Source organism: Hyperoodon ampullatus (genome assembly GCF_949752795.1).
Source record: "Hyperoodon ampullatus genome assembly, chromosome: X".
Classification (NCBI taxonomy): domain Eukaryota; kingdom Metazoa; phylum Chordata; class Mammalia; order Artiodactyla; family Ziphiidae; genus Hyperoodon; species Hyperoodon ampullatus.
In genome coordinates, this window is record NC_136913.1 from 75,548,645 (window position 1) to 75,620,733 (window position 72,089).

The 72,089-nt window shown below is 36.8% G+C and overlaps 1 pseudogene across 1 annotated transcript; it reads left to right on the forward strand.

Moving 5' to 3' along the window:
* Positions 1–46,222: 46,222 nt before the first annotated feature.
* Positions 46,223–48,068, forward strand: LOC307069344 (protein phosphatase 1G-like; annotated as a pseudogene). Its single transcript has 3 exons — positions 46,223–46,336; positions 46,436–46,822; positions 46,930–48,068. The product of its transcript is annotated as a protein phosphatase 1G-like (transcript).
* Positions 48,069–72,089: the final 24,021 nt, after the last annotated feature.

A 72,089-nucleotide genomic window follows, 5' to 3' on the forward strand; every position in this document is an offset into this window, starting at 1 on the left:
GACTGACTTCAAATCTAAATACACACACAGACTGAAAATGAGGGGGATGGAAATGATATTCCATGTACATAGAAATCAAAAGAAACCCAGGGTAACAATAATAATATCAGACAAAATAGACGTTGAGGCAAAGACTGTAACAAGAGACAAAGAAAGGCATTACATAATAAACAAGTTATCAATCCAATAAGAAAATATAATGATTGTAAATAAACATGTACTCAACATAGAACCACTTAAATACATAAATCAGATATTAACAGACATGAAGGGAGAAGTTGAGAGTAACAATATTAGTAAGGAAATTTTGTTTTTTTCTGGATTGTATGATAGTTCTATTTTTATTTATTTATTTTTTTTGAGGAAGCTCCATACTGTTTTCCATAGTGGTTGCATCAATTTACATTCCTACCAATATTCACGAGGGTTCCTTTTTCTCCACATCCTTGCCAACACTTGCTATTTGCAGAAGTAACTTTTAGAAGCATGCTTTGCAAATTCAACATAATTAAGTAATTGTACTCAAAACACGTAGTGTAAAGGTTTCAGGAGCATCTTTCAAATGTTATAAGATATTAGAATTACCAGTGGTACATGTTAAGAGTCCCAAGTCACAGTTACAAAGAGTCTTGTGTTTTTTGTTTTTTGTTTTTTGTTTTTTTTTTAGTTACAACATAAAAGCTTTAATTTTTCAGATATATAAAGTAAATTGCTTCCCTGGGAATCAGAGTTGAGATTAAGGATTGCATATTGCTAAAATACTGTGTTGTACCAGGAATGTTTAATAATAGCTAATAATATTTATTTATTTAGCCCTGTTTTTTTTTTTTTTTTTTTTTTGGTGGGGTGGAACTTCTTTTTTTTTTAACATCATTATTGGAGTATAATTACTTTACAATGGTGTGTTAGTTTCTTCTTTATAACAAAGTGAATCAGTTATACATATACATATGTTAACATATCTCTTCCTTTTTGCATCTCCCTCCCTCCCACCCTCCCTATCCCAACCCTCTAAGTGGTCACAAAGAACTGAGCTGATCTCCCTGTGCTATGCGGCTGCTTCCCACTAGCTATCTATTTTAACTTTGGCAGTGAATATATGTCCATGCCACTCTCTAACTTTGTCACAGCTTACCCTTCACTCTCCCCATACCCTCAAGTCCATTCTCTAGTAGGTCTCTGTCTTTATTTCCGTCTTGCCCCTAGGTTCTTCATGACTTTTTTTTTTTTTTTAGATTCCATATATATTTCTTAGCATGCGGTATTTGTTTTTCTCTTTCTGACTTACTTCATTCTGTATGACAGACTCTAAGTCCATCCACCTCACTACAAATAACTCAATTTTGTTTCTTTTTATGGCTGAGTAATATACCACTGTATATATGTGCCACATCTTCTTTATCCATTCCTCTGTTGATGGACATTTAGGTGGTTTCCATGTCTTGGCTATTGTAAATAGAGCTGCAATGAACATTTTGGTACATGACTCTTTTTGAATTATAGTTTTCTCAGGGTATATATCCAGTACTGGGATTTCTGGGTCGTATGGTAGTTATATTTTTAGCTTTTGGAGGAACCTCTATACTGTTCTCCATAGTGGCTGTATCAATTTACATTCCCAGCAACAGTGAAAGAGGGTTCCCTTTTCTCCACACCATCTCCAGCATTTATTGTTTGTAGATTTTTTGATGATGGCCATTCTGACCGGTGTGAGATGATATCGCATTGTACTTTTGATTTGCATTTCTCTAATGATTAATGATGTTGAGCATTCTTTCATGTGTTTGTTGGCAATTTGTTTATCTTCTTTGGAGAACTGTCTATTTAGGTCTTCTGCCCATTTTTGGATTTGTTTGTTTGTTTTTTTTTTGTTATTCAGCTGCATGAGCTGCTTGTAAATTTTGGAGGTGAATCCTTGGTCAGTTGCTTCATTTGCAAATATTTTCTCCCATTCTGAGGGTTGTACTTTCATCTTGTTTATGGTTTCCTTTGCTGTGTAAAAGCTTTTAAGTTTCATTAGGTCCCATTTGTTTATTTTTGTTTTTATTTCCATTTCTCTAGGAGGTGGGTTAAAAAGGATCTTGCTGTGATTTATGTCATAGACTGTTCTGCCTATGTTTTCCTCTAAGAGTTTAATAGTGTCTGGCCTTACATTTAGGTCTTTATTCCATTTTGAGTTTATTTTTGTGTATGGTTTTAGGGAGTGTTTTAATTTCATTGTTTTCCATGTAACCCAGCACCACTTATTGAAGAGGCTCTCTTTTCTCCACTGTATATTCTTGCTTCCTTTATCAAAGATAAGTTGACCATATGTGTGTGGGTTTATCTCTGTACTTTCTATCCTGTTCCACTGATCTATATTTCTATTTTTGTGCTAGTACCATACTGTCTTGATGACTGTACCTTTGTAGTATAGTCTGAAGTCAGGGATCCTGATTCCTCCAGCTCTATTAGTAGGAGAATTTAACACCCCACTTACATCAATAGAAGGAACATCCAGACAGGAAATCAACAAGGAAACACTGACCTTGAACTATACATTATAGCAAATGAACTCAGTAGATATACATACAACATTCTATCCAAAAGGAGAAGAATACACATTGTTTTCAAGAGAACAGAAAACATTCTCCAGGAAAAATCACATTGTGGGACACAAAACAAGTCAGTAAATTTAAGTAAATTGAAATCATGTCAAACCTCTTTTCAGACCACAGAGCTATAGGACCAGGAACCAACTAGAAGTGAAAAACTGCAAAAAAACACAGACACATGGAGGCTAAACAATATGTTACTAAACAACCATTGCAAATGGAAATGAAAACACAAAAATTTGTAATCTATGGAATGCAGATAAAGCATTTCTAAAAGGCATATTTATAGCAATACAATCCTACCTATGGAAACAGGAAATCTCAAATAAACAACCTAAACATACACCTAAAAGAAATAGAAAAAGAAGAACAAACAAAACCAAAAGTTAGTAGAAGGAAAGAAATCATAATCATGAGAGCAGAAATAAATAAAATAGAGACTAAGAAAGTAATAGAAAAGATCAATGAAACTAAAAGATTTTTCTTTGAAATGATAAACAAACTTGATAAACCTTTAGCCAGACTCATCAAGAAAAAAAGAGAGAGGACCCAAATCAATGGAATCAGAAATGATAAAAAAAGAATTACAACCAACCCCACATAAATACAAAAGATTATAAGAGATTGCTACGAACAATTATGTGCCAACTAAATGGACAACCTAGAAGAAATGAAAAAAAAAATTCCTAGAAATGTACAAAGTCCCAAGACTGAGCAAGGAGAAAATAGATAGCATGAACATAACAATTATCAGTAATGAAATTGAATCAGTAATAAAAATATACTCCAAACAAACAAAAGTTTAGGATGAGATGGCTTCACAGGTGAATCCTGCAAAATATTTACAGAAGAGTTAATACCTATCCTTCTCAAGCTATTTTTAAAAAGTGAAGACAAAGGAATGCTTCTGAACTTTTCTATGAGGCCCATGTCACCCTGATAACAAAATCAGACTAAGATATCACAAAAATGAAACCACTGGCCATTAGCTAGTGGAAAGCAGCAGCATAGCACAGGGAGATCAGATCAGTGCTTGGGATGACCTAGAGGGATGGAAAGGGAGGATGGGAGGGTGGCGTAAGGGGGAGGGGATATGGGGCATATGTATGCATATGGCTGTTTCATTTTGGTGTACAACAGAAACTAAGACAGTATTGTGAATCAATTATACTCCAGAAAAGATCTATTGGGCTTCCCTGGTGGCACAGTTGTTGAGAGTCCGCCTGCAGAAGCAGGGGACATGGGTTCGTGCCCCAGTCCGGGAAGATCCCACATGCTGTGGAGTGGCTGGACCCATGAGCCATGGCTGCTGAACCTGCGTGTCCAGAGCATGTGCTCTGCAACAGGAGAGGCCACAACAGTGAGAGGCCCTGCGTACCACACACACAAAAAAAATCTATTAAAATAAAAAAAAATAAAAAATCACAGGCCAAAATCACTGATGAACATAGATGCAAAAATCCTCAACAAAATATTAGCAAACAGAATCCAGCAATACATTAAAAGGATCATAAACCATGATCAAGTGTGATATATCCCAGTGATGCAAGCATGGTTCAATATCCACAAATCAATCACGGTGATACATCACATTAACAAACTGAAGAATAGAAATCATGTGATAATCTATATCGATGCAGAAAAACTTTTGACAAAATTCAACATCCATTTATGATAGAAACTCACCAGAAAGTGGGTATAGAGGAAGTATAACTCAACATAATAAAGGATATATAAAACAAACCAATAGCTAACATCATACTCAGTGTTGAAATGCTGACAACATTTCCTCTAAGATCAGGAACAAGACAGGAATGCCCTCATTCACCACTTTTATTCAATACAATATTGGAAGTCCTAGCCATGGCAATTAGAATAGAAAAAGAAATAAAAGGACTCCAAATTGGAAAGGAAGAAATAAAACTGTCACTCTTTTCAAATGAAATAATACTACACATAGAAAATTCTAAAGACACAACCAAGAAAACACTAGAGCTAATAAATGAATTCAGTAAAGTTGCAGGATACAAAATCAATATTCAGAAATCGGTTGCATTTCTACACACTAACAACAAACTCTCAGAAAGAGAAATTAAGAAAATAAACCCACTTACTACTATCAAAAGGAATAAAATACTGAGGAATAAATCTAAGGAGATGAAATACCTGTAATCAGCAAACTACAAGACATGGATGAGAAAATTTGAAGGAGACAGAAACAGATGGAAATATACAGTGTTCATGGATTGGAAGAGTTAATACTGTTAAAATGACAATATTACTCAAGGCATTCTACAGATTCAATGTAATCCCTATCAAGCTGTCAATGCCATTTTTCACATAACTAGAACAACTGATGCCAAATTTGAAAGCAAAGAAAAATGACCCCAAATAGCCAAGACAATCTTGAGAAAGAACAGAGCTTGAAGTATCCAATTCTCTGATTTCAGACTATACTACAGAGCTACAGTCATCAAAACAATATGGTGCGACCTTCAAGACAGCAGAAGAGTAAGAGGTGGAGATCACCATCCTCCCCACAAATACATCAGAAATATATCTACATGTGGAACAACTCCTACAGAACACCTACTGAATGCTGGCAGAAGACCTCAGACTCCCCAAAAGTCAAGAAACTCCCCACATACATGGGTAGGGCAAAAGGAAAAACAGAGACAAAAGAATAGGGATGGGACGTGCACCTGTGGGAGGAGGCTGTAAAGGAGGAAAAGTTCTCACACACTAGAAATCCCCTTCACTGGCAGAGACAGTGGGTGGAGGGGGGGAGACTTCAGAGCCATGGAGGAGAGTGCAGCAACAGGGGTGCCGAGGGCAAAGCAGAGAGATTCCCACACAGAGATAGGTGCTAACCAACACTCACCAGCCTGAGAGGTTTGTCTGCTCACCTGCCAGGACTAGTGGGGACTGGGAGCTGAGGCTCTGGCTTTGGAGGTCAGACCCCAGGGAGAGGACTGGGGTTGGCTGCATGAACACAGCCTGAAGGGGTCTAGTGCACCACAGCTAGCTGGGAGGAGGTCCGGGAAAAATTCTGGAACTGCCTAAGAGGTAAGAGACCATTGTTTCAGGGTGCATGAGGAGAGGGGATTCATAGCACCTCCTAAACGAGCTCCAGAGACAGGCTTGAGCAGTAGCTATCAGTGTGTGCCACAGAGACAGGCATGAAATGCTAAGGCTGCTGCTGCAGCCACCAGGAAGCCTGTGTGTAAGCACAGGTCACTATCCACACCTCCCGTCCTGGGAGCCTGTGCAGCCCACCAATGTCGAGGACCCGTGATCCAGAGAAAACTTTTCCAGGAGAACACACAGGGCTCAACAGGCTGCTGCAATATCATGCTGACCTCTGCAGCCACAAGTTCGCCCTGCATTCCACACCCCACACAACCCTCGGCCCGAGTGAGCCAGAGCCCCCTAATCAGCTGCTCCTTTAACCCTTTCCTGCCTGAGTGAAGAACAGATGCCCTCAGGCAACCTACATGCAGAGGTGGGGCCAAATCCAAATCTGAACCCAGGGAGCTGTGCAAACAAAGCAGAGAAAGAGAAATCTCTCCCAACAACATCAAGAGCAGCAGATGAAATCTCCACAATCAGCATGATGTACCCTGCATCTGTGGAATACCTGAATAGACAATGAATCATCCCAAAACTGAGGCAGTGGACTTTTGGAGCAATGATATATATATATATATATATATATCTTTTCCCCCCCTTGTCTCCTTTTGTGAGTGTGTATGTGTAAGCTTCTTTGTGTGATTTTGTATGTATAACTTTGCTTTTACAATTTGTCTTAGGTTTCTGTCTGTCCTTTTCTTGTGTGTGTAGTTTTTGATGCTTGTTATAATTTGTGGGTTTGTTTTTTGGTTTGGCTGCTCTCTTCTTCCTTTCTTTTCTTTTTTTTTCTCTTTTCTTAATTACTTTTTAATTTTTTTAAAATTTCAATATTTTTTATTTTTTATTTTAGTAATTTCATTTTATTTATTTATTTTTATTTTTAATTTTTTTTTCTCCCTTTTCTTCTGAGTGAATGGCTGACAGGGTCTTGGTGCTCTGGCCAGGTGTCAGTCCTGTGCCTCTGAGGTGGGAGAGCCAAGTTCAAGACATTGGTCCACCACAGACCTCCCAGATCCACGTAATATCAAACAGTGAAAGCTCTCCCAGAGATCTCGATACCAATGCAAAAATAGCTAATAGTATTTATTTATTTAGCCCTTTTTTTTTTTTTTTTTTGCTTGGGTGGAACTTTTTTTTTGAGTTATTTTTTTATTAGTTTCTGCTTTATAACAAAGTGAATCCGTCATACATATACATCTGTTCCCATATCCCTTCCTTCTTGAGTCTCCCTCCCTCCCACCCTCCCTATCCCACCCCTCCAGGCAGTCACAAAGCACCGATCTGATCTCCCTGTGCTATGCGGCTGCTTCCCACTAGCTATCTACCTTACATTTGGTAGTGCATATATGTCCATGCCTCTCTCTCACTTTGTCACAGCTTACCGTTCCCCCTCTCCATATCCTCAAGTCCATTCTCAAGTAGGTCTGTGTCTTTATTCCTGTTTTACACCTAGGTTCTTCATGACATTTTTTTTCTTGAATTCCATATATATGTGTTAGCATACGGTATTTGTCTTTCTCTTTCTGACTTACTTCACTCTGTATGACAGACTCTAGATCTATCCACATCTTTACAAATAGCTCAATTTCGTTTCTTTTTTAAGGCTGAGTAATATTCCATTGTATATATGTGCCACATCTTCTTTATCCATTCTTCCGATGATGGACATTTAGGTTGTTCCCATCTCCAGGGTATTGTAAATAGAGCTGCAATGAACATTTTGGTACATGACTCTTTTTGAATTATGGTTTTCTCAGGGTATATGCACAGTAGTGGGATTGCTGGGTCATATGGTAGTTCTAGTTTTAGTTTTTTAAGGAACCTCCATACTGTTCTCCATAGTGGCTCTATCAATTTACATTCCAACCAACAGTGCAAGAGTGTTCCCTTTTCTCCACACCCTCTCTAACATTTATTGCTTCTAGATTTTTTGATGATATCCATTCTGACCGGTTTGAGATGGTATCTCTTTGTAGTTTTGATTTGCATTTCTCTAATGATTAATGATGCTGAGCATTCTTTCATGTGTTTTATGGCAATCTATATATCTTCTTAGGAGAAATGTCTATTTTGGTCTTCTGCCCATTTTTGGATTGGGTTGTTTGTTTTTCATACATTTTAAAACTTAGCCATGAATCAGGTATTACAATATAAACTTACTAGTTTATAAATAAGAGTTGGGATAATTTAAATTTATATGCTCAAATGACTCAGGTTTTTAACTGTTTTTGTAAAAGAATTTAAAGATTTGTAGTTTTCCTTTATAAATCCATATGGAGGTTGTGAATTAGATTTTGGATGAGAGAGCACATCAAGCAGCTTGAGTTTAAAAATGTCTCTTTTTTTCCTTTTCAGGTTCTACTTGATTGCACTAATTAGGTTCACTCTCTGATTATTGCTGGCTATATTTATATTTCTGATTTGGAGAGAGAGAGAGAGAGAGAGAGAGAGAGAGATATGCAAGACAAAGACAGTTGTTTTTAATTACCTGATAATTGGTTTGCTTCCTAAATTATATCAAAATGTTGATTTGTCCAACTACATTTTCTTTATTTTGCTTCTATTAGCCTCTGAATATTAGCCAACAATTTTTGTTTCATACTGTGTGGGCTCAGATAGCCCTCTTAATTTCCTTCAGTATGTTTAGTTAATATTGTTTGAGGGGCAGATTTATATACACTGTCTTATCATACCAGGCAGGGGAAGGATTCCCCATTAAGACATAATGTCTATTCCACAATACAATTGGGCAAAAGAGATATAACCACCTTATATAAAGACCTTTCAAACACACCCATTTTTATAAACTTTTGTCTCAATTCTATCAAATCTTATACCTTTAATTTTAACTTCCATTAGGACCCCATCAACAAGTCTTGGTCTTACAAGGAGTCCTGCAAACTTTCCTTTTTATCCCCTAGCCATTTGATCCATTTTTGTATGGATACAGTGAGGGATGGGGGTAATTGACTCAGGCCCTTCTGTCAATCTTTAACTTGATTAATTGATCTAACTCTTGCCCTAGGCATTGCTGGTCAGATATCTCAATGTAATTTTCTTCCAGCCTTTTAAACATTTTTTTTTTAAACTCGGGTAAATAGCGAAAACTTGTTTGGGGCCCTATAATGTAGGGGGGACCAATAGAGGGTCCCTTTGGACCATCCAAAGTTAAGTAGTGTTGTAGTCAAACCTTTATTTTAATCATATTAATGTTTATTTTATTTATTACATTTCTTAATAACCATCTAAAGATTTTCATTCTTTTGGGATGAGTCCCTTAAAATTTCAACCTTGTTGGGAAGAAGTCACTTGACTTTCCCCTCCACTTCTTTTTATTTTCCTGTTAATCAACCTAATCCACAGTAACTAATCTAATGGTTATTTTTTTAGCATCTGTAAGACCCACTGAGGGGAGTCCAAGACCACAAATAAGTCTTCCCAAATTGTTTTTGCCTGTTTGTTTTAAAATAGGGAGTTCTTAAGATTAGTCATTATACTTCTTGTATCTCACTTCTAATTTGGTCTTTTCTTAGGTACCAATGAAACATATATTTATAATGAGAGCTCTGTCAAATTTTACCAATTTAAATGTTTCTCCAATTTAAAGGACCCATCATCTGACCATTGATGAATAGTACCTTTTTTTCTTTTTCTTTTTGGCCGCACTGAACAGCTTGTGATATGTTAGTTCCCCAACCAGTGATTGAATCTGTGCCCCCTGCAGTTGAAGGAAAGAGTCCTAACCACTGGACTGCCAGGGAATCCCCAATGAGTAGTATCTTAATAGCTTTTCAAACCAATAAGATTCAAGAGGCATCCCCACAAGAGTGCAAAGGATGCAATCTTCACAAGATCTAAAAAGTTTACTCTCAAAAATTGTCTAAGAAGTAAAGTACTTCATTGTAGAGGTGACAGTATGATGGTTGAGATGACAAAGGCCCTTTTGGGCTGGGACCCCTTATGACAAATTTCCTTGAGGGTTGGCACAGCCAGACAAAAAGACTTTTCAGAATCCCAATCCATTCAACTGGCTGCCAAATGTATACTGTATCTGTACCTTTTGAGTACTGTACTTTTTGAGTGGCAGGGAACATGCTCTCAAAACACAGAACTAAAAGCCTAAGGAGATCAGGTAGAATATTTATGTTTTAATGTCCCCAGTAGAGAAATACAAATTTCTCCTTTACTGGGGGAGGGGAAGCATCAGGATGCAGAGGAGATAGAAGAAAGTGATAGTACCTGGGTCAGGCAATTCAGATAAAAGAGGATAGGAGGGAGGAGCAGAGTGAGAGGCAGGGTTACTGTTAGCAGGGTTTTAGTAAAAATTCTGATATCATTTCAAGCAATTTTTTGTTCATTTCCTGAAAAGAAGCTACTTTATTATTTTCTCTTTTAGAATTTTCTAAATACCAACTGAAATAAACATAAAGATTCTATCCAGTTTGTTTGATCTTATTGACAGATTTCTCCAGCCGCACATGCAAGAAAAAATTGTAATGTCAAAAGAAGCCCAGTTTGACCATTTTTAGGTCCTTTAATATGGTTTCACCAATTAATTATTTGCAAGTATAAATCCCATATGTATTGTACCTAAACCTGCTGGGGGGGGGGTGGTTGGTTTGATGTTGGTAATCTGTTGTTCCTTTTTCTTTTGTTTTGAAAGATTTGTTTCCCATTCTGTAGTCCATTTGTCAAAATAAAACCAATCGTAATGATTGTGTGGTGGGCCAATGTGCTGTTTATGAGCTTAACTATGTTAGGTGTCACCCTGGAGTTGTTTCAGCTCTTTTACCAGTCTCAGTTTCTCCCTCTGGCAATCTAAAATTACCATGGGTACTTAGATCACTGAGTGTTCAGCTCTTATTTTGGTCCTTGGGTGAGCAAGTTTTGTTTGTTTGTTTGTTTGTTTGTTTTTAAATTAAAATTAGTGGATTTCCCTAAGGGACAGCTACGCAGTATGAGAACTGGCCTCCACTACTCCCAAAAATCCCTCAGTTGCTTAAGAAACCATTGCCCCAGATGCAAGGAAATGTGTTCCTTTTCTTCTTTGGAGCTGAAAGTTCTCATGTGATATTTCCACCTCTATTCTAACAAAATCTATTAAAGTAGCCCATTCAAGGAAAAACAACAGGCTAGTCTCCTACCTATTAGCCCAGTCCAAACCTACTTAGTGTACTTCAACTGAGTAAAATCTTCCCAGTGTCTTTCAAATATGATAACCCAGGTACCACTTTTTGGAACTATGTACAAGGAAAACCTACTTCTCCAGCAGAGTTTATCCACCACCAAATAAAACAGGATCATCAGCCAATAACAGGAGATTCAAGACTCAGGAGAGACTCATGCAAATTTGTCTGGACTCATGGAGCATGTGGATTGGTACAAGGGGCCTCTGCTGGTAACAAGTCTCTGGATCTTAGTAGAATCAGATGAGGAGAGAAATCTGTTCTGGGTCCCTTCATGGTTGCCAAAACTGTGGGCAAAAAAAATGCACTACCTAAAAAGTTGCATGTTAAGTTTTATTCAGGGTCTTACTGAGAACTATAGCCCAGGAGACAGCCTCTCAGCTCTGAGGAACTACTCCTAAGAGGTAAGAAAGAAGCTGGGATATATAGGATATTTTGCTGAAAAAAAATGTATTTGAATGTCAAAAGATTGCTGCTAATCAAAAGAACAGATATCTCAAGTTAATGATTTTAGTGATATTCTATGTATGAGTAGAATCTGAATTCACTGAAATTATTTCTTAGATATGTATCTTACCTATCTAGGGCCAGTATCCAAGGCACAAAATGCTTCCTGTTTTTTGCTACTCTGAATTTCCCTCAGAGCACACCATTGGTAGGCAGCTGTAGTGGCTAATGGCTTGATCCCCGTAGAACTGGAATGACATAAGGGACAGCAATTTTTCTTTCTTTCTTTCTTTTTTTTTTTTTTTTTTTTACCACAGAGGCAGGCAACATTTCCTGTCCTTGATGGTCACCTTAGTCCATCACTTGAGTGAACATTAGGGGCACTACAACAATGCAGACAGAGATGGGCTGAATCTTGACATACTCCTTTTACCCCCTTTGAGTTACAAAATGCCAATAGCAACTGTTCTGTCTGCCAACAAAAGAGACAGAGACTGCAGGTGGATATGTTTCAGATTCTCTGGAGAGAAGCCCCTAAATATAAGTGGCAAGTCAGAGGCACCTGTAGCTCTGGGGGGCTACAAATGTGTCCTGATAGAAATAGACACTGACCCTGGACTGAGATGTTCTTAACTAGTGGTAGATGCAAATACTCAGAATACGAAAAAAGAATTGGAACAACTATATTGCAACAATTTATACTGCTGGATCACATTTTTTCAGACCCAGAAATATAATTTATGGTTCAAAAAGTCCAACAATAGTCAGAGATATCTACTCCTCAGAGTAATACTTTGATAGACAATTGAGATAGTCAACTAAACATTGGTCATCTAAAATGGGGGGAGATATAAGTATTAAGGGCTGAATTACACAACTTTATAAGTGTGTGCTCACACTCAGCATGGAGGGTGATGGTGGTAAGGGAGTGTCCCCACTAGACAGATTTTTTTGTTTTTCTGGTGGATCCAGGGAAGAAGAGGTAGTGGAGGATGCTGATATGACTATATAATTCTTATAACAGTGGAAAGACACTGTTATGACAAGTATACTTTTTTCTTTCTTTCTTAATCACATCAACTTTCTTTTTCTTACCTAATACAGTAGCTGCAAGAACAGGACTACATCCACAGATGCTGGAAATAAGGATGATTCCTAAGCAAAAAACTGATAACTATATTTTAAACCTTTATGTCAGAACTCCCATTAGAGTGGAACGTGCCTTCATCCCATCTGACAAAATTGGGTTTTAAAGCAAATGCTGCTCTGTTGCCTAGTGGTCCAGATAGCCCACTAGTTCTGTATTCATGTAATCCTACCCTATTTGAATGGGAGTAGACTGAGGGGGAGGCACTTGCTATACTAATATTGCTGCCTGAAATCTGGAGCAGCACAGTGGTCAAGCATAATGTACTTCCAAAGGTGGAAAAGTTTGGGTATAAGTAGATAGATGGTGAAATAGTAACTGAGAGTAAAGGAATGGATAAATGGGTTATGTAATGATGGAAATACAGTGTTACAATAACACCTTGAAAGAGGCTCAGAGCAAGGGGTGATATTGTTTCAGTTTGATTATACCAGATGCCTGAAAGTGTGAAGCTTATATTGCTGAGACCACACCTGATTTTGGAACCTGACAAGATCAAATGAAAGCCTGCAAACCTGGGTGTCCTAATCTTAGAAAACATTTTCATATGATAGAATAATTAACTGAATTAATTATTAATTACTGGATGGGACTCTAGTAATGTGTCAGTATCTTTCAACTTTTATGATCCTTTTGCTATAAGGGATCCTTGGTCAAAGACCAAAGATATTTTATGCAAATGGAAGACAAAGGTAAGCAGAGCTTGCTATAGTTGTATCAGGCAAAATAAACTTTAAGTCAAAAGCTGTAAAAAGAGATAAAAAAGGTTGTTATATAATGATAAATGTGTCAAATCATCAAGAGGATATAACAATTGTAAATATATATTCTCCTGACATTGGAGCACCTAAATATATTAGATAATTATTAACATATCTGAAAGCAAAAATAGTAATTCAATAATAATAAGGAACTTCAACATCTGACTTTCAACAATGGATAGATCATCAACCAGAAAATCGATAAGGAAATAACAGACTTGAAATACACAATTAGACCTAACAGACATATACAGAATATTCTGTCCAGCAGCAGCAGAATACTCATTCTTCTAAAGTACAAACAGAGCGTTCTTCAGGATAGATCATATGTTATGTCACACACACACAAAATAATAGAAGAATATCCTGCTATTTGTGACAACATGGATGAATCTTGAAGGTATTATGCTAAGTGAAATAAACCAAACAGAGAAAGATATGTACTGTATGATATCACTTATATGTAGAATGTTAAAAAAAAAATCACAGAAACAGAGAAGAGAATGGTGGTTTCCAGGGGCTGGGATGGCAGGGAGAGAGAAATCGGGTGGTTTAGGTCAAAGGGTACAAATTTACAGTTATAAGAAGAAGAAGTTCTGAAGATCTAATATACAGCATGGTGACTATAGTTAGTAATATGGTATGGTATACTTGAAAGTTTCTGTGAGTAAATCTTAAGCATTCTCACTCACACAAAAAACAGTTAACTATATAAGATGATAGATGTGTTAATTATTTTGGTCTTAGTAATAATTTTACAATGAATATCAATCCATAACATTGTACACTTTAAATATCTGCAATTATATGTGTCAATTACTCCTCAATAAAGTTTAAAAAACATATAATTTGAGGGTGAGAATTTACAGCCCCAGCCCCAATCTTCAAGGAAGGGAGTGGGGCTGGAGACTACACTATAAAAACTCACAAAATGAATTTCCATGTTGGTGAGGACATTGATGTGTTGGGAAGGTGCTGTGCCTGGAAAGAGCATGAAAGCTCCTTTCCATACCTTGCCTCATGCATCTCTTTCACTTGGCTGATCCTGCGTTATATCCTTCATAATAAATTAATAAATATACATATATTATGATATGTATATTATATTTATTCATCTTACAATTTCTGATTGTGTGGAGGGAAGGGGGATATATATATAAAGACAAAAGAAACCACACTTCTAAGCCTTTATTTCAATTTCAGCCACCTTTCTGCTACAAATTTTCTCGATGTAATAAAAATATCTTTGCCATTCAATCGCAATGAATTGTAAATTACAGTGAAAAGCATAACTATTTTTATTAAATTAAAACTTTCAAATAAGTAGTTAAAGTAAGTTTTGCATAATTGATGTTCTTATTTTTAAACGTTCTGAAAATTTCAAGCTACCTATTTACACTTAAAGTTTTTGTTTTTTTTTTCTTTTTTATAGTTTTTGTTTAACATTTCTAAAGTGGTTTATCGGGGGTTTATTTTCCTTGTTGTTACAGATTGTATTCAGCATCTTAACACAGATACTACATAAACACATGAAAGTAATGCCACAAGATGAAATTTCCACATGGAGAGTTGTCAGAAATAGTATATTTCTTGTTAAAGAAGAAACTGAAATTGCAAGAGACCCTGCTCCATCTTTTACACCTGATGGGGGATGACTTTGTGGTTAGCAAGAAAACAGTATATTTTTTCCTCTAAATAATTGAAATTTAATGATACTATTCTGGCCTGTCTTCCTTCAGTTATCTCATTAAAGACAGACAACTCAAGGCAGTTGAATATATCTCCTTTAATATTTAAGTTTCTAAGTCAGTAAGTTAAGTTTCTAAAAATTAGGAGGGCAGATTTAGGATAGCAAAACAGTGTTGAGGAACCGTTTTTGAAGAAGGAAAATTTGCCAGTTAGAATTTTTTTTCACTATAAATGAAAGAAAATCTTATTACATGACATACAGAAGTAAGAGCTTTATTTTTCTTGGATATCAAGAAGTTCTCATGTAGGCAGTTCATAGCTCACAGCACATGACTGCTCAAAGACACTGTATAGCCCCAGGTTTCTTCTATATTCTTTTCCACTATATTTATCATGTGGCTTTCTTCCCATTGATTAGAATTTGGCTGTGTGCCAGGCAGGGAGAAGGGCAAAGTGGAAAAGAATAATGGTCAAAACCTTTATCTTTAAAGAAAATGTCATTTAATTTGTTAATACAAGTAACTCTTCAGGGACATCTGTTTACATATAATTGGTCACAAATGCATCAGAAGGACGCTCCTCATTTCAAAGAAGCATGGGTGATAACCTATTTGGGTATATACTCTGACACCTCAATAAAATCAGTGGCCTATTCGATAGAAAGAAAAGAATAATAAATATCAGATAAGCAGCTAACAGTTTCTTCCAAAGGTAAATATGATACCATCTTATGACTTAAAAAAAAAAAAAAAAAACACTTGTTGAAAAATTTATGTTGAAGGCTATCTGAATTAGTGGCATTGAAGTGGTTTTAATTTTTATCTTTGCTTGTCTTTATTATCTAAAATTTCCAAAACAAGTACATGTCATATTATAAGCTACAGATGTTAAAAAGAGGAAAACTAATTTTAGCTATTAAAAGTGTATTTTGACATTCATTTCCACACCTTAGATCAGACAGATGGCATAAAGAACAATTGTTTGCTTACTCTATATCTGTTTAGAAGAAAAAAAAAACTTGGATAAACTTGGAGTACTTCTGGGAACTCCAAATTCTATGCTCAGATATAAAAAAAAAGAGCTGCTAAACTGTCTAAGGTAAGTAGGTCCTGGTAACTGTTATATTCAAATACAGACACTATTCTTCTCGGGAGGAATTCTGATGAATTAAAAATTTCTATCACAGGATAGGCTGTATTTAAAACTATAATATTTAGAAATACATGCCCTACTATATGTGTGTAAAGTAGAATTATCTGTTCTTCTAAAGACTTTATATACCTGCTAATTCAGGCTGAGATCAAGCTAGCTTTGTTTTGGCAATCAATTACAGAAATGACAATTCCAGTTAATTAAGACATTTAGGTTATTTTTTTTTCAATACTCTGCTGTGGTGACCCATATTTCATATGCAATGCATGCCAGTTTTTATCCCACCCAGTTGGATAATTTTATACTTTTCCTTTGGAAAATTATTTTTTATATGTCATATTGTTATGGCTCAAATGATATATTTGGATTCTGATCCTGTCATCCAGCATATTGTCCATTCTCTTTGCCATGGCTTCAGTGACATCATCAAAGTCATTGATAAAATATTAGACGAGAACATAAAAAGTAGATAAAGACCTGGGACTCTAAGGAAACCTCAGTCCTATTCATCCTTTAATATCCTTTGGATGATGTGCTCAATCTTTTATGAATTCGTATATTGGTTATATTATTCGGTCCTCATTTTCCCGGATTGCACAGAAGAATATTATGTACCTTTGCAATATCTTTTTTTCTGATCACTACATATATCTATGTCATTTCCATAATTAATGAGATCATAGTTGATTAAGAAAGCAAATATATGCAGTCTGTTGCATATTATTGTTTTTGTTTCTGAACTCATGTTTACTCATAGTGATCACTGTTTACTTTTCTTAGTATTAACAATACATCTAAATAATTCAATTTACTATTGCCTTTATTATATATAATTCTAAATTTTATAATTATTTTATTGTATTTTAATATTTAAAAATAGTACCAGTAATCAAATTACTTAGTCATCTAATCCAGTGTTAGGAGTTTAGCTAAGCTACACCATGGTATTGCTGTCTCAGCACCCATTTTGTTCGACTAAGAAGCCTGTTGGGGACTTAAACTGATATTAGCCCCTCATACAAGTGTATGCATTAGATAACAACCCACAAAGTCATGAGTACATGTAAGTTTCTGATATGACTTTCCCAAAGGCCCTTTGGATAAGCAGTCTCCTCCACCTCCCAGGGTCTTCCTCTTGTGTGCTCTTTAGATAAGACCCCTGTGGAATTTATCAACACCCCTGTCTGTTTAGTTTGAGTAGACCATTTTGGCATTAACATGGGAACCCCAAAGCACTCCACCATTGAAACCTAATAGTCACGTGACTCAGATCCTATTGTTCTCTCTGCCTGTGGCTCCTTGAAGCCTGCTGTATCCTTCCTCTAGGGCCTGTGAGTAATAAACTTATCTATCTCAATTTCTCTTGTTTTTGTTTTTGTTTTTGTTTCCCTAAATTGAAGCTCATCTTCTGGTACCCTGGACCTCTTCTTAATAAAGGTTGATTTAACAAAATCGGAACAGTTGGCATCAGGAACAGGATGGTAGAGTCACACTTGCAATTGACAGGGGGAAATACATTTTAGCTGCAAATTACTGACTGGTTCTCCCAGGTGAGTAATTCTATCTGGGATAGGACCACTGCTAGTGGGTGTTATTTTGCGTTACTTTGCACTAGAGCATACTGCTTATGCTGAGTGCTGCCATAGCTTCTCATCTCAAAGTGCAAGCTCTGAAAGAAACAACCAGAGTAATCCTGAAACCTTGGAGCATAGCAGAGCTTGTTTGATGTGTCATGGATGTGTTCTCCACCTGTTAATGCCCTATGGGGTGGGGGGTAAATTCCCCTAGCAGGTTTTAGACTTCAAGTTTATTTACCAACTCTCAGTACAGACCCAATTACTGACTGTTAGGAAAATTGGCTAAGATTTTGGTAAGGTCCCATTGTGTTAGTTAATGGCTGGGACATGCCAGGGGCAACTCCTGCCCAAGTGCAGGTTACCAGATACAGATGCTGGGCACTGCCCTTAGGAGGAGAGGAGGGAGACATCCCTTCCTTGATGACTGTGTTTTTCAGACAGCCCCAGGACTCCAAGTCCTAACCAGTATGATGGATACACCCTCACTCAGGAAGTGCCGACACCACCTAAAACAAGAGGTTAATAAGGTACTCACTAAATCTAAAATGCTAAGAGAAACATCCTGGGTGCTGCTTAGTGCCATGGCATATCAGTATGCCATAATGATAGTTCTAGGGGTCAGCTTCAATGATCCTGTCACCATTTTGCTAGTGGAAGCCAACCCCAATCCTAGTGAGGTTAATTTCAATGCCCTGAAGAAAGAAGTGGCTGCCTATAAGTCCAGCAGCTGGGCACATACACAGGAGATCTTTCTGGTAACAGCTCATAAGGTCAAATCAGTGGAGGAAAATAAAAAAATTAGAAACTGAAATTTGAAACTTTACATGTCTCAAGATTCTTAATATTTTAAAAGACTTTGTATGACAGGATGGAGAAACAGGGGCTGACTGGCTGATGATAGTGTTAAATACTGGCTCTGAGCTACTACTCACAGCCAAAAAAATGAAGTATCCAGTCAGTATTAACAAAAAACCCATAATGCATAATATTTTAAAATATTTCCAGAGACTAAGGGACACATTCTTGAGACACAGGGGTGACCCAGACCCCACTATCACCACCCAAGATGGGGCTACCTCAGGACCCATATTACTATGTCAACCAGAATCAAAGCAAAGTTGGCCACTGAAGATTATTCCAATGTCATCTTTGAGGCGTCCAGTGATGGAGAGTCCAAAACCAAAGGCACAAGCCCATTTCTAACTTTATTGATTTGGGTTCTCTCCTTTATTTTTTCTTGATGAGTCTGGCTAAAGGTTTATCAATTTTATCTTTTTAAGGAACCAGGTTTTAGTTTCATTGATCTTTTCTATTGTTTTCTTCATCTCTATTTCATTTATTTCTGCACAGATCTTTAAGATTTCTTTCCTTTTGCTAACTTTGGGTTTTGTTTGTTCTTCTTTCTCTAGTTTCTTTAAGTGTAAGGTTAGGTTGTTTATTTGGAAATTTTCTTGTTTTATGAGGTAAGACTATATTGCTGTAAACTTCCCTCTTAGAACTGCTTTTGCTGTGTCCCATAGGTTTTGGATTGTCGTGCTTTCATTTTCTTTTGTCTCTAGGTATTTTTTTTTTTTTTTTTGGATTTTTGCTTCGATTTCTTCAGTGATCCTTTGGCTGTTTAGTAGCATATTGTTTAGCCTCCATGTGTTTGTGGTTTTTACCATTTTTTTTTCTTGTAGTTCATTTCTAGTCTCACAAGCCCTTGGAATGTCTGATATCTTGCAGTTGTACTCCAGATTACAAACTTTCCTTTGGCTAATCATGAAAAGGGAGTTTTATTTTATTTTTCATGTTTACATAACAGGTAATTTTCCCATTAAAATGATGGGGATCAAACTATTTTCAACTAATGTTCATTATCTATTGTGTATTATTGTCATTTTTTATTCAAAATTTATTTTCTTTTTCTATATATTAGGTATTGTATTAGGTAGTGATATTCAGAGATAACTAAGATAAAAAGCTTATACTCTAAGACTTCTCACTCTATCAAGTGAAATAGATCTTTACACAAATAATTATAATAAAATCTGAAAGGTGATCTTATAGAAGTTTCATAGGAGCTAGTGATCAACTCTGCTCAAGTAGCAGCATCAGGAAGAACAATATAAAGTTGATGTTGAGTTAGCTTGCAAGACATAAATGGAAAGAGTTCTGTCAGCATCATGGTGACATAGATACCTCTTACTTTTGTTCCCATGAAACTGAGCAGGACCCTGCTGCCTTCCCAGCAACAGACCACTTCCCCCTTGTCTTCAACCTCTTGTTTGTAAAAGAACTTTAGCCCCCTAGACCTTCCCCGAGTTCCAAAGAGCAAATTTAATTAGAGAAGTGAGAAAATAGAGAAACAAAGGAAAGCAGTCAAGCAAGACAAAATAGTAGTAATTTAGCCATAAAACATAGTCAAGGACATATAGTTCCTCCTCAAGGGCTATAGATAACATCTTGAACCATATCCTTGAGTTGTTTTTCAGATACTAAAACCCCAGCCAAATGGAAAAAAATTCACTGCATGTTGACCACCAGCATATAGACCCTAGAGCTATTGGAACCAGAAGGTGGATTAATGAGATTATCAAAACATCACCCTATTACCTCACCATAAACCAATCAAAAAACTGTGCACAAGTTGATTATGCACTTTGTGACCCTCTCTCTCACACTGTCTTTAAAACCCTTCCCTAAATGCCATTGGGGGCTTTGGGTCTTTTAAGCATGAGCTGTCCATTCTCCCTGTTTGGTGCTCTGCAGTAAATGCTGTACTTTCTATCACCACAATCTAGGGGCAGTAGATTGCCTTTACTGTGTGTGGGCAAGCAAACCTAAGTTTAATTCAGAACCACTCTCTTTCAACAACAAAAATTTGGCATCCATTCACAAACAGAAATGACTTTATAGGAGTTGTGTGACCCAGCACCATACGCCAATGGACCTATGCAGAGTCTCACTCACCTGTGCATTGAGTAATAGACAGACAGACATGTGTGCCAGCTGTGAAACCTACAAGAGACTGTGAACTGTTTTCAGCCCCTGTTGGCCATGGTCCAGGACCACTTGAAGAATCCTGACTTAGGTGGTAAACTATGGACAAGAAAGCCTTTGTGCAAGTGCACATTTCAGCAGGAGAAGTTACCCTTTTTGGAGCAAAATAAATACTAGTCTGGATGCAAGAGAGTAAGTAAGAGTAATAGTTTGACTTTACCAGCAACACCACTCCCCAAAGGTGGCACAGCATAGGCCAAACCAGATCTTTAACTTGTCCTACAGGGAAAACGGGGAGCCAATGAGTGAGTTGTGGTTTCCCCAGATATGTGGAACACTACCAAAGAGACTCATTTCTCTCTTTCAGCATCCAGAGTATTAAATTAGGAACTCCATGACTGGGGAGATGTAGCAGATTGAGAAAGCAGTATGTAAGGCTCCTGGAGGAGAGTAAAGAGACAAGGTTACTGCTGAGTACATTCTGGACTCCACCAAGAAGCCTGCCTATGATCTGTGGGAAAAACCTCACCCACAGATTCCCCTAACTGGTGAAGAGGCACCCACAGCGTACCATGTGCCCAACCCACATCCTCCATTCTGCAGTTGACTCCCTAAACAAAACCAAGAGATCAGAAATAAACTCTAGTATATACTTTCAACTAATACTTGACAAGGGCACCAAAAATACTCAGTGGAGAAAAGGATAGTCTCTCCAATAAGCAGTGCTTGGAAAAGTGGATAATCACATGCAGAAAAATAAAATTGAACCCCTGTATTGTACTTTAAAATAAATGAACACACAAAAAACGAACAAATGTAAGACCTGAAACTGTAAAACTCCTGGAGGAAACTTGGGAAATTTCCTGTCATTGATCATGGCAATAAAATTTTGGATATGACACCAGAAGTACAAGCAACAAAGGCAAAAGTAAGTAAAATGTCATCAAAATAAAAGCATCTGCACAACAACAACAAAACAAACAATAAAATGAAAAGGAAACTTATTGAATGGGAGAAAAATATTTGCAAACCATATTTCTGATAAGAGGTTAATATTCAAAAGTTTAAAAGAGCTCATATAAGTCAATAACAAAAAACCCCAAACAATCCAATTAAAAAAGGGTAGAGAAAATAGACATTTTTTTCCAAAGAAGTCAGAAATATGTTCTTAAGCATGAAAATTTGGTTGATATCACTAATCATCAGGGCAATGCCAATCACAACCATGAGATATCTTCAGACCCATTAAAATGTCTATCATCAAAAAGACAAGAGATAAAAAGTGTTTGGCAAGGACGTGGAGAAAAAGGAACACTTGTGCACTGTTGGTGGGAAAGTAAACTGGTATAGGCACTGTAGGAAAAAGTATAGAGGTTCCTCAAAATATTAAAAGCATAATTACTGTATGATACTAAAATTCCATTTCTGGGTATATATCCAAATGATATAAAAACAGGATATAGAAGAGCTATCTGCAATCCAATGTTTTTTTTTTTTTTTTTTGCAGCATTATTTAAAATAGCTAGATATGAAAACAACATAAAAGTCCATCAAATAATCAATGAATAAGGAAGATGTGATATATGTGTGTGTGTGTGTGTGTGTGTGTGTGTGTGTATATATATGCGTATATATAGTTACATATATAGTTAGATATATTTATCTATATATACACATACAAATAGAAATATAGAACATTATTCATCCATGAGAAATAATAAAATACTGTCATTTGTACACCATAGATAGACCTTGAGGTTAGTATGCTAAATGAAATGAGTCAGAAAGAGAAAGGACAAATATTGTATAATATTACTTACGTTTGGGATCTTAAAAAGCCAAACACATAGATACAGAGATTAGAATTGTGATTACTAGGAACTGTGGGTTGGGAGAAATGGAAAGATGCTAGTCAATGAGTACAAACTTCTAGTTATAAGACGAATAAGTTCTGGGGCTCTAACACAAAGTATTGTGAGTATAGATAACATTGATGTACCTACTATATACTTGAAAGTTGGTAAGAGAGTAGGTCATAAGTATTCTCACTACAAAAATGAAATTGCAGTTAATTGGCAAGATGCTGGTGTTAACTAACACTCCAATGATAATCATATTGCAGCACATAAATGTGTCAAATCAACACGTTTTACATCTTAAACTTACATAATGTTATATGTCAATTATAACACAATAAAGCTGGAAAAGAAAAAAAAATAACGGACATTCACCATTTAGATAATGGTGTGTAGGAATGCATTAGAGACAGAGAGAATGGTATTTGAAAAGGTATGGAAGTGTAAAAAGCATGGTATATTCCAGGAACTGCAAGTAGTTTTCTAGGGAAAAGGAATAAGTAGTATTTTTCTCCTATGAGAAAATCAACTCTGTGTTGGCAGGAACATGGATCTGATTGTTCACTAATGCATTACAAGTGCCCAAAACAGCTTCAGTAGCAGAGTAGGCATTGGATAGGTGAACAAAGTTGGAGGTGTGAGTTGGTGCTGGATAATGATGGACTATTTGTTACTCAGAATTCATGCAATGCATTCTGATATTTACTTTCAAAATATTTTCTTTATTATGTTCCAGTGACTGCAGGAAATAAACATCCATGGTTTTCATATTCTACATTTCTTAATTCATCCATATCTATGATTGCTAAAGTTCTGTTGTTAATATTAATTTTAAAGACATAAAACTCAGAATAAGGAAGCCTCCAGGAAAGCAACCCCCAAATTTGTCTAAAATATAAACTTAGCCAAAGCATAACTGCATATTAACTAACAAAAAACAACCTAAACATGTCCCAAACTTTGCAACAGCTTGTTCAAAAAATTATTCTAGCCCACATTTTTCTGAACTGTTATGATATAATAATAATAATAATAATAATAATAACGAGCTAAAATTTTGGTCTCATGATAAAATTTTACAATGGTTTGTGACTCACTTTTAGTTTACTTTTGTTATTATATCCCCCCTCCCTTGGATATTCTTTAATAAGTATTTTATTTTGAGAGTTGGTATATATAAAAGGGTACACAGAGCCATAACTACAATCCTAGCGATTATATTCAGGGGTACATCATACTTCATGTCATGAAACTTTCTCCCACTATAATCCATAAAAAAATAAAAATAAACATATAAAATAAGTTACTCTTTATGCACAACATTAACAAATCCAGAAGATATTCATTTTTATTCACCATTCATTGTTTTATGCATCAGCACTTTTTCATTTGACCATTTCTGACAGCTTCCAATTTATAACATTCATTTTTATGTTCTCAACACAGTAATCAAATCTTTAGAACTTGAGGATAAGAAGCAGAGTAAAGCTATTAAGATGTTAGAGAATTGTTTAATTTACTCATTATAAATTATTCTGAATCTGAGAAACTCATAAGAGATGCCTACAGGGATGGAGAATTTTTACTGGCAGTGTCAGGAGAGCCAAGGACAAAAGACATTTCTGGTACATTTTTAAATGGCATTAAGAAATGTTGAATTCTAATTGGATAAAAACAAGTCATAATCATAAGAGCATGTTAATATAATTCTACAGAATGAACACCAAAATGAATAGACTTGACAAGTCTTGGACAATGTACTTATGAATCATTTCCCTGAATTTTTACTTTTGGTGGCAAAAATAATTTTGTAAATTTTCCTCCACATTTTTTTAAAATTTTATCAAATGTGTTTTTTTAATCAAGTTTCACGGCACAATAAGTTCAAAAAATAATCGTGCAGACATATACCTCTATATTTGGAGGGGTAGAACATGGAAATTAATATGTGATAATTAAATAACCAAAAGAAAAGATCTCTACTTTGAATGTATTTTGGTCAAGTACCTTAAATTCATGAAAATAAAAGAGCAGATAAGCATGGATAAATGAAAGAGTGTTTTGTAATAATGCAAAGAATAAGTGTTGCCTAAAATATCCATTCTGTATCCATTTTGAGAACCCAAGTGTTAAAAATAACCCTCTTATTTCCTCACTAAATGATTTTGCCTTATTTATTCCCAAGAGTGTTAAGGGGCCAAATAAGGTTAGGTATTGGGGCCGAGATAGATTTCAATTCTGGATTGAATACAAAGTTCAGACGTTCAGAAAAGAATAAAGCAATTGCAAATATCTCCAGGAAGCTATTTCAGTCCATTGCTCAAAATAAATTTTTAACCTCACCGTGCATTGACAGCATAAGCATTGTGATAGAGATCACTTTAATTAGAGTCTATTTACAGTCTTCTTCGAAAGCAATAATTATAGCTAATACCAAAAAATCAAGCATATGAAACACAGAGCTTCTCCATTTCTAAAATATATTATTTTTATTCCGAGAGCACATCATAAAGGATTAAAAACTCAAAACTGTAAATTTTGTAGAGTTATAATTCTAAAATGTCAAATGACTATTGATACATTACTACATTAACTAATTTTCTTCTCAGTACAAAATCTTAACTGTAGTTCCTTACCAAAAATATATCTAATTAATTGGTTATTTTATCTTAACATATTTGGTCAAACTCGTACTACAGACAACAATTCACTGATGATCTTGGGAATGTATATTTTGAGGAACAAATACTTTTCATAGTTCACTTACATGGCATTCAAAAAACACTTATCACCCATTTGTGTAAATGCTATTTTATGATAATGGCAATAAATTATTTGTGTAGATTTAATATTTCATTCTGCAACAACTATATTGAAAATTGAATACGGCCCAGGAAACATGTTTGGCCAAATGTTTCTTTAAATCAGACTTCCAAATGAGATTTATTTAGATGTTCCCATTACTTTTCTGAGTAACTTTACTTCCCAGGGACAAAATATTGTTATTCATTTTCATATCACTGAGCATAAATGTCATGTAATTCTCATAATTTAAAAGTAACTCATAATAAAGTCAATTGAAAAAAAAGAAGCATAATTATTTAAATTTAGTTTGTTTTTTATCAAAGTGTGTTTAATATCCAGTAATGTTTTTTGCTAAGGCCTGTGATTGTGGGTTAACAATAATAATTGACTTTGGCATTTATTAGAGGATTTAGAAATTTTCCCATTAATGATTTAAAAGGACAATCTCATTTAATATCACATGAACGTTCATGAATAAGGACAGAATAATTTTCAGTGAAAATATTAGTATTTATAGGCAGAAATGAATATCTGAAATATTTGTGTAAAACCAAAGTGTTTTTTATTACAAAAAATGAAACCACACCATAAACAGTGACACTAGAAAACTATATATTTATCTTGTGGGATTAGTAGTCTGCTTTAAGTTGTATATCAATTTTCTTCTAAAACTAATCTCATTTATATTTTCAAGGATTTTAACTTGAGGTCATTATAGACACCATAACTTTAAAAAATGTAATGTAGAACAGTAGGCTACGCCATGTTAGGAACGAAAACAGCCTTTGGGAGTTTTCATTTTTTCCCACCTTTATTAAGATATAATTGACATATAACAATCTGTAAAGTTGTACAAAGTAATGATTTGATATATGTATATATTTTGAAATGATTATCACATAAGATTAACTAACAGATTCATCACTTCACATAGTTACAATTATTTTTGTGGTGAGAATTCTTAAGATTCACTGTTTTGGACATTTCATAAAACAACACAGTATTGCTCACAATAATCATCATGCAGTACATTGCACACATAGAATTTATTCATCTTACGACTAGAAATTTGTATTCTTTGACCACCTTCACCCATTTTTGCCATCTACCTGACCCCTGGCAACCACCAATCTGCCTGTGTTCTATCAGTTAGCTTGTCTATTTTTCTTCCACTTTCATTGAGAGATAATTGACATATAGCACTGTATAGGTTTATGGTGTACAGCAAAATGATTTGGCTTACATACATCATGAAATGTTTACCCCACAAGTTTAGTGAACTTCCATCATCTCTTATAGATAAAAAATAAGAGAATTTTTTTTCCATGTAATGAGAACTCTTAGGCTTTATTCTCTTCAATTTTCATATATAACATAAAGCAGTGTTTATTGTATTAACCATGTTGTGCATTACATCTCTAGTACTTATTTATCTTATAACTGGAAGTTTGTACCTGTTGACCACTTTCATTCAATTCCCCCTGCCCCCATCCCTCCTCTGGTAACCACATATATGATTATATGATCTATTTTTCTATGAGTTTGTTTGTTTTTTGAAGTATAATTGACCTACAACACTATGTTAGTTCCCGGTGCACAACATAGTGACTTGATATTTCTAAACATTACAAAATACTCACCACAATAATTCTAGTTGCCCTATGTCACCATACAAATATATTACATTATTGATGATTATATTCCCTTATGCTGGACATGTTTTTCTTTTCCTTCAAAGTTAAATAACATCATACAGTATTTGCCTTTCTATTTTTCTTTACCTGACTTATTTTCCTTGGAATAATAATCTCAAAATTCATCAGTGTTGTCAAAAATGACAGGATTGCCTTCTTTTTTATGAATAAACAATATTACATTGTATATGTATACACATCACCTTTATCTATCCATTCAACCACTGACAGTAAGGTTGCTACCATGTCTTCGCAGTTGTAAAAAATACTGCAATGAACATGGGTGTTTATATATCTCTTTGAGATAGTGATTTCATATCCCTTAGATATATACCCAGAAGTGGAATTCCTGGATCATATGGTAGTTCTATTTTTAATTTTTCGAGGAAACTCCATACTGTTTTACACAGTGGCTATACCAATGTATATCCCCAACCAACAGTGTACCTAAGTTCCCTTTATCCCTCATCCTCACCAGCACTTTTCTTTTGTCTTTTTGATGATAGCCATTGTAAAAGTTGTGAGGTGACATCTTATGATGGTTTTGATTTGCATTTCCCTGATGATTAGTGATGTTGAGCACCTCTTTATGTACCTGTTGGCCATCTGTGTGTCTTCTTTAGAAAAATCTATTCAGATCCTCTGCCCATTTTTAATTAGATTTTTTGTACTGAGTTTTATGAGCTTTTTAAATATATATTTTGGATATTAACCCCATACCAGATAAGTGGTTTACAAATAGTTTTCCCATTTGGTAGGTTGCTTTTCATTTTGTTTATTGTTTCTTTTCTTGTGGATAAGCTTTTAATTTTGATGTAGCCCCACTTGTTTATTTTTGCTTTTGTTGCTTGTGCTTTGGGTATTGTACCCAAAATATCATTACCAAATCATAAAACTCTTACATTAAATTTCAAGAAGCATTTATTCTGTTTTAATGTAAGAGTTTTATGATTTCAGTCCTTACATTGAAGTCATTAATCTATTTTGAGTTAACTTTTTGAGTGGTGTAAGATAGAAGTCCTTTATTCTTTTGCACGTGAACATCCAATTTTTCCAGCAACATTCATTGAAGAAACTGTCTCTTCCCCATTGAGTATTCTTCCTACCCTTATCAAATATTAGTTGACAATATATACTATGGTTTATTTCTGGGCTATCTCAATTCTGTTCCATTGGACTATGTGTCTGTTTTTATGACAGCTCCATACTGTTTTGATTATTATAGTCTTGTAGTATAGTTTTAAATAGGAAGTGTGCTTCTTTCAGAGCTTTGTTCTCTTTTAAAATTGTTTGGCTATTTAGGGTCTTTTGAAGTTCCATACAAATTTTAGAGTCTTTTTTTTTTTTACCTCTGTGAAAAATGCCATTGTAATTTTCATAGGGATTTTGTTATGTCTTTAGATAATTTCGGACAGTATGGACATTTAACAATATTGATTCTCACAATTCATATTTGTGAGATATCTTCCCATTTATTTCTCTTTTTCAATTTATTTCATCAATGTCTTATACTTTTCATTTTATAGGTATTTACCTTCTTAGTTAAAATTTTTCCCAAATATTTTACTATTTTTGATGCTATTATGAATGGAACTAACTTCCTTATTCTTTTTCAGATAATTTGTTGTAAGCATGTAGAAACACAACAGACTTTTGTATGTTGATTTTTTTATCCTGCACCTTTATTGAATTCATTGAATAGTTCTAAGAGTTTTTTGGTGAAGTCCTTAGGATTTTCCATATAGAAGATCATGTCTTATTCAAAGACAATTTTACTTCTTTCTTTCTGATTTTCATGCATGCCTTATTATTATTATTATATTTTTTTCTTTTTCTTGTCTGATTGCTCTCTCTAGAACTTCCAGTATTATGTTGAAAAAGAATGAAGAGAATGGTTACACTCATGTTTGTTCCTGGTTTTAGAGGAAAAGCTTTTAAACTTTCACCACTGAGTATGATGTTGGCTATGGGCTTGTTATACATGACCTTTAGTTTGGTGAACTATGTTCTTTCTATAATCAATTTATTGAGAATTTTGTTATGAAAAGATGTCAAATTTTATCAAATGTTTTTAATGCAGCTTTTAAGATGACCATATGATTTTTTTTAATTAATTTTGTTGGAGTATGTTTGCTTTACACTGTTGTGTTAGCCTCCACTGCACAACAAAATGAATCAGCCATACACATACAGATATCCCCTCCCTTTTGGACTCCCCTCCAATTTAGGTTACCACAGTGCATTAGGTAGAGTTCCCTGTGCTATACAGTATGATTTTTATCTTTCATTTATTAATGTGATTTATCTCATTAACTGATTTATGTAGGTTGAACTATCCTTGTATCCAAGGAACGAGTCCCAATTGATCATAGTGCCATTTTTTTACAGCACTGTTGAATTTGGTTTGCTAGTATTTTGTTCAGAATTTTAGCATCTATATCAGAGATATTGTTTGGTGGTTCAATGTGAACAAACTCACAAGGTAATCTGAGTGCAATATTTCTAGGTTTTTGAAATTAATTTTTCCTTTTTTTTCTAATTTTACTGTTCTCATACACATATTATTTGATTGCAATCTTTAAAGCAATTCTCTACTACAGAGACCTCTCAAAGCAATACATTTAATTATTATTATTTTTTAATTTTTTAAATTAATTTTATTGGAGTAGAGTTGATTTACAAAGTTGTGTTAGTTTCTGCTGTACAGCAAAGTAAATCAATTATACCTATACATATATACACTCTTTTTTAGATTTTATTCCCATATAGGTCATTATAGAGTACTGAGTAGAGTTCCCTGTGCTATACAGTATGTCCTTATTTGTTATCTATTATATATATAAAATAGTGTGTATATGTCAATGCCAATCTCCCAATTTATTCCTCCCCCCCCTTTCACCTTTGGTAACCATAAGTGTATTTTCTACATCTGTGACTCTACTTCTGTTTTGTAAATAGGTTCATTTGTAACATTTTTTTAAGATTCCACAGAGCAATATCATATGTTATTTGTCTTTCTCTGTCTGATTTACTTCACTCAGTATGACAGTCTTTAAGTCCATCCATGTTGCTGCAAATGGCATTATTTCGTTCTTTTTCATGGCTGATTAATACTCCATTGTATACATATACCACATCTTCTTTATCCATTCCTCTGTCGATGGACATTTAGGTTGCTTCCATGTCCTGGTTATTGTAAACAGTGTTGCAATGAACATTGGGGCACATGTATCTCTATGAATTATGTTTTTTCTCTGGATATATGCCCAGGATTACAGGATCATATTGTAGCTCTACTTTTAGTGTTTTAAGGAACCTCCACACCATTCTTCATAGTGTCTGAACCAATTTACATACCAACCAACAGTGTAGGAAGGTTCCCTTTCTTCCACATCCTCTCTATCATTTATTGTTTGTAGATTTTTTGATGATGGTCATTCTGACGGGTGTGAGGTGATGCCTCATTGTAGTTTTGACTCGCATTTCTCTGAAAATTAGTGATGGTGAGCATCTTTTCATGTGCCTGTTGGCCATCTGTATGTCTTCTTTGGATAAATGTCTATTTTGATTTTCTGCCCATTTTTTGATTGTGTTCTTTGTTTTCTTGATATTGAGATGCATGTGCTGTTTGTGTATTTGGGAGATTAATCCCTTGTCAGCCACTTCACTTGCAAACATTTTCTTCCATTCTGTGAATTGTGTTCTAGTTTTGTTTACAGTTTCCTTCAGCCTATACTACAAAGCTACAGTAATCAAGACAGTGTAGTACCGGCAGAAAAACAGAAATATAGGTCAGTGGATCAGGATAGAAATTCCAGAGATAAACCCATGCACCTATGGTCATCTAATGTATGACAAAAGAGGCAAGAATGCACAATGGAGAAAAGGCAGTCTCTTCACTAAGTGGTGCTGAGAAAATTGGACAGCTACATGTAAAAGAATGAAATTAGAACATTCTCTAACACCATACACAAAAATAAACTCAAAATGGATTAAATACCTAAATGTAAGACCGCCTGCTATAAAATTCTTAGAAGAAAACATAGGCAGAACACTATCTGACATAAATCACAGCAAGATATTTTTTGATCCACCTCCTAGATAATGAAAATTAGAAAAGCAACAAAATAATACAAAACAAAACAAGTGAGATCTAATTAAACTTAAAAGCTTTTGCACAGCAAATATATTTAATTTTAATGGAAGCAAACCTCCATTAAAGAAAGACAGTCTTTGTTTTTGCATTCATTTTTAATAGATTTACATAATAATTATATAATTGCTATAATAAATAAAACTGGATCTCTATATTTGATAAAAAATAATATCATATATAAGCATAGACTAACTTGTAAGGGCAAAAAATACTTACAAACAAGAAATTAGCCAGTGGGAAATGAGCCATAAAAATTCTTTTACAGAGTTAATTCAGAGTTTTGATTATATGATGAGTTGATTAAGGGGAGGTGGGATAAAGGAGATTTTGTTGTAAATTATAACTAATTTATCAACTTATATAGATATATTGATTATTTGACTCACTACTTTTGCATTAGATCTGTGTTAATTTGTTAAAGCTGCATTTAAAAAATACCACAGACTTGGTGGCTTAAAAAATAGAAATTTATTTTTTTACAGTTCTGGAGGCTGGAAGTCCAAGATTAGGGTGGCTGATACTGGTTTCCTCTGAGGTCTCTGTCTTTGGCTTGCAAATAGCATCTCTCTTGCTGCCAATTCACATGGTCATCCTTCTGTGCACATTAACTCCTAGTGTCTTTCCATGTGTTGTAATCTCCTCTTCTTATAAGGACACCGGTCTGATTATATCAGGGCCCACCCTAATTACTTAATTTTGACTTAATTATCACTTTAAAGGACCTATCTTCAAATACAATCACATCCTGAAGTACTAGGAATTATTCATCAACATATGAATTTGGAAGGGCATAATTTAGCCCATAACAATACTTAATAGAGAAAGTATATGTTATAATAATGTCTATGTTATTTTTTCCAATAAAATTGTATTGTAATGATTTCAAATTTTCATTAGACTTAAATACAGCTTAAAACATGGAAAGGATCAGTTTAAACTTTAAAAATAGCTCTGTTAGAAGGGGATTTACTTTTATCATTTAAATGCAAGCTTTAATTTATTGATCTTACTTCTGAAAGCTCTTTCAGTCATATTTCAGTGCATTTTTCTATGTCCCTGACAGAAAGATGAAATATAGGTAACAGTTTCTCTAAAATGTGACAGAGCTATATCCTGACCCAATCTACTGACATTTGCTTCACTGTTTCTCACTCAGAAGACAAGGTAGAAAAAGACAACGGAAGTAGCTCCAGGAATATGATTATTGGGGACAGAAATTAAAATATTTTGATCAGAGTAATGCCAAATGTAGTTAAGCTGCTATATTTGACACAAAAACTCATAGAAACAGGAACCTGAGCCACAAAGCAGTTTTCATTTAAGCATGTTTAAAGTGGAAAAAAGGAAAAGAAAATAAGTATATTACTGGATACATTAATTTGTATTTCTAGTTCTGCTTTCTTATCTGCTTTTTTCTGTCACCCTCCTTAGGCAAGAGAAGGAGGTAAATTTTATCATATGGCACCAAGAAGATTAAGGAAATTAAAGTGTTATTTTCCATTCATCCATATTTTAAAGCATAATCATAATTCTTTATACCCTCATACTTCTCTTTTCACATGTTACACTGACCTTCCATCTGAATATGAATCAATATTGCTTTACAAAATCTTATAAGCTTGTATGAAATACGAAGTCATTATTCCATTTTCATCATGTTGGTAACTTAGTGTAATGCATTATCGTATCACATCAAATAACCCTGAAAACTCAGGTGTCCAGACCTATTGTGTATAAACCTTAACACAAGTAAATCTAAATGTACAATCTAATCGCAACAGCAGATAAAGTGTTGATACCAAGAGCCAACACTTATATAGGACTCATCAAGTTCCAGGCCCACTCTAAATGATTTACATACATTAACTTATTTAATGCTCACAAAGCTATAAATAAGGCACTGATATTATACACATTTTGTAGGTGAGAAATTAAGCCCAAGATCCCACAGTTTGAATCCCAGGATTCAAATCCTGTTAATCTGATTTGAGGGTTGGCACTCAACTTTTACACTGTAATGCCTGATATTAAGGAATTGGTCTATAGAATCAGACTAAATTCAACTTCAAAACCTAATTCTTCCACTTAGGCAAGTTTTAAATTTTTTATTGTGATTCAATTTCCTCTCCTGTAAACTGGGAAAATACTGGCTATATATGGAAGGCTATTGAGAAAGAGAAAGAAAGAAAGAGAGAGAGAGAGAGAGAGAGAGAGAGAGAGAGAGAGAGAGAGAGAGAGGCAAAGCAAAGCATCCCTTTAGAAAACATACAAAGCAAGGAGCTTGGCTTGGTGACTTTGACTTTTATATTCTACCTCTTAATATAACTGACTTTTGTCAAGGATCAAAGAAGTATGGTTGAGTGTGATGCAGTTCTCTAGACCATGACTAAATCTCTGACAAATAACTCAAATTCTCCAGTCCATTTTTTCAACTACGTATCACTCATTGATCCTGTGGCTAATCACATCATTCAAGAGGTCCTTTTGCCTATGATTGACTCAGTTCTGAGTCAGTATTTCAATACCATTTGTGATTTATAACCTCCAGAAACAGAATTCACATTAAGGGTAAGTTGAATACATTTGGAAATGTAATAAGATACAAAGTTTATATTTCTAAATGTAGCAATTTTCCACATCTGTATGAAGTCTATATTTTGAACCATCACTGAATATACTGAATGCTGATATGCACATGGTAATTTCAATATTACTTTCAAAAATTTAACAAATTTTAAACACTGTGTAGTTGCCAGGATACTTACACTTTCGTTTTTCCACCAAAGATATTACATGTAGGAATGTACAATAAAACTCTCACAAAATGTTATCCCTATATTTATACACGTCTACTTTTATTGTATTTACTTTTAACTTTTGTTAATAAGAAGAAAACAGCCTGGTCTTCCCTGGTGGCACAGAGTTTAAGAATTTGCCTGCCAATGCAAGGGACATGGGTTCAAGCCCTTGTCTGGGAATATCCCACATGCCGTGAAGCAACTAGGCCCATGTGCCACAACTACTGAGCCTTCACTCTAGAGCTCATGAGCCGCAACTACTGAGCCCACGTGCCACAACTACTGAAGCCTGTGTGCCTAGTGTCTGTGCTTCACAACAAGAGAAGCCACGACAATGAGAAGCAGGCACACCAGAAGGAAGAGTAACCCCCACTCAACACAACTAGAGAAAGCCTGTGCACAGCAACAATGACCCAACACAGCCAAAAATAAAAACAAACAAATAAATAAATTTATTAAAAAAAGAAGACAGCCAGACCTAACAGTTTAATAATTACTCATTATGATATTAGTTAAAACATCTAAAAGCATATGCAATGGTGTAATTGCAGGTGTTGCTATTATTGCAGTTTTCAATCTTTGTTTCAAAAGAAAGAAATTAAGAAAAAAAGGAATAAGGGAAGGAAGGAGGAAAAGAAGAAAGATGGAAGGAGAGAGGGAGGAAGAGAAAAGGAAAGAAGAAAGAGAAAAGAAAAGAAAGAGAAGAAAAGGACAAACACAAGTATTTGTTTTAACCATGATAACTATTCTTAAAGTAAGATTCTCTCCTAATGGTTCAGCAGGCTAATATCTAGAATATTTTCTTGAAATTTATGTCTTTCTTCTTTGTGTTAATAGTTCTGTTTTTGGTCCAGCACCATTCACTAATAGCATCTCATTTTACTTACATGGAATCAGCTAATTTCACAAATATCACAGATGATACATATCTCTTCTGAGATGATTGTCCTTTCATTCACAGACTTGCCTAGTGGGTGATAAAAGGCTTCTATACAGTACTGAAAATTTTACAATCATATTTTTTTTTAATTTTGTTATTCCTGGCATCTGGCCTCCTGATTTAGAATTTATTCACATACTCTGCTTAGGAAAGAGATCACATTTCGAATTATTTAATTTAGCTATTATTTGAATGTTTTTTCTTTACTCAAAAAATTTATCATACCATCCTTTAATCATCATGTTTTATTATATATGTATATATTTGTATACACACAGGGGATTTGAGATGTCCTATATATTTCAAGGTCAGACTGTCTTCATTGCCCTCAGCATGAGGAATGTGTATACATGAGATGAATGCTGCATATGGAAACAAAATCCCCCCTGCCCACATACTCTCTAAAGACAAAAGTATTTTTTGTGTTCAAATAAAGCTGCAAAGGCATTCTCCAAACAAGCATTCTGTTGGATCAATAGCTAGAAGTTGAGGGGGAGAGGAAGATGGTGGAAGAGTAAGACGCGGAGATCAACTTCCTCCCCACAGATACATCAGAAATTCATCTACACGTGGAACAACTCCTACAGAACACCTACTGAACGCTGACAGAAGACCTCAGACCTCCCAAAAGGCAAGAAAATCCCCACATACCTGGGTAGTGCAAAAGAAAAAAGAATAAACAGAGACAAAAGGATAGGGGCGGGACCTGCACCAGTGGGAGGGAGCCGTGAAGGAGGAAAGGTTCCCACACACTAGAAGCCCCTTCGTGGGCGGAGACTGCGGGTGGCAGAGGGGGAAAGCTTCAGAGTAGCGGAGGAGAGTGGAGCAACAGGGGTGTGGAGGGCAAAGTGGAGAGATTCCCGCACAGAGGATTGGTTCCCTCAGGCACTCACCAGCCCGAGAGGGTTGTCTGCTCGGCCGCTGGGGCAGGCGGGGCTGGGAGCTGAGGCTCGGGTATTGGGTTTCAGTAGGAGCGCAGGGAGAGGACTGGGGCTGGTGGCAGGAAGAGAGCCTGAAGGGGTTAGTGCACCACAGCTGGCCAGGAGGGAGTCTGGGAAAAAGTCTGGAGCTGCCGAAGAGGCAAGAGACTTTTTCTTCCCTCTTTGTTTCCTGGTGCGTGAGGAGAGGGCATTAAGAATGCTGCTTACCTCATGCATCTCCCCGTGCTCTGCGGCTGCTTCCCACTATCTATCTACCTCACGTTTGGTAGTGTATACATGTCCATGCCTCTCTTTAGCTTTGTCACAACTTACACTTCCCCCTCCCCATATCCTCAAGTCCATTCTCAAGTAGGTCTGTGTCTTTATTCCCGTTTTACCCCTAGGTTCTTCATGACATTTTTTTTTAAATTCCATATATATGTGTAGCATACGGTATTTGTCTTTCTCTTTCTGACTTACTTCACTCAGTATGACAGACTCTAGGTCTATCCACCTCATTACAAATGAGGGAAGGGATGTGGGAACGGATGTATATGTATGACTGATTCACTTTGTTATAAAGCAGAAACTAATTTAAAAAAATTAAAAAAATATAAAATAAAATAAAATAAAATAAAATAAAATAAAACTAATTGCTATAAAAAAAAAAGAGAATGCTGCTTAAAGGAGCTCCAGAGACAAGGGCAAGCCATGGATAAAGGAGTGGACCCTGGAGACGGGCGTGGGACACTGGGGCTGCTGCTCCTGCCACCACAAGGCCTGTGTGCAAGCGCAGATCACTGTCCACCCCGCCTTCCAGGGAGCCTGTGCAGCCTGCCACTGCCAGGGTCCCGGGATTCAGGGACAGCTTCCCCAGGAAAGCGCATGGAGCGCCTCGGGCTGGTGCAACGTCACGCCGGCCTCTGCCACCACAGACTCGCCCCGCACTGCGTGCCCCTCACTCCCCTTGGCCTGAGTGAGCCAGAGCCCCCGAATCAGCGGCTACTTTAAACCCGTCCTGTCTGAACGAAGAACGGACACCCTCCGGCAACCTACGTGCAGAGGCGGGGCCAGGTCCAAGGCTGAGACCCGGGAGCTGTGAGAGCAGAGAAGATACAGGGAAATCTCTCTGTGCAGCCTCGGAGGCAGCGGATTAAAGCTCCACAGTCCGCTTGATGTGTCCTACATCTGTGGAGTGGATGAATGGACAGGGAATCATCCCAAATTGAGGAGGTGGACTTTGAAGACAAGATTTAAAATTTTCCCCCCTTTTCCTCTCTTTACAACGAATTATCCCAAATTAAGGAGGTGGAATTTGAGAGCAAGATTTCAGACTTTTTTCCTTTTTCCTCTTTTTACAACGAATTATCCCAAATTAAGGAGGTAGACTTTGAGAGCAAGATTTTCGATTTCCCCCCCCCGTTCTCTTTTTGTGAATGTGTATGTGTATGCTACTATGTGAGATTTTCTCTGTATAGCTTTGCTTCCACCATATGTCCCAGGGTTCTATCTGTCCATATTTTTTTCAATAATTACTTTTTCATTTTAATAATGCTACTATATTTTATACTTTATTCTATTTTACTTTATCTTCTCTCTTTATTTTTTTCCTACCTTCCCTTCCACCCTCCCTCCCTCTGCCCCTCTTTTCTTTCTTTCTCTCTTTCTTTCCTTCCTCCCTCCCTCCCTCCTGTCTTTCTTTCTTTCTTTCTTTCTTTCCTTGCTTCCTCGCTCCCTCTCTCCCTCCTTTCTCTCTTTCTTCCTTCCTTTATTTCCTTCTTCCTTTCTTTCTTTCTCTCTTTCTTCTACTAATTTTTCTTTCTAATTTTTCTCCCTTTTATTCTGAGCCGGGTAGATGAAAGGCTCTTGGTGCTGCAGCCAGGAGTCAGTGCTGCGCCTCTGAAATGAGAGAGCCAGCTTCAGGACACATGTCCACAAGAGACCTCCCAGCTCCACATAATATCAAGTGGCAAAAATCTCCCAGAGATCTCCATCTCAACACCAGCACCCAGCTTCAGTCAACGACCAGCAAGCTATAGTGCTTGTCACCCTATGCCAAGCAACTAGCAAGACAGGAACACAACCCCACCTACTAGCACAGAGGCTGCCTAAAAACATAATAAGGCAATAGGCAACCCAAAACACACCGCCACATGTGGACCTGTCCACCAGAAAGACAAAATTGTGCCTCAACCACCAAAACATAGGCACTAGACCCCCCACCAGGAAGCCTACACAACCTACTGAAACAACCTTAGCCACTGGGGACAGACACCAAAAACAATGGGAACTACGAATCGGCAGCCTGCAAAAAGGAGACATCAAACACAGTAACATAAGCAAAATGAGAAGACACAAAAACACACAGCAGGTGAAGGAGCAAGATAAAAACATACCAGACCTAACAAATGAAGAGGTAATAGGCAGTCTACCTGAAAAAGAATTCAGAATAATGATTGTAAAGATGATCCAAGCTTCTATTTCCAAGATCCAAAATCTTGGAAATAGAATAGACAAAATGGAAGAAACAGTTAACAAGGACCTAGAAGAACTAAAGATGAATCAAGCAATGATGAGCAACACAATAAATGAAATGAAAAATACTCTAGATGGGATCAAGAGCAGAATAAGTGAGGCAGAAGATCGGATATGTGACATGGAAGATAAAATAGTGGAAATAACTGCTGCAGAGCAAAATAAAGAAAAAAACAATGAAAAGAACAGAGGACAGTCTCAGAGACCTCTGGGACAACATTAAATGCACCAACATTCGAATTATAGGGGTTCCAGAAGAAGAAGAGAAAAAGAAAGGGACTGACAAAATATTTGAAGAGATTATAGTTGAAAACGTCCCTAATATGGGAAAGGAAATAGGTAATCAAGTCCAGGAGACACAGAGAGTCCCATACAGAATAAATCCAAGGAGAAATATGCCAAGACACATATTAATCAAACTGTCAAAAATTAAACACAAAGAAATCATATTAAAAGCAGCAAGGGAAAAACAACAAATAACACACAAGGGAACCCCCATCAGGTTAACAGCTGATCTCTCAGCAGAAACTCTACAAGCCAGAAGGGAGTGGCAGGACATAATTAAAGTGATGAAGGAGAAAAACCTGCAACCAAGATTAATCTACCCAGCAAGGAACTCAATCAGATTTGATGGAGAAATTAAAAACTTTACAGACAAGCAAAAGCTGAGACGGTTCAGCACCACCAAACCAGCTTTACAACAAATGCTAAAGGAACTTCTCTAGGCAAGAAACACAACAGAAGGAAAATACCTACAATAACGAACCCAAAGCAATTAAGGAAATGGGAATAGGAACATACATATCAATAATTACCTTAAATGTAACTGGACTAAATGCTCCCACCAAAAGACACAGATTGGCTGAATGGATACAAAAACAAGACCCATATATATGCTGTCTACAAGAGACCCACTTCAGACCTAGAGACACATACAGATTGAAAGTAAGGGGATGGAAAAAGATATTCCATGCAAATGGAAATCAACAGAAAGCTGGAGTAGCAATTCTTATATCAGACAAAATAGACTTTAAAATAAAGACTATTAGAAGAGACAAAGAAGGACACTACATAACGATAAAGGGCTCGATCCAAGAAGAAGATATAACAATTGTAAATATTTATGCACCCAACATAGGAGCACCTCAATACATAAGGCAAATACTAACAGCCATAAAAGGGGAAATCGACAGTAACACACTCATAGTAGGGGATGTTAACACCCCACTTTCACCAATGGACAGATCATCCAAAATGAAAATAAATAAGGAAACACAAGCTTTAAATGGTACATTAAACAACATGGAATTAATTGATATTTATAGGGCATTCCATCCAAAAAGAACAGAATACACATTTTTCTCAAGTGCTCATGGAACATTCTCCAGGATAGATCATATCTTGAGTCACAAATCAAGCCTTGGTAAATTTAAAAAAATTGAAATTGTATCAAGTATCTTTTCCGACCACAATGCAATGAGACTAGACATCAATTACAGGAAAGATCTGTAAAAAATACAAACATATGGAGGCTATACAATACACTACTCAATAACGAAGTGATCACTGAAGAAATCAAAGAGGAAATTAAAAAATACCTATGAACAATTGACAATGGAGACACGTTGACCCAAAACCTATGGGACGCAGCAAAAGCAGTTCTAAGGGGGACGTTTGTAGCAATAAAATCCCACCTTAAGAAATAGCAAACATCTCGAGTAAACAACCTGACCCTGCACCTAAAGCAATTAGAGAAAGAAGAACAAAAAAAAAAAACCCCAAAGTTAGCAGAAGGAAAGAAATCATAAAGATCAGATCAGAAATAATTGAAAAAGAAATGAAGGAAATGATAGCAAAGATCAATAAAACTAAAAGCTGGTTCTTTGAGAAGATAAACAAAATTGAAAAACCATTAGCCAGACTCACCAAGAAAAAAATGGAGAAGAGTCAAATAAATAGAATTAGAAATGAAAAAGGAGAAGTAACAACTGACACTGCACATATACAAAAGATCATGAGAGATTACTACAAGCAAATCTATGCCAATAAAATGGACAACCTGGAAGAAATGGACAAATTCTTAAAAATGCACAACGTGCTAAGACTGAATAAGGAATAAATAGAAAATATGAATAGACCAATCACAAGCACTGAAATTGAAACTGTGATTAAAAATCTTCCAACGAACAAAAGCCCAGGAGCACATGGCTTCACAGGCCAATTCTATCAAACATTTAGAGAAGAGCTAACACCTATCCTTCTCAAAATTTTCCAAAATATAGCAGAGGGAGGGTACCCCCAAACTCATTCTACGAGGCCACAATCACGTTGATACCAAAACCAGGCAAGGATGTCACAAAGAAAGAAAACTACAGGCCAATTTCACTGATGAACATAGATTCAAAAATCGTCAACAAAATACTAGCAAACAGAATCCAACAGCACATTAAAAGGATCATACACCATGATCAAGTGGGGTTTATTCCAGGAATGCAAGGATTCTTCAATATATGCAAATCAATCAATTTGATACACCATATTAACAAATTGAAGAAGAAAAAACCTATGATCATCTCAATAGATGCAGAGAAAGCTTTCAACAAAATTCAACACCGATTTATGATAAAAACCCTGCAGAAAGTAGGCATAGAGGGAACTTTCCTCAACATAATAAAGGCCATATATGACAAACCCACCACCAACTTTGTCCTCAATGGTGAAAAACTGAAACTATTTCCATTAAGATCAGGAACAAGACAAGGCTGCCCACGCTCACCACTCTTATTCAACTTAGTTTTGGAAGTTTTAGCCACAACAATCAAAGAAAAAAGGAAATAAAAGGAATCCAAATTGGAAAAGAAGAAGTAAAGCTGTCACTGTTTGCAGATGACATGATACTATACATAGAGAATCCTAAAGATGCTACCAGAAAACTACTAGAGCTAATCAATGAATTTGGTAAAGTAGCAGGATACAAAATTAATGCCCAGAAATCTCTGGCATTCCTGTACACTAATGATGAAAAATCTGAAAGTGAAATCAAGAAAACACTCCCATTTACCATTGCAGCAAAAAGAATAAAATATCTATGAATAAACCTACCTAAGGAGACAAAAGACCTGTATTCAGAAAATTAAAAGACACTGATAAAAGTAATTAAAGATGATACAAATAGATGGAGAGATATACCATGCTCCTGGATTGGAAGTATCAATATTGTGAAAATGACTCTACTACCCAAAGCAATCTACAGATTCAATGCAATCCCTATCAAACTAAAACTGGCATTTTTTCACAGAACTAGAATAAAAAATTTCAAAATTTGTTTGGAAAAACAAAAGACCCCGAATAGCCAAAGCAATCTTGAGAATAAAAAATGGTGTTGGAGGAATCAGTCTCCCTGACTTCAGACTATACTACAAAGCTACAGTAATCAAGACAGTGTGGTACTGGCACAAAAACAGAAAGATAGATCAATGGAACAGGATAGAAAGCCCAGAGATAAACCCACGCACATATGGTCAACTTATCTTTGATAAAGGAGCCAGGAGTGTACAATGGAGAAAGGACAGCCTCTTCAATAAGTGGTGCTGGGAAAACCGGACAGGGACATGTAAAAGTATGAGATTAGATCACTCACTAACACCATACACAAAAATAAGCTCAAAATGGATTAAAGACCTAAATGTAAGGCCAGAAACTATCAAACTCTTAGAGGAAAACATAGGCAGAACACCCTATGACATAAATCACAGCAAGATCCTTTGGGACCCACCTCCTAGAGAAATGGAACTAAAAACAAAGATAAACAAATGGGACCTAATGAAACTTCAAAGCTTTTGCACAACAAAGGAAACCATAAACAAGACCAAAAGACAACCCTCAGAATGGGAGAAAATATTTGCAAATGAAGCAACTGACAAAGGATTAATCTCCAAAATTTATAAGCAGCTCATGCAGCTCAATAGCAAAAAAACAAACAACCCAATCCAAAAATGGGCAGAAGACTTAAATAGGCATTTCTCCAAAGAAGATATACAGACTGCCAACAAACACATGAAAGAATGCTCAACATCATTAATCATTAGAGAAACGCAAATCAAAACTACAATGAGATATCATCTCACACCAGTCAGAATGGCCATCATCAAGAAATCTAGAAACAATAAATGCTGGAGAGGGTGTGGAGAAAAGGGAACACTCTTGCACTGCTGGTGGGAATGTGAATTGGTACAACCACTATGGAGAACAGTATGGAGGTTCCTTAAAAAACTACAAATAGAACTACCATATGACCCAGCAATCCCACTACTAGGCATATACCCTGAGAAAACCATAATTCAAAAAGAGACATGTACCAAAATGTTCATTGCAGCTCTATTCACAATAGCCCGGAGCTGGAATCAACCTAAGTGTCCATCATTGGATGAATGGATCAAGAAGATGTGGCACATATATACAATGGAATATTACTCAGCCATAAAAAGAAACGAAACTGAGCTATTTGTAATGAGGTGGATAGACCTAGAGTCTCTCATACAGAGTGAAGTAAGTCAGAAAGAGAAAGACAAATACCGTATGCTAACACATATATATGGAATTTAAGAAAAAAACATGTCATGAAGAACCTAGGGGTAAAGCAGGAATGAAGACACCGACCTACTTGAGAATGGACCTCAGGATATGGGTAGGGGAAGGGTAAGCTGTGACCAAGCGAAAGAGAGACATGGACATATATACAGTACCAAACGTAAGGTAGATAGATAGTGGGAAACAGTGGCATAGCACAGGGAGATCAGCTCGGTGCTTTGTGTCCGCCTGGAAGGGTGGGATAGGGAGGGTGGGACGGAGGGAGACGCAAGAGGGAAGGGATGTGGGAACAGATGTTTATGTATGACTGATTCACCTTGTTATAAAGTAGAAACTAATAAAACTTTTAAAAAGTGAAAAAAATAGCTAGAATTTCAATAAAACAATGTCTCATGCTGTTTTATAGAATTTTCAAGAGGTTTGCAGCATATGAACCCAATTTTTCAAGCTCCACATGGGGATTTATTGTCTTGTTTCTTTTTTCTTTGAAAAAAATCATCATTCACAAAGTAACAATAATAAAAATTAAATAAAAATAAATTAAACTCAAGAGAGTTTTCCTTAAAAGAAGAGATGTGAAAGCATGCTTATTTAGGGATCATACTCCCATTTTATGAGAGAAGCCAACCTGATAACTCAAGGTTATTCAAGGATGGAGAGGATTATGTGTCACCCTCCCCTTTTTTATTTTGACTTCTAGGAACTTAAAAATACATTTTGAGAGTGTCCAATTATGTTTCCTCGATATTGTATCCTTATGTTAAAATGATTATCTCAACATAAAGAAACAACCTAATGTTAGAAAAGGACATGCATAATGTATAAAGATAATAAATATAAATATTCACAATGAAGATTCAATATAAAAACTGACATTTAAAAAATGTTTCCTATGGTTCTAATTATACTTTCATCTTTATTAACTTGTTTCTCATGCTTGCATTGAAAGCAAAATATATTTTTCTACATGATTTAAAAATAATATTCTGAAAAACATTTTCTCATTCAAAATTAAAAAAAAACTGCTTCTTTGTAACATTGCTTTATTTTCAAGTCTTGTGTAAAACAAAAAAAAAATTCTCACTTTAACATAGGGTTCAATTCTTCTTTAACTTCTTCAGTAAGGATTTGGCCAAAAATAGCTAAATTTTATTTGGGATTCCAGACATAAGTATAAGCATTTTATGAATTTGAATTCTAGGAAAACATATAACAGGAAACAAAGTAATTTTCACTGGGGCTGTTAAGATATTTCTTTAATACTGTCTGAAATTAATCATTATTAGTAAATATCCAAATTTGACAGATAGAAGTAAAAGTTAAAACAGTTTTAATCTATGACCAACCCTTTCTCCATTTAACATTGATACCTCTAATTACAGTGTCATTATCCTGAAATGAATACACTAATTTCCCCTAGGATCAGACCAGTTTCTTTCATCGTTTAATCATACATTATTATGAATGCTTAACCACAAGGATATTGTAGCCTCCTACTGTGAAATGGATAAACTATATTAGTATGCACAACCACCACCAAGTGAAGCCAAAAGGGAAAAAATGAAATAACACTAAAATAGAAGTTTCTGTAGATTTCTATCTTTGATACAAACCTGAAGCTACTTACATTTTGCACATAACCCATTGGGAGGAGTTCCCAGAGCAAATTATTCATTTTAGTTCTATATACCCAGAATCAAAGGAGTCATTTTCAATATAAAATATAATAACATATAATTATTTATATTAGTTTAGCTTGCCAATCAATATTATTAACTTAAAATGTTTTAATTGTAATCACTTCACAGAATTTTAAATACAAAAACATATTAGTTTCTTGCCATCTTTTTTTGTCTTTAATGCCTCACAGGTAATTATGCATTTTATGGAAGTTATGTACAAATAAGTCAAACTGAATATATATCAAATTTGTAAGTTTCATGACTTGTGCAGTTTAATAAGAAATTTGATTGCTTCATAATATAATTGGAAAGCAAGAAAAATGGTGAACATATGAAATAATAAAACTATGTAGGTATGAATGATATAAAAGGACAATACCTGGTGGAGTTAATACCTGATATCCTTCTGGGAGGGTTTACCTCTCAGACAAAGTTGTGAAGTAGACACATTTTTTTTAATCTATAAATTTCCAAATCTCTTCTTAAAGCATATTTTTCCCAAAGCCCTGTAAGAACTGTTACTCTGAATACAACATCAAAATCTGCTTCCAGGAAAATATCTACTATCTGTCATTTATTCTAATCATTCTTACACTCTAATTTTTATTTTAAATTTTGGAAAAAAATGTCTAACCTGCAGTTACTAATATTTTCAATGTTAGTGAACAGGTCTAAGATGCCCTCCAAACATAGTTATACCAATACCAATACTAATGACATTGATAATCATAGGGTTGGTCTAGCTTGTTGGATAGTACAAACTGTTGCCTTTTCTAGTTTTTCTAAATCTTAAAATCCAATACGAATTTAAAGGACAGTTTGTGCTTTTCATTACATAAATTTGATCTTTTGCTGTATTAAATTTTAATCTCCCTATAAATCAGGGACATGGCTATTATATTCACTTTTGTATCCCCATTAACTAGTGCAGTGTCTTAACACTGAAAAAAACAATTGCTGAACAAATATTGAATCAAAATTTGGGTAATTACTTTTTATTCTTTGAGATCATCTAAAAACTGATTAGAATTCTGTCCATTTCTCGATTGATTAATAACAATTCAATTTTCTGAAGATAGTGTTGTTAAGAAACTGCTATAACATTTTCCCCATTTCCAATTTATAGTAAGGAGAGAATAGGAATTAGGTATTCTCTCCAATTCAATGTAGCTGGTCACCATAAACTGTCTCCTCGAACAAATTCTAACTGCAATTTTCTTTTTCTAAAACTTCTTGTCCAATTTTGACAGTAGACATACATGAGGACATAGTAAGCTTCATTATTCTGAGGACAGCTAGGCTTTATTAAACTTTATTGAAAGATATTTACTTTAAAAATGACATAATCAGCGCCACGCCAGCCGGGCAGGGTCTGAAACAGTACCGTTTCCCCTTCCACTCTCTCTCTGCTTCTGTCCCATTACCGCCTCCTGGCCCACCTCATGCTTTTCACCTGCACCTTGCATCGTCTGCTGCTCAACCCGGCCAGCTCCTGCCACGCGAGCACCTGGGGCTCTGGTTCCGGCACCGGAATGGGTCACGCTCCATTTGCTTGCCCCAAGGCTGCTGGTCAGCCACCCCCATGGGTGCCTACATCTCCCAGCCCAACATGGTGAAGTGCTCCTGGGACGGGGTTGATACCCTGTGTCTGCCGCTGCCGCTGCCATAAGGCTTCTCCGCCATGCAAGGCTGGGGCGTCTCCATGTAGTTGCCACAAATCCAAATGGGTCAGGTCTAGAGTTCCAACACCCAAACATTCTGCCATTTGTACTGAGATCTAGGCTAAGGCTGCTAGACTGCAGAGGATGCTCACAACTGTATTCCTGAGCTGAACAGTGAGACAGCTATGTGTTCTCTCTAAGATGGACATGGAGGGGAGGAAGTTGCCTTGTACTGTGCCAAATATCTTCATGATATCATCAAAGATCAGAAGGCCTACAAAGAAAGCAAGCTATAGAAGGCTTTGGAAGATGCTTTCATGGCTATTGATGCTAAACTGACCACTGAGAAAGTCACTAAGGAGCTGGCACAGATTGCAGGGCAACCCACTGAGGATGAGGATGAAAAAGAAAAAGTAGCTGATGAAGATGGTGTGGACAATGAGGAGGCTGCGCTGCTGCATGAAGAGACTATTGTGACTATTGAAGAGCTGCTGATGTGCTATGGGAAGAGCTGTCAAAAGGTTTCTCCCCACAGCAAATCTGGAGGAGGGGCAGGAGAGGAACCAGGGTCCCAGGGCCTCAATGGGGAGGCAGAACCTGAGGATCAATCTAAGGAAACTTCTTCAGAGGAAAATGGCCCCACAGCAAATCTGGAGGAGGGGCAGGAGAGGAACCAGGGTCCCAGGGCCTCAATGGGGAGGCAGAACCTGAGGATCAATCTAAGGAAACTTCTTCAGAGGAAAATGGCCCCACAGCCAAGGCTCACACGGGCCTTTCCTCCAACTCGGAATGTGGGACTGGGGCAGGCCAAGGTGGGAAGCCTGGCACTCCCACTGGTGAGACTGGGCCTTCCTACACTTCAGCCTCCAACAAGCTGCCTGGAGTTGCTAAGTCCAAGTTTTTGAGGACAGTGAGGATGTCAGATGAGGTGGAGGAGGAAGAGGAAGACAGTGAGGAATGCAGTGAGGAAGAAGATGGCTACAGCAGTGAAGAGGCAGAGAATGAAGAAGATGAGGAAGACACTGAGGAGGCTGAAGAGGATGAGGAAGAAGAAGAGGAGATGATGGTGCCTGGGATGGAAGGCAAAGAGGAGCCTGTCTCTGACAGTGGTACAACAGCAGTGGTGGCTCTGATATGAGGGAAGCAGTTGATTGTAGCCAATGCAGGAGACTCCCACTGTGAGGTGTCTGAGGCTGGCAAAGCTTTAGACATGTCTTATGACCACAAACCGGAGGGTGAAGTGGAGCTAGTATGCTTCAAGAATGCTGGTGGCAAGGTCACCATGGTTGGGCTAGTCAATGATGGCCTCAACCTCTCCAGAGCCATTGGAGACCACTTCTACAAGAGAAACAAGAACTTGCTACCTGAGGAAAGATGATTTCGGCCCTTCCCGACATCAAGGTGCTGACTCTCACTGACAATCACAAATCTGTGGTCATTGCCTGTGATGGCATCTGGAATGTGATGAGCAGCCAGCAAGTTATAGACTTTATTCAATCAAAGATCAGCCAGTGTGATGAAAATGGGGAACTTCGGTTATTGTCATCCATTGTGGAAGAGCTGCTGGATCATTGCCTGGCACCAGACACTTCTGGGGACAGTACAGGATGTGACAACGTGACCTGCATCATCATTTGCTTCAAACCCTGAAACACAGCAGCACTTCAGCTAGAGAGTGGCAAGCAGAAACTGGAGGAGGAGCTCTCTACTGAGGAGGCTGAAGGAAATGGGAACAGTGACAACAAGAAGAAGGCCAAGCAGGACTAGCGGTTATCCAGACCCCTTCCCACCTAGACTGATTTCTGAGCCCTTCAGACTGAGACTAAGTTTTGTCTTTTTCCTTTATCCTTAGCAGTGGTTATGAGGCGTGCAGTGAGAGCTGGATGGCTTTGCTCAGACCATTCAAAAGAGGACTGTCCATTCACAGAGCAGCCTGGTTGCCTCTGCTGTCCTCCACAGCCTCCTCCTTGCTCCTTGGGGCTTATCACTCGTTCTGTGCCTATGCTCTATTGTGTTGGAGGGAAGGACAGTTGGTTCTGGTTTTTACTCTGTGAACTTTAAGGACACTGTTTTTTATTGGTAGATTCATGGCCCCCAGCCACTTCCAACCACTTGCACCCACTCTCTGTTATATACTTTCAATCAACACTTTTTCAGACCAAAGGCCAAAACCTAAAATAAATAAATAAATAAATGATATCATCAGAAAATGGAACTCTGATCTTTTGAAAATTTTCTAATAATTTACTTAAATTCTGGTTATGAATCATGGTTTGTGTATGCTAGCTTGCTATAATTAAACTTAAAATGTGAATGGCATTTTGATATTAAAAGTAAAACACAGTGTTATTAAAATATTTAACACGTATTCTTTTGTGAAAGAGCTGGTACTTCACTGAACTGTGTCAATGGTGTACAGCTTCTATTAGCCTTTTTATTATTTTAAAATGAAACACATGTCTACTGACTGATACAAATCTGAAATAAATATTAAACACCTGGAGTAATAATGCTGAAATTTTCATTATAGTTTTGTTTTATAAACTGTGTTATTATAATTTCTACTACTACTGTTATTGGTGTTTTGCACACAGGATACAAAAGAAGTATAGACATAAAGAAATAATAAGATTCTACTCCTTATCAATCTATCATAACTATTTGTGTACAAATGGCTACTTACTATTGGGGTCTATCAAATTAATTAAATGATTCAAATTAAAACATGCTCAGGTAATACATTTTCTCATAGAATTTTTTTTTATATAAAGGGAAATAGTGTCATGTAGTAATCATAATGGTTATCTCTGAGATTAACAAATATTCAAGTGTTTGATAATAAAATGCCCAGTTTTTATAAAATGTGAAAACACAATCTTATACACTGTTGGTGAGAGTATATATATTTTGGGGAGCTGGCCATAGCAATGATCATTACTAGTGTACATACACATAGCCCTAACAATTCCATTAGTGATTTATATAACAATATTCTCACATAAAAAATCCAAAAATACACACACAGATGTGCGCACACCCACAGACACACACAAATGAACATACATACAAGGTGCTTGAGTGTGTGCATATGTATGTGTTTATTTTTGTGGGTATACTTGCTTGTGCATAGAATATATTTGGATCTATAAACAAAGGTAAGAAATGAGTTGTGGAGGAGACTTTCTTATTCACTTTCTGCATAAAAATACTTTTTTAAAAGCATGAACCTATATTTCTCCTTCAATACAGTTAAATGAAAATAATAAGCAATTTTCAACAAGTATTTTTAGGAAAAAAACATTTAGTGTGGCTTAATAAAACATTTTAAGTGCAATAAATTCTCAGAAAGATGATAGAAAAGAATCAATGTAAACAGCATGCCACTTTTCTCTTTAAGAATATATTTATTTACCTGCTATATGTTTGCCTATCTTAGCAAAACTGGAAATATACTGTCAGCATCAACATTTGTCTATAATGAATGTATATCTTTATAAGTATGAGTAAAAAATTTTTAATTTGTAATATCTTTAATGAAGTAACTACCTGCTTTCTATGTTAATTAAATGTTAATTCAAGAGATGTCTTTTGTTAGAAACTATAAATTTCTTATTTACAGCTATTTTCTTTCACAAAACTTCAAACAATTGATATTCATCATTTTACCTAACGAAACAATGATTTTTCATGAAAATTGTCAAGCAGTATTTACTACATCTATGACTATCAAAAATAAACTCCCACACTTGAAAAGTCTCATATCACATTTCTCATCACCATAGTCATGGCAGTAAACTAAAATGTCATAAATGAGGGAACAGGTAAGAAATAGCCAGTACTATTTGAATGAAGGATAATGTATTCTTCATAAAGAAATCAGGTTGCTACTTTAATTCACCAGTTCTGTATTCTAAGATTTATTTATTTTGTTGGGGGAGGAGTCAGCTGTTAAACCTGAACATCAATTTTACAGAAAGAAAATTTATGTATGTCCTTCCTACTCTGAAGAAACATTATTATCCTATCATAATGAAAACTAAAATAAAATAACTTAAAAACCCAGAGGGTACATAGCTGGACAGATTTGCAAAGTCAGTACTATAAATTCTGAATATTCATGTGCCATCTCACATTGAGAACATAAAGGTTTAGGTCCCCACAGAGTTAAAGCCTCATCATTCAATCTATATTTAAGGAAAAAGGAGGCAGGGGATTGCCTCTCACAATCAACTAAGGACAGTGCCAGAGTGGTAAAACGAAAAAATAAATGAGTCAGTTAAGAAAGGGAAAGTTTCCAAATCATTCCTTCAACAAATATTAAAATGCATCGATTTCTTCTCTCATTCTCTTATGTTACTTTTTCCCAGAGAGACAGAGAAAGGAGTTCTGACCAAGGACAGGGAGCTGTTAGGGGTTTGTGACAAAAGTAAGGTCAGTGACAAATGATGGAGTGAGGTTACATTCTCCAACTCAACCGTTCCCTTTGCACAAATTCTACTCTAACCTGGGATGGTACCAAAATGCAGAAGACTGTCATTAGTCTCTTCTTGATTATTCAGTAATCTTCTCCCTTTCTCCTTTCACCTTCTCTGAAATATTTTCTCAGGATTATAAAAATTGTGCCTTTGTAATCACTTTTCTTGTCTGGAAAACTAAAAACCCAGCTCTCAGGAAAGAATGTGTGCATAGCGTCCGAGAAAGCTATCACACACACACACACACACACACACACACACACACACACACACACACACACACACAGATAAAGGGAAAGACAGAAATGGATTCTATCATATAGAGTATATACAGATATAGCAATGAAATTAAAGCTGTGAGAAAGTACCAAGATGCCAACTTTGTAAGGTGGCAAAAGCTCTCCAGAGAATTCTCAGAGCTTTTCTCCCTATTTTAAATTCTGTAAAAAATGGGTGAAATGCTTTCTTCTCAGCCCACTCCAATACAGATGGCAGTGAGACATCATCTACATGCCATCCTGTGCAGTTATCCTTCATCCTTGACAATGACAGTCCGGCAATGCAGAGGGAGACGTTTGAGTCCTGAAGTTTTATTATCAGCAACTGTACAAGTCAGTAACCAAATATTGCAGATTATAGGGACACAGTTTTCTCACAAGACACTGACAAGCACCTCAGGGGAGGTGTACAAGCATTGTGTCAAACCATATACACAGGAGGACCTTCAAGATGGTGGAGGAGTAAGATGTGAAGATCACCTTCCTCTCCATAAATACATCAAAAAATATATCTACATGTGGAACACCTCCTACAGAATACATACTGAACACTGACAGAAGACCTTAGACTTCACAGAAGTCAAGAAAAACCCACATATATGAGTAGGGCAAAAGAAAAAACAGAGACAAAATAATAAGGATGGGACCTGCACCTCTGGGAGGGAGCTGTGAAGGAGGAAAAGTTTCCACACACTAGGGAGTTCCATCCGTGATGGGGATTGTGGGTGGGTGCGTGGGGAAGCTTCAGAGCCATGAAGGAGAGTGCAGCAACAGGGGTGCAGAAGGCAAAGTGGCATGCTTCAGGCTGTTGCAATATCACGCCAGCCTCTGCTGCCTCTGGCTCACCCTCCATTCCAATTTTGACTACCATACTCCTTCCCTTCCCCCGGACTGAGTGAGCAAGAGAGCCCTAATCAGCTGCTGCTTTAACCCCCTCCTGTCTGAGCGGGTAAGAGACTCCTGAGGGCGACCTACACACAGAGGTGGGGCCAAAACCAAAGCTGAAACTGGGAGCTGTGGGAAGAAAGAAGAGAAAGGGAAATTTCTCCTTGCAGCCTGAGGAGCAGCAGATTAAATCCCCAAAATCAATTTGATGAACCTGCATCTGAAGAATACCTGAATAGACAAAAATGTTCCCAAAATTGAGGCAGTGGACTTTGGGAGCAACTGTAGATTTGGGGTTTACTTTCTGCATCTAATGAATTTCTGGGTTTATGCTTATCTTAGTTTAGTATTTACAGTTTCTTATCATTCATGGATTTGTTTATTGGTTTGCTTGCTCTCTTCCTTTGTGTGTGTATATATATATATATATATATATATATATATATATATATATATATATATATATATATATATATATATATATTTGTTGTTGTTGTTTGTTTGTTTGTTTGTTTGTTTTTTCTCCTTTTTCTCTTTTTGTGAGTGTGTATGTGTATGCTTCTTTGTGTGATTTTGACTATATGGCTTGCTGTTACCATTTGTCCTAGAGTTCTCTGTTTTTCTTCTTTCTTCCTTTTCTTCTGACCCATGTAACTGACAGGGTTTTGGTTCTCTGGACTGGTATCAGTCCTGACCCTCTGAGGTGGGGGGTCTGAGTCCAGGACATTGGACCACCAGAAATCTCCTGGTAATATCAATTGGCCCCAAGTAATATGAATCAGCAAGAGTTCTCACAGAAATCTTTGTCTCAACACTAAGACCCAGCTCCTCCCAAGGGCCAGCAAGTTCCAGTGCTGGAATCCCCTAGACAAACAACTAGCAAGACAGGAACACAACACAACCCATTAGTAGAGAAGCTGCATAAAGTCATAGTAAGTTCACAGACACTCCAAAACAAACCACCAGATGAGGTCTTGCCAACCAGAAGGACAAGGTAAAGCCCCACCCACCAGAACACAGGCACCAGTCCCCTCCACCAGGAAGCCTACAGAAGCCACTGAACCAACCTCACCTACTGGGGGCAGAAACCAAAAATAGCAGGAACTATGAACCAGCAGCCGGTGAAAAGGAGACCCCAAACACAGTAAGTTAAACAAAATGAGAAGACAGAAACACACAGCAGATGAAGGAGCAAGGTAAAAACTCACAAAAACAAACAAATGAAAAGGAAATAGGCAGTCAACCTGAAAAAGAATTCAGACTAATGATAGTAAAAATAATCTAAAATCTTGGAAATAGAATGGAAAAAATACAAGAAATGTTTAACAAGGACCTAGAAGAACTAAAGAGCAAACAAACAATGATGAACAACACAATAAATGAAATTAAAAATACTATACAAGGAATCAATGGAAGAATAACAGATAAGTGACCTGGAAGATAAAATAATGGAAATAAGTGCCACAGTGTAGCATAAAGAAAAAGTAATGAAAAGAATCGAGGACAGTCTCAGAGACCTCTGGGACAACATTAAATGCAACAACATTAAAAATATAGGGGTCCCAGAAGAGAAGAGAAAAAGAAAGGATCTGAGAAAATATTTGAAGAGTTTATAGTTGAAAATTTCCCTAACATGGGAAAGGAAATAGTAAATTATGTCCAGGAAGCACAGAGAGTCCAATACAGGATAAATCCAAGGAGAAACACACCAAGAAATGTATCAATGAAACTATCAAAAATTAAATACAAAGAAAAATATTAAAAGAAGCAAGGGAAAATCAACAAATAACATACAAGGGAAACCCTATAAAGTTAACAGCTAATTTCTCAGCAGAAACTCTGCAAACCAGAAGGGAGTGGCAGGACATATTTAAAATGATGAAAGGGAAAAAATACAAGCAAGATTACACTTCCCAGAAAGGATCCAATTCAGATTTGAGGGAGAAATTAAAACCATTATTTTAGTTTTTAAATAAGTTTATTTATTTATTTTTGGCTGTGTTGGGTCTTTGTTGTTGCATGCAGGCTTTCATTAGTTGCAGTGAGCGAGGACTACACATCATTTCACTGTGTGGGCTTCTATTTGCAGTGGCTTCTCTTGCTGCAGGTTATGGGCTGTAGGCACGTGGGCTTTACTAGCTGTGGCTCACAGGCTCTAGAGCACAAGCTCAGTATTTGTGGCACATGGGCTTAGTTGCTTGGTGGCATGAGGGATCTTCCTGGACTAGGGTTCAAACCCGTGTCCCCTGCATTGTCAGGTGGATTCTTAACTACTGCACCATGAGGGAAGCCCTAAAACTTTTAAAAACAAGCAAAAATTAAGAGAATTAAGCACTACCAAATGAGCTTTACAACAAATGCTAAAGGAAATTTTCTAGGCAGGTAAAACAAGAGAAGGAAATGACCAAGAATAACAAAAACAAAACAATTAAGGAAATTGTAATAGGAACATACATATCAATAATAACCTTAAATGAAAATGGATTAAATGCTCCAACTAAGAGACACAGACTGCCTGAATGGATACAAAAACCGAACAGTATATATGCTGTCTAAAAGAGACTCACTTCAGACCTAGGGACACATACAGACTGAAAGTGAGGGGATAGAAAAAGATATTCCATGCAAATAGAAATCAAAAGAAAGCTGGAGTAGCAATACACATATCAGACAAAATAGACTTTAAAATAAAGACTATTACAAGAGACAAAGAAGAACACTACCTAATGATCAATGGATCAATCCAAGAAGAACATATAACAATTGTAAATCTTTATGCAACCAACATAGGAGCACCTCAACACATAAGGCAAAGGCTAACAGCAATAAAAGGGGAAATCAACAGTAATGCAATAGTAGTATGGGACTTTAACTCCCCACTTACACCACTGGACAGATCATAAAATAATGAAAATAAATAAGGAAACACAAGCTTTAAAAGACACATTAGTCTAGATAGAGTTAATTGTTATTTAAAGGGCATTCAGTCCAAAAAGAACATAATACACTTTATTCTCAGTGCTCATGGAATATTTTCCAGGATAGGTCATACCTTGGGTCACAAATCAAGCCTTGGTAAATTGCAGAAAACTGAAATTCCATCAAATATCTTTTCCGACCACAATGCTATGACACTTGATATCAATTACAGGAAAAAAACTGTAAAAACTACAAACACATTTAGGCTAAACAATCACCACTAAATAACCAAGCAATATCTGAAGAAATCAAAGAGGAAATCAAAAAATACCTAGAAACAAATGACAATGAAAACATGACGACCCAAAACCTATGGGATGCAGCAACAGCAGCTATACGACGGAAGTTTATAGCAATACAATCCTACCTCAAGAAACAAGAAAAATCTCAAATAAACAACTTAAACTTACACCTAAAACAATTAAAGAACAAAGAAACCCAAAGATAGCAGAAGGAAAGAAATCATAAAGATTAGATACGAAATAAATGAAAAAGAAATGAAGGAAACAATAGCAAAGATCAATAAAACTAAAAGCTGGTTCTCTGACAAGATAAACTCAATTGATAAACCATTAACCAGATTCATCAATAAAAAAGGGAGGAGACTCAAATCAACAGAATTAGAAAAATAAAAAGGAGAAGTAACAACTGACACTGCAGAAATACAAAGGATCATGAGAGACTACTACAAGCAACTATATGCCAATAAAATGGACAAAATGGAAGAAAAGGATGAATTCTTAGAAATCTACAATCTTCCAAGACTGGACCAGGAAGAAATAGAAAATATGAACAGACCAATCACAAGCACTGAAATTGAAACTGTGATTAAAAATCCTCCAACACACAAAAGCCCAGGAGTGGATGGCTTCACAGGTGAATTCTATCAAACATTTAGAGACGAGCTTCCACCTATCCTTCTCAAACTCTTCCAAAATATGGCCAAAGAAGGAACACTCCCAAGCTCATTCTACAAGGCCACCACCACTCTGACACCAAAACCACATAAAATTGTCACAAAAAAAAGAAAACTACAGACAAATATCACTGATGAACATAGATGCAAAAATCCTCAACAAAGTACTTGCAAACAGAATCCAGCAGCACATTAAAAGGATCATCCATCATGATGAACTGGAGTTTATCCCAGTAATGCAAGGATTCTTCAATATATGCAAATCAATCAATACGATAAACCATATTAACAAACTGAAGGATAAAAACCATATGATAATCTCAATAGATGCAGAAAGAGTTTTCCACAAAATTCAAAACCCATTTATGATAAAAAAAAAAAAAACTCCAGAGTTGGGCATAGACGGAACCTACCTCCAAGTAATAGAGACCATATATGACAAACCCACAGCCAACATCGTTCTCAATGGTGAAAGAATGAAACCATTTCCTTTAAGATCAGGAACAAGACAAGGTTCCCCACTCTCACTGCTATTTTTCAACATAGTTTTGGGAGTTTTAGCCACAGCAATCAGAGAAGAAAAATAATTAAAAAGAATCTAAATCAGAAAAGAAGAAGCAAAACTGTCACTGTTTGCAGATAACATGATATTATATACAGAGAATCCTGAAGATGCTAAAAGAAAACTGCTAGAGATAATCAATGAATTTGGTAAAGTAGCCAGATACAATATCAATGCACAGAAATCTCTTTCATTCCTAGAAGCTAAGGACAAAAAATGTGAAAGAGAAGTTAAGGAAACAATCCCATTTACCATTGCAACAAAAAGTATAATACAGAGGAATAAATCTTCCTCAGGAGTAAAAAGACCTGTATGTAGAAAACTATAAGACACTGATGAGAGAAATTAAAAACATTAAAACAGATGGAGAGATATACCATGTTCTTCTGTTGGAAGATTCAATATTCTCAAAATGATTATACTACCCAAAGAAATCTACAGATTCAATGCAATCCCTATCAAACTACTAATCACATTTTTCACAGAACTAGAGACAAAAATTGTACAATGTGTATGGAAACACAAAATACCCTGAATAGAAAAAGCAATCCTGAGAGAGAAAAATGGAGCTGGAGGAAGCAGGCTCCATAACTTCAGACTATACTACAAAGCTACAGTAATCAAGACAGTATGGTACTGGCACAAAAACAGAAATATAGATCAATGGAACAGGATAGAAAACCCAGAGATAAATCCATGTACATAAGGTCATCTTATCTTTGATAAAGGAGGCAATAATATACAATGGAGAAAAGACAGCCTCTTCAATAAGTGGTGCTGGGAAAACTGGACAGCTATATGTAAATGAATGAAATTAGAACACACCCTAACACCATACACCATTATAAAGACCTAAATCTAAGGGCAGACACTGTAAAACTCTTAGAGGAAAACTGACAGAACACTCTCTGACATAAATCACATCAATTTCCTTTTTGACCCACCTCCTAGAGAAATGGAAATAAAAACAAAAATAAATAAATGGGACCTAATGAAACTTAAAAGCTTTTGCACAGCAAAGAAATCCATAAACAAGACCAAAAGACATCCCACAGAATGGGAGAAAATTTTTGCAAATTAAGCAATTGAAAAGGATTAATTTCCAAAATATACAAGCAGCTCATGCAGCTCAATATCAAAAAAAGAAAAAATCCAGGGGCTTCCCTGGTGTTGTAGTGGTTGAGAGTTCGCCTCCTGATGCAGGGGACAGGGTTTTGTGCCCCGGTCTGGGAGGATCCCACATGCCACAGGGCAGCTGAGCCTGTGAGCCATGGCCACTTATCCTGTGTGTCCGGAGCCTGTGCTCTGCAGCGGGAGAGGCCACAGCAGTGAGAGGCCCACGTACTGCAAAAAAAAAAAAAAAAAAAAGAAACCATACAATCCAAAAATGGGTGGAAGACCTAAATACACATTTCTCCAAAGAAGATATACAGATTGCCAACAAACACATGAGAGTTTCTCAACATCACTAATCATTAAAGAAATTAAAATCAAAACCTCAATGAGGTATCACCTCACACCAGTCAGAATTGCCATCAACAAAATATCTACAGACAATAAATGCTGGAGAGGATGTGGGGAAAATGGAACCCTCTTGAATTGTTGGTGGGAATGTAAATTGATACAGCCACTATGGAGAACAGTATGGAGGTTCTTTAAAAAACTAAGAATAGAACCTACCATATGACCCAGCAATCCCACTACAGGGCATATACCCTGAGAAAACTATAATTCAGAAAGAGACATGTACCACAATGTTCAATGCAGCACTATTTACAATAACCAGGACATGGAAACAACCTAAGTGTCCATCAACAGATGAATGGATAAAGAAGATATGGCACACATATACAATGTAATATTACTCGGCCATAAAAAGAAATGAAGCTGAATTATTTGTAGTGAGTGGTTGGATCTAGAGTCTGTCGTACAGAATGATGTGAGTCAGAAAGAGAAAAAACAAATACCATATGTAACACATATGTATGGAATCTAAAAAACAAAAAATGGTTCTGATGAACCGAGGGACAGGACAGGAATAAAGATATAGACGTGGAAAATGGACTTGAGGACACGGGGAGGGGGAAGGGTAATCTGGGACAAAGTGAGAGAGTTACATGGACATATATATTCTAACAAATGTAAAATAGATAGCTAGTGGGAAGCAACTGCATAGCACAGGGAGATCAGCTTGGTGCTTTGTGACCCCCTAGAGGGGTGGGATACGTTGGGTGGGAGGGAGGCACAAGAGGGAGGGTATATGGAGATATAGGTATACATATAACTGACTCACTTTGCTATACCGCAGAAACTAACACAACATTGTAAAGCGATTATACTCCAATAAACATGTTTAAAAAAAACAAAAACAAGAAAAAAAAACCATTTACACCATGTTATTATAACTGAGATGATCTCCAAATTGTCATGATAATCAGCATCACTGAGAAGAAAAAAGCAGTAAAGAGTTATCAAAATTGGGATCTGCTTTTATACCATTATTTGTAACTTGAACCCAGTTCTTTGGCAGTGCTTATTTGTTTTTCGTTTTTCTCGTTTTAGGATGATTTTTCTTAAACTGCTTTAGCATTTTCCCCTAAGTCTCACTTTTACCTTTGTTATTACAGCTGTTTTGCAACCCCCGCACTACCACCTCTCTGCCGTCAAAGGGCTTTGTAATGGATTTCTTGGTTAGGTTAGGAGCTTGCTTGTTTAGTATTTAGTGCTTTGAGGCTGATACTTGGGAACAGAATCAGTGGTCCTAAGAATCCACCAACATTGTAACTGTCACATTCAGTACCCACTTTCTTGAGATATTTTATTTTTTTCTAGACAAAAAGTTTTCCCTGTCTTAAAGTGTTCCATAATGCAAAAATTCTGAATGTTTCCTTTCAAATGCACTTTATCTATTAGTCAGACGTCAGACATTGCCTATATTTCATTTAAAGGTCAATCCTAATAATGAGTATTTTTCCTGTAAAGTGAGAGGTACAATACTCAGAAGGCAAGAGCTGCAGTTACGAAAAATCATCTTGCATTATTTACTTAAAATTACACATGCATCAAATATTTCAGAAACCAATTTAATCTATCATTTGACATTTGATAAAACAAATATAAAGTGTTTTATTCAAGATGAGTTCAGGGCACTGCAAGCTGTCAGCAGATGGAGCGATTCTGCAATATATGCTCAACATATTTTCAATGAGGAAAGCCAGCTAAAGTTATTTAATATTTTAATTACATGCCTTTTTCATGAAAGGATGATTAAAATTCATCTAGAAAAAATGTCCTTTCCATAATTTAGGATACTGATTCCACCATGTTTTCTTTCAAAAATTTTCCATAAATATGTTAAAATGAATATTTAACTGAATTTTAATCATTATAGAGATCTGAGAGAAATAATTGGAAATTCTAAGTTTGGAAAAAAATGGTGTATAGCATCCAAGTAATGGCAAAAACTCATATTTTGTTCTTTTCACATACATTAAACACTGTGAAAGCAAGGAAATTCTTCTGTTGCATTAATCCACCAATTACTCTGGATCCAATTTATGAGAGTTCATAAAAGTTCCACAATAAACACAAGTATGTCCCCCTTTGATATTGGACTCTGTAAACTTTCCATTTTGATTTTCAAGAACTAAAGTGGCTGAATTGCAGGAGTAAGAAGAGAAATCGGAGATATTCTTAGTGCCTAACATTGGCTTTTACACATAAAAGGCAATAAACATACTTTTCAATCAGTTAATAGGCAAGATGCATGTCTTTATTGTCAACTTCTTCAAGCTTTTAGATTCCTTCAACCTTGACCATGTTCTAAACTTCTGTTCCGTTTTATCAGTCACCTCCATGGTGTAATTTTGGAGGAATAATCAGATATCTGTCCAGAGCCTTTGTTTTATGCTTATTGATTCTATTTCATAATTTATTGACTTTTGAGCACACTTTGCAGAGCAGTTATTTTGCATTTTTACCACTCTTCTTAAGTCCTTTATTCTATGTTTAGTGCAGGGGGAAGCCCCGTCTCTTATTTAATAGAAAATCATAGTTTTACCATTGATTATTACTATAAGTGTAGCTCTCTGCTCGATATTCGAGTTCATTCATTCATTCAAAAATAATTTAGTGCATGCCCACTATGTGACAGATGCTATGCTTTACATATGCTGTTTCAATTACATTACACAAAAATATATTTAATATGTACTATTATAGTCTCCATTTTGCAAATGAGGAAACTAAATCTTAAAGAGGTTATTTGCCCAAAGTCAAATGTCTTGAGCAGAAAGGGGAAGGGGTGAAGTAACAGAGAAGGTGAGAACTCTGTTCCACACAGATATTCAGAGTTTTAGAGGCACTGCCATCTTCAGTTCTTAGCTCCAAAGATCAACCAGAGCATTAAACTCCAGTTGACAGATAAGAGATTTGGGAGATTGTAAGAGAATTGTGAGCCATGCTTGGAAGTGGCTTATATTACCTCTATCTATGTTCTTCCAGCCAGATCTCAGTTACCAGCCCAGATTAAACTGTAACAGAAGGTGGGGAATTTAGTGTAGCAATGTGCGCAGGAGGAAAAAAAAAATGTCTGGAGACTAATTGTTTTCCAAACCCTTGGAGCCTAGGAAATCCATAGAGATGTCTTGCTGTTTGTGTATTATTACAAATAATAATAACTAATTAATTAAAGGTTCTGATATCAATTTCAGCATATGGGGAGTGGTTTTCCCACATCACCAAGCAATTCTCCAACACTAGCTGGGTGTTCTACAAATCAACTCAATACTAGCACTATCTACCCAGAGAGAGCATCAGATTCCATGTTGTTACCTATATTTCTGACAGACTGGCTATAAATCAGACTTTCCCACGAACCTCTCTTTGTTTCTATTAATTTGCTAGAGAGGCTCACAATGTGCAGAAAACCAGCTTACTCAACAGATTACTGATTTATTGCAAAGGATATTAAAAAATACAAATCTGCAACAAGATGAAGAGATACACAGGGCCAGTCAGGTCCTGAACAAAGAGGCTTCTGTCCTCATGGAGTCTGGAGCCTAGCAAGGTGGTACGTGGAAGCATCCTGTTTCCCCAACCTGGAACCACTTTCAGTCCCCTCCTTTTGGGTTTTTATGGAGGCTTCATTACATAGGCATTGTTGATTAAATCATGAACCATTGGTGATTGATTCAATCTCCAGTTCCCTTTCCCTCCCCAGAAATCATGGAATGGAACAGTTTCCCTCTTCTATTTGTGGTTGGTTCCCCTGGCAACCAGCCCCATCCTTAGGTGCTTTACAAAAGTCACCTCATTAACATAAATCCAGTTGTGGTGAAAAGGAATTTGTTACAAATTATGAGACACCTATTTTATCTTTATGGTTTTCAAGCAGTTTTTCAGGAACTATGAATAAGAAACCAAATATTACAGCAAGAGATGTTCCCGTTGTTTTTATAGCTCAGGAAATTCCAAGGGTTCTGAGACCAGTGAGCCAGGAAACTTGGGCTGAATGAAGATCAAATATATATGAGAAATATATTTTGGTCTTCTGAATGACCATATATATATATATATATATTTCTTATAAATCACAATATCACATTCACATTAAGTATTTATTGTATGCCAAGCACTATGGGAAGTAAATGCATGCATTTTCTCATTTAATTTTTGTAATACCTCATGAGATTGATATTATCATTATTCAAATTTTACAGTATATTTGTATCTTATATTGGTTTTAAAAACATTTTAAATAATACAATAGTGGCAAAACTAGGGCTCAGACCCAAGCCAGAGCTCTAAACCATTTTTTAACAGTTTTTCATTTTCTAAATAAATCCTTTTTGTAATAGAGAATTTAATGTATACATAATTTTTTCTCACTGCCTCTCTTCTCTATACCTTTCCTGCTTCAACATCCAGTCTCCTTAGGGAGAATTGATTAAAATGTTATATGAGAACTATTAATAATTCTAAAACTTATGCACTAAAAATATTTCTCAAAATATATTTTATATATGTGCATTCTTCTGACAGGTATATTTTGCTGTAGGTATAATCTAAAAGCTAATTAATTTTTTATTTGAATTACTCCAAAAAAATAAATTTGCTGTTCTATACGGTATTTATTTAATGTTTTATCTTTTTTACAGGGTATTTATTTATTTATATTTTTGTCTGTGTTAGATGTCTGTTGTTGTGTGTGGGCTTTCTCTAGTTGTGGCAAGCACGGGCTACTCTTCATTGTGGTGGGTGGACCTCTCATTTCGGTGGCTTCTCTTGTTGTGGAGCACTAGCTGTAGACATGCGGGTTTCAGTAGTTGTAGCACATGGCCTCAGTAGTTGCAGCATGTAGGTTCAGTAACTGTGGCATACAGTCTCTAGAGCGCATGGACTTAGTTGTTACACGGCATGTGGGATCTTCCCAGACTAGGGATTGAACCCGTGTCCCCTGCATTGGCAGGCGGATTCTTAACCGCTGCACCACCAGGGAAGTCCCCTATATAGTATTTAATACTGTTACAGTATCAGTAGTAATTTAGATTTTTATTAGCTTTTTATATATGGCATTCTTCCTGATATTATCTTTGTCAAGATGGATACCTGTCATACATTTATTTATTTTTTGTTTTTTTTTTGTTTTTTTTTTATAAGAGGCTTATTTGCTTCCTCAATTTTTATGTGAAGATATTATTTAAATCTGATCAGTTTCAAATATTTTAACACTCTTTCCATTTCCACTTCCTTCTGTTTTGGAAGAAGGTGAACATTTGTTCACACACACAAAAAAACCTATTACCTATACAATCCTTTTCTTTTTTTAATATTTATTTATTTAATTATTTGGCTGCATCGAGTCTTAGTTGTGGCATGCAGTATCTTTTTTGTGGCATGTCGGATCTTTTCATTGTGGTGCATGGGCCCTTTGTTGCAGTGCATGGGCTTCTCTTTAGCTGTGGCACGTAGGCTCCAGAGCAGGCAGGCTTGATAGTTGTAGAACGTGGGCTCTCTAGTTGTGGCGCATGGGCTCTAGAGCACAAAGGCTTAGTTGCCTCATGGCATGTGGGATCATAGTTCCACGACCAAGTATCAAAACCTATGTCAGCTGCATTGGAAGGTGGATTCTTTTTTTTTTTTTTTTTTTTTTAATGATCAATGACATTTTATTTTATTATTTTTATTTTTTTTATTAGTTTCTGCTTTATAACAAAGTGAATCAGTCATACATATACATCTGTTCCCACATCCCTTCCCTCATGCATCTCCCTGCCTCCCACCCTCCCCATCCCACCCCTCCAGGCGGTCACAAAGCACCGAGCTGATCTCCCTGTGCTCTGCGGCTGCTTCCCACTATCTATCTACCTTACGTTTGGTACTGTATATATGTCCATGCCTCTCTTTCCCTTTGTCACAGCTTACCCTTCCCCCTCCCCATATCCTCAAGTCCATTCTCAAGTAGGTCTGTGTCTTTATTCCCGTTTTAACCCTAGGTTATTCATGACATTTTTTTTTAATTCCATATATATGTGTTAGCATACGGTATTTGTCTTTCTCTTTCTGACTTACTTCACTCTGTATGACAGACTCTAGGTCTATCCACCTCATTACAAATAGCTCAGTTTCATTTCTTTTTATGGCTGAGTAATATTCCATTGTATATATGTGCCACATCTTCTTTATCCATTCATCCGATGATGGACATTTAGGTTGTTTCCATCTCCGGGCTATTGTGAATAGAGCTGCAATGAACATTTTGGTACATGTCTCTTTTTGAATTATGGTTTTCTCAGGGTATATGCCTAGTAGTGGGATTGCTGGGTCATATGGTAGTTCTATTTTTAGTTTTCTAAGGAACCTCCATAGTGTTCTCCATAGTGACTGTACCAATTCACATTCCTACCAGCAGTGCAAGAGTGTTCCCTTTTCTCCACACCCTCTCCAGCATTTATTGTTTCTAGATTTCTTGATGATGGCCATTCTGACTGGCGTGAGATGATATCTCATTATAGTTTTGATTTGCATTTCTCTAATGATTAATGATGTTGAGCATTCTTTCATGTGTTTGTTGGCAGTCTGTATATCTTCTTTGGAGAAATACCTATTTAAGTCTTCTGCCCATTTTTGGATTGGGTTGTTTGTTTTTTTGCTATTGAGCTGCATGAGCTGCTTATAAATTTTGGAGATTAATCCTTTGTCAGTTGCTTCATTTGCAAATATTTTCTCCCATTCTGAGGGTTGTCTTTTGGTCTTGTTTATGGTTTCCTTTGCTGTGCAAAAGCTTTGAAGTTTCATTAGGTCCCATTTGTTTATCTCTCTTTTTATTTCCATTTCTCTAGGAGGTGGGTCCAAAAGGATCTTGCTGTGATTTATGTCATAGGGTGTTCTGCCTATGTTTTCCTCTAAGAGTTTGATAGTTTCTGGCCTTACATTTAGGTCTTTAATCCATTTTGAGCTTATTTTTGTGTATGGTGTTAGGGAATGATCTAATCTCAAACTTTTACATGTCCCTGTCCAGTTTTCCCAGCACCACTTATTGAAGAGGCTGTCCTTTCTCCACTGTACATTCCTGCCTCCTTTATCAAAGATAAGTTGGCCATATGTGCGTGGGTTTATCTCTGGGCTTTCTATCCTGTTCCATTGATCTATCTTTCTGTTTTTATGCCAGTACCACACTGTCTTAATTACTGTAGCTTTGTAGTATAGTCTGAAGTCCAGGAGCCTGATTCCTCCAGCTCCGTTTTTCGTTCTCCAGATTGCTTTGGCAATTCGTGGTCTTTTGTTTTTCCAAACAAATTTTGAAATTTTTTGTACTAGTTCTGTGAAAAATGCCAGTGGTAGTTTGATAGGGATTTCATTGAATGTGTAGATTGCTTTGGGTAGTAGAGTCATTTTCACAATATTGATTCTTCCAATCCAGGAGCATGGTATATCTCTCCATCTATTTGTATCATCTTTAATTTCTTTCATCAGTGTCTTATAATTTTCTCCATACAGGTCTTTTGTCTCCTTAGGTAGGTTTATTCCTAGATATTTTATTCTTTTTGTTGCAATGGTAAATGGGAGTGTTTTCTTGATTTCATTTTCAGATTTTTCATCATTAGTGTACAGGAATGCCAGAGATTTCTGTTCATTAATTTTGTATCCTGCTACTTTACCAAATTCATTGATTAGCTCTAGTAGTTTTTCAGTAGCATCTTTAGGATTCTCTATGTATAGTATCATGTCATCTGCAAACAGTGACAGCTTTACTTCTTCTTTTCTGATTTGGATTCCTTTTATTTCCTTTTCTTCTCTGATTGCTGTGGCTAAAACTTCCAAAATTATGTTGAATAAGAGTGGTGAGAGTGGGCAGCCTTGTCTTGTTCCTGATCTTAGTGGAAATGGTTTCAGTTTTTCACAATTGAGGACAATGTTGGCTGTGGGTTTGTCAAATATGGCCGTTATTATGTTGAGGAAAGTTCCCTCTATGCCTACTTTCTGCAGGGTTTTTATCATAAATGGGTGTTGAATTTTGTCGAAAGCTTTCTCTGCATCTATCGAGATGATCATATGGTTTTTCTCCTTCAACTTGTTAATATGGTGTATCACATTGATTGATTTGCATATATTGAAGAATCCTTGCATTCCTGGAATAAACCCCACTTGATCATGGTGTATGATCCTTTTAATGTGCTGTTGGATTCTGTTTGCTAGTATTTTGTTGAGGATTTTTGCATCTATGTTCATCAGTGATATTGGCCTGTAGTTTTCTTTCTCTGTGACATCCTTGCCTGGTTTTGGTATCAAGGTGATGGTGGCCTCGTAGAATGACTTTGGGAGTGTTCCTTCCTCTGATATTGTTTGGAAGAGTTTGAGAAGGATGGGTGTTAGCTCTTCTCTAAATGTTTGATAGAATTCGCCTGTGAAGCCATCTGGTCCTGGGCTTTTGTTTGATGGAAGATTTTTAATCACAGTTTCAATTTCAGTGCTTGTGATTGGTCTATTCATATTTTCTATTTCTTCCTGAGTCAGTCTTGGCAGGTTGTGCATTTCTAAGAATTTGTCCATTTCTTCCAGGTTGTCCATTTCATTGGCATAGAGTTGCTTATAGTAATCTCTCATGATCATTTGTATTTCTGCAGTGTCAGTTGTTACTTCTCCTTTTTAATTTCTAATTCTATTGATTTGAGTCTTCTCCCTTCTTTTCTTGATGAGTCTGCCTAATGGTTTGTCAATTTTGTTTATCTTCTCAAAGAACCAGCTTTTAGTTTGCTTGATCTTTGCTATCGTTTCCTTCATTTCTTTTTCATTTATTTCTGATCTGATCTTTATGATTTCTTTCCTTCTGCTAACTTTGGGGGTTTTTTGTTCTTCTTTCTCTAATTGCTTTAGGTGCAGGGTCAGGTTGTTTACTCGAAATGTTTCCTGTTTCTTAAGGTGGGATTGTATTGCTATAAACTTCCCCCTTAGAACTGCTTTTGCTGCGTTCCATAGGTTTTGAGTCATTGTGTCTCCATTGTCATTTGTTTCTAGGTATTTTTTAATTTCCTCTTTGATTTCTTCAGTGATCACTTCATTATTGAGTAGTGTATTGTATAGCCACCATGTGTTTGTATTTTTTACAGATCTTTTCCTGTAATTGATGTCTAGTCTCATAGCATTGTGGTCTGAAAAGATACTTGATACCATTTCAATTTTCTTAAATTTACCAAGGCTTGATTTGTGACCCAAGATATTATCTATCCTGGAGAATGTTCCATGAGCACTTGAGAAAAATGTGTATTCTGTTGTTTTTGGATGGAATGTCCTATAAATATCAAGTAAGTCCATCTTGTTTAATGTATCATTTAAAGCTTGTTTTTCCTTATTTATTTTCATTTTGGATGATCTGTCCATTGGTGAAAGTGGGGTGTTAAAGTCCCCTACTATGATTGTGTTACTGTCGATTTCCCCTTTTATGGATGTTAGTATTTGCCTTATGTATTGAGGTGCTCCTATGTTGGGTGCATAAATATTTACAATTGTTATATCTTCTTCTTGGATTGAGCCCTTTATCGTTATGTAGTGTCCTTCTTTGTCTCTTCTAATAGTCTTTATTTTAAAGTCTATTTTGTCTGATATAAGAATTGCTACTCCAGCTTTCTGTTGATTTCCATTTGCATGGAATATCTTTTTCCATCCCCTTACTTTCAATCTGTATGTGTCTCTAGGTCTGAAGTGGGTCTCTTGTAGACAGCATATATATGGGTCTTGTTTTTGTATCCATTCAGCCACTCTGTGTCTTTTGGTGGGAGCATTTAGTCCAGTTACATTTAAGGTAATTATTGATATGTATGTTCCTATTCCCATTTCCTTAATTGCTTTGGGTTCGTTATTGTAGGTATATTCCTTCTGTTGTGTTTCTTGCCTAGAGAAGTTCCTTTAGCATTTGTTGTAAAGCTGGTTTGGTGGTGCTGAACTCTCTCAGCTTTTGCTTGTCTGTAAAGTTTTTAATTTCTCCATCAAATCTGAATGAGATCCTTGCTGGATAGAGTAATCTTGGTTACAGGTTTCTCTCCTTCATCACTTTAATTATGTCCTGCCACTCCCTTCTGGCTTTTAGAGTTTCTGCTGAGAGATCAGCTGTTAACCTGATGGGGGTTCCCTTGTGTGTTATTTGTTGTTTTTCCCTTGCTGCTTTTAATATGATTTCTTTGTGTTTAATTTTTGACAGTTTGATTAATATGTGTCTTGGCGTATTTCTCCTTGGATTTATTCTGTATGGGACTCTCTGTGCCTCCTAGACTTGATTAACTCTTTCCTTTCCCATATTAGGGAAATTTTCAACTATAATCTCTTCAAATATTTTCTCAGTCCCTTTCTTTTTCTCTTCTTCTTCTGGAACCCCTATAATTCGAATGTTGGTGCGTTTAATGTTGTCCCAGAGGTCTCTGAGACTCTCTTCTGTTCTTTTCATTCTTTTTTCTTTATTCTGCTCTGCATCAGTTATTTCCACTATTTTATCTTCCACCTCACTTATCCGTTCTTCTGCCTCAGTTATTCTGATATTGATCCCATCTAGAGTATTTTTCATTTCATTTATTGTGTTTTTAATCGATGCTTGATTCATCTTTAGTTCTTCTAGGTCCTTGTTAACTGTTTCTTGCATTTTGTCTATTCTATTTCCAAGATTATGGATCTTGGAAATAGAATCTTGGATCAGCTTTACTATCATTATTCTGAATTCTTTTTCAGGTAGACTGCCTATTACCTCTTCATTTGTTAGGTCTGTTAGGTTTTTATCTTGCTCCTTCACCTGCTGTGTTTTTTTCTGTCTTCTCATTTTGCTTATGTTACTGTGTTTTGGGTTCCTTTTTGCAGGCTGCAGATTCGTAGTTCTTGTTGTTTTTGGTGTCTGTCCTCCGTGGCTAAGGTTGTTTCAGTAGGTTGTGTAGGCTTCCTGGTGGGGGTGACTAATGCCTGTGTTCTTGTGGTTGAGGCTCGATCTTGTCTTTCTGGTGGACAGGTCCACGTCTGGTGTTGTGTTTTGGTGTGCCTATGCCCTTATTATGTTTTTAGGTAGCCTCTCTGCTAATGGGTGGGTTTGCGTTCCTGCCTTTCTAGTTGCTTGGCATAGGGTGACCAGCACTGTAGCTTGCTGGTCGTTGACTGAAGCTGGGTGCTGGTGTTGAGATGGAGATCTCTGAGAGATTTTCGCTGCTTGATATTATGTGGAGCTGGGAGGTCTCTTGTGGACCCGTGTCCTGAAGTTTGCTCTCCCACTTCAGAGGCAGAGCACTGACTCCTGGCTGCAGCACCAAGAGCCTTTCATCCACCCAGCTCAGAATAACAGGGAGAAAAAGTAGAAAGAAAGAAGTAGTAGAAGAAAGAAAGAGAGAGGGAAAGAAAGGAAGAAGGGAAGAAAGGAAGGAAGTAAGGAAGGAAGGAAGAAAGCAGGGAGGGAGGGAGGAAGGATGGAAAGAAAGAAAGAAAGACAGGAGGGAGGGAGGGAGGAATGAAAGCAAAAGGAAGAGTGAATGGAAGAAGGGAGGGAGGGAGGGAGGAAGGAAAGAAAGAAAGAAAGACAGGAGGGAGGGAGGGAGGAAAGAAAAAGAAAGTGGAAAGAAGAAGGGTGGGAGGGAGGGAGGGAGGAAAGAAAAAGAAAGAAGGAAACGAGGAGAGGAGGGAGGGAGGGAGGAAGGGAAGGTAGAAAAAAAGAAAGAGCAGGTAAAGTAAAATCGAATAAAGTATGAAATATATTAGCGTTATTAAAATTAAAAAGTAATTATTGAAAAAAATCACGGACCGATACAACCCTGGGACATATGGTGGAAGCAAAGCTATACAGAGAGAATCTTACACAGAAGATTACACATACACATTCACAAAAAGAGAGCAGGGGGTAAAATCTAAAATCTTGCTCTCCAAGTCCACCTCCTCAATTTGGGATAATTCATTGTAAAAACAGGAAAAGCACGAGAAGTCTGAAATCTTGCTAAGTCCACCTCCTTAATTTGGGATAATTCGTTGTAAAAAGAGGAAAATGGGGGAAAGTCTTAAATCTTGTCCTCAAATTCCACTTCCTCAATTTGGGATGATTCGCTGTCCATTCATGCACTCCACAGACGCAGGGCACATCAAATGGACTGTGGAGCTTTAATCCGCTGCCTCCGAGGCTGCACAGAGAGATTTCCCTGTCTCTGCTCTCACAACTCCCGGGTCTCAGCCTTGGACCTGGCCCTGCCTCTGCGCTTAGGTCGCCGGAGGGCGTCCATTCTTCGCTCAGACAGGACGGGTTTAAAGGAGCCGCTGATTCAGGGGCTCTGGCTCACTCAGGCAGAGGGGAGGGAGGGGCGCGCAGTGTGAGGCGGGCCTGCGGCGGCAGAGGCCGGCGTGACGTTGCAGCAGCCCGTGGCGCTCCGTGTGCCCTCCCAGGAAAGCCGTCCCCGGGTCCCGGGATCCCGGCAGTGGCGGGGTGCACAGGCCCCCCGGAACGTGGGGTGGACAGTGACCCCCGCTCGCACACAGGCCCGGCAGTGGCGGCAGCAGCAGCCCCAGCGTCCCACGCCCATCTCCGAGGTCCCTGCCTTACCCGCGGCTCGCGCCTGTCTCCTGCGCTTCCCCAAGCAGCCCTCTTAATGCCCTCTCCTCGAGCACCAGGAAACAAAAGGGAAAAAAGTCTCTTGCCTCTTCGGTATCTCCAGACCCTTTCCCCGGACTCCCTCCGGGCTAGCCGTGGTGCACTAACCCCTTCAGGCTCTCTTCCTGCCGCCAGCCCCAGTCCTCTCCCTGCGCTCCGACTGAAAGCCGATACCCGAGCCTCAGCTCCCAGCCCCGCCCACCCCGGCGGCCGAGCAGACAAGCCTCTTGGGCTGGTGTGTGCCTGAGGGCACCGATCCTCTGTGCCAGAATCTCTCCGCTTTGCCCTCCGCACCCCTGTTGCTGTGCTCTCCTCCGCTACTCCGAAGCTTTCCCCCTCCGCCACCTGCAGTCTCTGCCCGCGAAGGGGCTTGTAGTGTGTAGAAACCTTCCCTCCTTCACGGCTCCCTCCCACTGGTGCAGGTCCCGTCCCTATCCTATTGTCTCTGTTTATTCTTTTTTTCTTTTGCCCTACCCAGGTATGTGGGGAGTTTCTTGCCTTTTGGGGGGTCTGAGGTCTTCTGTCAGCGTTCAGTAGGTGTTCTGTAGGAGTTGTTCCACGTGTAGATGAATTTCTGATGTATCTGTGAGGAGGAAGGTGATCTCCACGTCTTACTCTTCCGCCATCTTCCTCCTCGATGGAAGGTGGATTCTTAACCACTGGACAACCAGGGAAGTCCTTCTTTTTTTTTTTTTAGATTGTTTTTTAAATTAATTTTTATTGGAGAATAGTTGATTTACAATGTTGTGTTAGTTTCTGCTGTACAGCAAAATGAATCAGTTATGCATTCATTTTGTATATATGCATATACATGCATATATATGCATGTAAATATGCATATACATATATCCACTCTTTTTAAGATTTATTTACCATATAGGTCATTACAGAGTATTGAGTAGAGTCCTCTGTGTTATATAGTAGGTTCTTATTAGCTTTCTATTTTATATATAGTAGAGTGTATATGTTAATTCCAAACTCATAATTTATCCCTCCCCCCAACTTTCTGCTTTGGTAACCATAAGTTCGTTTACTAAGTCTGTGAGTCTGTTTCCATTTTATAAATAAGTTCATTTGTACCATATTTTTTAGATTCCATATATAAGCGATATCATATGATATTTGTATTTTTCTGTCTGACTTACTTCACTCAGTATGACAATCTCTAGGTCCACCCATGTTGCTGCAAATGGCATTATTTTGTTCTTTTTGAAGGCTGAGTAATATTCCATCATATGCATGTCCCACATCTTCTTTATCCATTCCTCTGTTGATGTTCATTTAGGTTGTTTCCATGTCCTGGCAACTGTAGATAGTTGTGCAATGAACACTTGGGTTCATGTGTCTTTTTGAATTATGGTTTTCTCTGGATATATGTCCAGGAGTAGGGTTTCTGGGTCATATGGTAGTTCTATTTTTAGTTTTTTAAAGAACCAGAATACAGTTCTCCATACCGTTCTCCAATTTACATTCCCCCCAGCAATTCTTAATTTAGAAATAAAGGGCTGGAACACCGAATTCCAATGTGTGGGGAGGGGGGTTATTCCCACACCAACAACAAATGTTCCAACAACAACTAGGTGTCATAC